Source organism: Magallana gigas, chromosome 5, assembly GCF_963853765.1.
Source record: "Magallana gigas chromosome 5, xbMagGiga1.1, whole genome shotgun sequence".
Lineage (NCBI taxonomy): Eukaryota > Metazoa > Mollusca > Bivalvia > Ostreida > Ostreidae > Magallana > Magallana gigas.
The window spans coordinates 7,253,278-7,311,525 of record NC_088857.1 but is presented as its reverse complement, the minus strand read 5'-3'; the positions used below and the strand labels follow the sequence as shown (position 1 = coordinate 7,311,525).

The following is a 58,248-nucleotide window of genomic DNA, read 5'->3' as shown; positions in this document are numbered from 1 at the left end:
CCTTAATCAACATCGTGGCTTATATTTCCCTTCAATAAAACACGACTACATCAGAATTAATGCAGTTTTTATCAAGATGCCCACCATTGTGTTTGATAGAAATAGAGAAACTTAGTAAGCAGCCTCTAATACAATGCACCAGATTGCTGATCTCCTATTCATTAGATGTCTGTAATCGGATGATACAATAGCTCACTGACAATGCATGTTTACCATTTCATCAAATAATTGTACTCGCCGTGAATTGAACATCAAAGTTGATAACGCCCAAGAAGACCGAAAGGTCTGACGTCATGGGCTTAACAACTATCTCCATAAACCTCGGATGAATCATTTGCATTCTTCGTGAATTAAAAAGGGGCTCCGACAGTTTGTTTACTTATCTAAAGTTGACCAAAAATATAATCTTTGATAAGCCCCCTTAATTTAATCAGAAGATATATAAAAATAGTACGGTATTAATTAAACTCAGAACCCGGAAGAGGTAATCAGAGTCACGTGATTAACCTTGTAGACTGTAATCACCTGATCAGAGTAGGATTAATTAAACCGGTAGCGAGAGGAAGTAGTCGAAAACAAAAATAATAAAATGTTGATTTAATTCTGACATATTAGATGTTTTGGACTTGAACTTAAGTAGGAATAATCGTAGCACGAGGTGGGGGTTGGAGTCCTTTTATTCTGATGTCGAGCACTTGGCAAGGGGACGATTTGTAACAAATTGCACGACATCAAACCTCTCATCAGAAGTTGAACAAGGACGCAAGCTAGGGAAAAAGATGGATGACGATGGTTGCTTTGTTTACTTGCTATGTACTTTAAAGAAGAGTGAGCGACAAAGCTGCAAACCCTTGCCACAATTTCTCCAGACAATGAGTACATTCCGGCTTCTCAAAGCAAAATCTAGACCACCATTTGTCCGTAGCCAAGAGTTCATCACCACCACCTTCATCATCATTATGGATCATCGATCATCAAATTGCCATTAAGATCCTAATTTTTATACATGTACCTAATTTGTAAAAGCACGTAAGTTTAATCTGAAACAAGAAAAAACTATATAAAAGCTTAGCAAATTCTACTGCGCACTTATTGAAGAGCATCGTAAGAAAGACAAAACAACCTTGCATTAATATGTTCGACTTAAGGTGATTTGCGATCGGTCTCCTTTGGCGTGCAAGATGATCTCTGTAAAAACCCCTCACAATAAGGGCTTCCAAAGGATCTCAGCCACAAAAACCTAGGTGCTGTAAAAACTTTGATTGATTAGAATTTTGCATAAGAGATAAAAACAAAGCGTGTACCGGTGTATTAAATAATACCAGCCAGTCTCCGTGGTGTCGACTGAGCCTTAACATTATATGCATCTCATCTCAGAAAGGCTATAATTTTTATGCATAAGAAATTTTTTTAGAACAGAATTCATTTCCATCGTCGATAACAAGACTTTGGATTAATTTTTCCATTCAAAGTTCAATCACCTTCTTTTTAAAAGACCGATTTGGGGTTTTTTTCTGTTTTTTTGTTTTTTTTAAATATTTGTTTTCGGTTTGTTTGTTTGTTTGTTTGTTTGTTGGGGTTTTTTTGGGGATTTTTTTTTTTGGGGGGGGGGTATTTTATTTTTATTTTCTTAGGGGGGGGGGCATATTCAACAAACTTTTAATAGAAGTATTTACATCCAAAATGCTCAAGTTTGTCTCTATATATGTACACATTTGCGAATTTATTTGGAGTGTTTTCTGTGCACAAATATTAGTTCGAATCTTTTAAAATTATAGGATTGGAGTGAGGCATGTTTAACACATTTTGAAACCCTCCCGTCTGATCCATGCGCTTGTTTTGCGTTTTTAGCGACAAATTAAATTTAATATTGCGTGGGATAGAATAAGCTGAAATAACTTAATTAGACGTACAGTAGATGAAGATGGCCTATAATCAAACACGCAGTGGAAAATCAAACCATTATCTGACAGCATACGGAAAGCAGGTCCACTTCAAATATATTATATAGGTATTAAATCATCGTCAGATGCTTACGATAGACGGATTTCTGGAATGTAGAAATCTTCCTAGACCAAACAAATTGCCTGGTTTACGAAAACAACCAGGTTGTATGCACTGTATTCAAACGCAAGAAATATGTCGGTTTTACTGACATAGGCCAAACACCAAATCTCGCTGAGTGATGAAAATATGGCACAACAAAGCCAAAAGAGCTTACATGCTTTCCCCCCGAGCCAGGTTATCTATTTTCCTTGTTGAATGTGAGATCTAGAGGGAAATCATGTGACGATTACTCGGGGGTTGAAACTATGACAAGGGAATTTGTGTAAATCTATATGCACTGAATTATCTCTTGGAGTTGGCAATATCAACTTTAATTAAGAAAAGCTGTTGGCATATTAGCTTTGAATTGAAACGTTTTTTCTGCAGAATTGGGAACTGATGAATACCAATGAACTGACTTTAATAAAATAATCTTTTTGATAAAAATCTATTCTAATGATGGAAAGCCTTCTATATAAGTAAAGTCGGACATTGCACCGAAAACGTAATAACCAGGACATAATTAACCGAGAAGGCTACAAAAATGTCCCCACATCAAAAGAGAATCAAACTGCTGTTTATTGATTTCATAAAGGGAAAGGTCTGAGAAATAATCGGGACAGCTAGGCCGTAAATTACGGTCGCTGATTGGTTGGGGACAATCAACTGCCGGCTATCAGGAAGACAGCATGGCAGTTTGCACGGAAATCGTCTTGTTTAGGAAAAACTGAAAAGGGGACCAAAAACTGTAATTGCAATGCCATTTTTCTTTGGCTACGTTTAACAGATAAAACCTAAGAAAAAAAAATTAATTTTGATGTTTACACTATCAGTTTTAATGTTTGTTGTTGTTGTTTTTTTTAATTATAAGTTTAATCACTTCCGTAATTATAGCGTAGAACATTAATTTCCTGATTTCTAACAAGAATAAGGGATCCACAAATATACCCAGCACTGATGCGTCGATCGTTTGACTGATATTTGCTGTTTTACATCCCACCGAGAATCGTTTGTTCGACGTTCAACACCCCTAAACTATATGAGTTCGTATTGTGCTATCAACTAACGCGACAAAGGGTCTTGCATGGCTTTTTAAATCCATTACAATAAAAAAACATTCAAAGGTGTTATCACTTATGTACCTGTCGAGTCAAGGGGTCAAGATTAGTACGATTTTCTAATATTACTAGAAAATGTTGTAAATAACAGTACTTATTTGTGTGAAAAGATCATTTTTATTCAGAATTTCGTCTTTACTGAATAGGTAAATCATCTGAAACGAAATGGTAAGCTAAGTTTTGGGAAATTGGAGCAACTAGACCATTCTTTTGCTTCTTAATGTCCTACCTTATTATGCATAATACATGCATAATTCAAATCAAGTATCATTCAATGATTCTTATTATAAAACAAATAATAATGTTTTCACTATTGTGTGTCTTGTATACGTACTAACTAGACACGATGACAAGGACTATATATATATACGTGTTTATCATGTATATAATTTCATTTTGGACTCATCAGAACACCGATGTCATGATTTTCCTAATCCCGGGGTCTGGTATCGATATGGAGTCTGAAGATAGTGATACACATATATCATGCGCACGTATTTACATGTATATTTGTGATGAAATAAAACAGTGATTGGAAACGGCTTTCCATTAGCGTACTTTTATATCAGACACTATAATACGATATATTTCTCAATTATCCACTGTTTATATATATGTGATCTACATGTAATTTTTGATATTTTGATCTTTCCAGAAACTGATGTCTGACATCGACGTAAATAAAGCTTGGAATATTCTCAGACTCTGTATTTTGGATATCCAACCCTCTGACACTTTAATTTTCCACATTGAAGCCAAAAGATCGTAAACAGTTAACAAAACAACAAACGTACGGAAATATTTTCGGCAAAAATGCATTTCAAGATTTTCACTCTCTAGAAATAAAAGCATCTTTTAAAACCGCAAAAACCAACAAACCGTCAATATTTTTTTTAAAAAGTGGTATTGTTTACGAATATGTATTTTGGAATTGTTTACGATAATGTATTTCAATTCTTTGAATTTAAGAGTTTTGTTTGGATGTTTGTGATTAGGAATCGTTTGTTTGTTTCCAAGATACATACACAATTTCTGACAATCGTACACAATATGTTTAGTGTAGCATCTGTTAACCTAGTTACTGCTTCAATTATACAACTAATAACAAAAGGTGTTAGGTAAGCGGGATGACGTATAAACTTTCACGTTTACAGACTGAACTCTCTCGCTAATCTTCGTTTGCTTACACTACACAGGAAGTAGCCCAAACAACACTTTTAGTAAATACCTTTACTGGCTGAAAATACGCCCATACAACAGACATTGGTAATCCTGGACTTTTTGTCGTTGCATCAGCAAGTGAATTAAATGGTTTGTTGGAAGCTGTTGCTTATATGAGAAAAACATGTTTCCTTTGGTGGTTTATGCTGGTATGAGAGTGAGGAGCTGCTACATTGTTGAAATAAAATATTGTGGATTCAAAGGGAGATGAGTGTTCATATTAAAAGTAAACTGCTTTTAATTCTGTGGTGCTTGATATGTGCTATGAAGTACATGTAGCAATATTATTGCAAAAAAAAAATGCATAACTCGTGTTTTCTATAGGTCACAGATGGTCAAGTATTGGGGGAGTCCCTTTTTGATATGTAATATAAAAGAATTCTGAAAAAACTTCAGCTAATACTATGTGGTATAAACATATAGAATAATCTATGTGTACTGATGTTGGTTTATAAAATTCTCAAGTAAAAATTAAACAAATGCTGAAGCTAAGAAAACGGAAATACTCTTTTTAATTTAAAGCAATTTTTAGCTAACGTTGAAATGTAGTAGAATTTCATACCATAGATACATGCCATGTCATTTTATTGTATTTAATATAGAAAAGCTATCATGACAGGCAGCAATTACCTAGGTTAAAAAACGTTAATCAGGTGAGCGATTTGGCCCATGGACCTCTTGTTGCTGCTGCTGATGGTGATGGTAATTACATGTAACTATACGATGGCTTTCAGAGGTTGCAAAAAGGAAAACAGAGCATTCTTGACACCCACTTGCATACTGTTCACGCAGAACACTAGTATACAATCAAGGGAAAATTGGCTAGAATCCTCTTCGTATCAGCTGTGTCAAAGATAAACTGGTGGGCTTAATGTATTTTTAATCAATTGAATAAAATTCAAATTATAACAACCAATTTTTAATTAAGGGTGGTGGGTAAGTAGAGACAATGGGTTGATTTAACAGTTCTCAACGGTATACGGTACTGAGGGAATAGACATTAAGGTAGATTTCATGGTTAGTTTATGAGTTATCTTCTCAACGACTTGTTAGAGAAAACAAATCTTAGTATCAACCCACATATCCTGTACGTAAGACCAGCATCTAAAATGTTACAGGTTTGACTGATCTTTCGATTCTGCAATCACATCATATACGGGCGCTTTAAGTTAATGGTTTTATTAATTGCTGTTCTATTTGAATCTCAGTATTAAGCTAATTAAGAAATTTACTTCTAAAATTAAATTATCAGTTCAATTAGGAAGAGGTCTTGTACTCTAATTTTCATTTCAATCAAGACGATATCTGCTTCTCTAACTGCATCAGTCCTGTACTGACACACAATAAGTTCTATACTTAAATTCAAACGAAGTACTGTTTTTATTTGAATGATTCTGTTAAATAATATAAACATTAAACAAATCATTGCATTTCAAAAATAGCAATAAAGACTGAAATAGAATGCCGTATTTGACAAGTAATGGAAAAGCGATGTAATGATTCTTCCTGGAATAGTAAATGGATAGCCGGCAGCGCTGCGACACCTCACTACCAATGTTTTGCCACGCCGCAGTACCAAACTGAGCGGATACGTATCAAATGCAAGGGGAGAGTCAGGTCCTCGGAGAAAAATGACAGTAAAGATAATAGTCCGTTTTGTAATAAAGAAACTATAAAAATACTGTTACTAGTCGAGAAAAAAGTGAGAACTGATTGCTCCGTTGAAGTGGTTAAAATGTGCCATGTAATTTCAGATTTTAACTGCGTGTAATGTGATGCTGCGCCGATTCATTCTGAAGAAATAATTACCAAATTATATCTCTTGAAATGCATTTTCTCTCGCTGGAAGGTATTGTATGACTTGGCCGTTAAATACTATTGCACTTTAATTATTGCAGTATCAGCAGGTGAATTAAATGTGTTCCATAAAATGCGATATCGAGCCAGACCAAAGCATGGTGTTTTCGGATGTCGCTGTTTTGAAACCTTAAACTCAAATGCTAAGACCATAGATTATGCAACTACCTTTAGGCGTCTAGAGGCTATGGCTCTATGTCAACTCACTGATTCATAGTTCTGCAGATAATATCAAATAATCATTTATTCATAGTTTTGCTCCTGAATTACATCTTTTGAATCACTCTTTATAAAATATAGAAAGAAATGGTTTTTGATTTATTAACATTACAGTGTCGCCAAGATTTACAGAAATACGCTTTGCTCAGACAGTCGTTTTGGTCATACACCGCCATGGATTTTACATACATCTATAAGCATTTATTTTGGGATTTGTAAATGTTAGAAGAAGCTATTATTTTGGGTCATTTGAGGCTAGGGTGGGAGGGGGGTGTAGTCATCACAATGAAATTACAAATGTTCTTTGCAGGGAGAATTTTTATTGTAAAATAATTAGTAAACATGTTCATGCATGTACTTTTATGAATATACTTTAACACGTGGTATTTTGGGTCAGAATTCAACGTATTGTGAGAACTGATTTTGAGAACTGATTCCCAGAGTTCATCCCGTTGCCACTTAGGATGCTTGCTTAGTAATCTTACAAACTATAGCTTGGTAGTTCTTAAAAAGAAAATTTTTAAACATTTTTAATAATATATATTAAAGTAAATCTATGTTAAACTTTGAACCCCTCTTGGGGCCCCAGTATTAGGCCGGTGGTCAGGCCTATATTGATTACATTATTTAAGGATGCTTGAATAGTAATCTCACAAATTGAAGCATTGTAGTTCTTGAGAAGAAGATTTTTAAACAATTTTTGTGAACCCCACCTCAGGCCCGAATTTTTTTTTTTACTATATAAACAAGCTTTGTGTTAATATTGGCATTTCTGGTGCAATGGCTATGAAGAAGAAAATTCTTAAACATTTTTGTTATGTATCTCTATATTAAAATTTGAGCCCCGCCTAGGGCCACAGTTTTGGTCCGAGGGTCTCGATTTTTACAATTTAGAATCTTCACTATAAAAACAAGCTTTTGTTTAAATTTTGGCATCACTGGTGCAGTGGTTCTTGAGAAGATTTTTAAACATTTTAGCTACGTATTTCTATGTTAAACTTTGAACCCCGCCTGGGGCCCCAGTTTTGGACCGAGGATCACAATTTTTGGAGTTGATTTTAATCAACTCTCCTATGCAGTCACACAGACAAACCGAAAGTGAAACAGTGTTTGGACCTCAGCACAAATCATTGCTGCTGACAAGACTTAGTTCTTGAAAATAATTGATAAACTCGATGTCATGTATGCTAAAGCATTGTTTTTCAAGGAAACTTATTTATAAGTACCTTCAAAATAGTCAGATTTTAAATAGTACGAACAATTTGAATATTTTTGTAGTCGTATGTATTCCTACGCCAGAGTTCAATATAGTCTCGTCCAACTCGACGCTCGGCTGTCTCCGTAAATTCTTGTCGGAGATTTACGGTGTCAGCCGAGCGTTTGGTTGAACGAGACTAGAGTTCAATATTGCTTGGATCCATACAATTTTCGAGAAATATTTCCATCACTGATACATAGTTTGATTGAATTAATTTTATCTTTAAATATTATTTAACATGATTCATATGGGGGTTTCTCGACATTCTTGTCGAAAAAGTCCAAAACTCCATATAATAAAAATGTGCGTAATTCAAATTAGAAACTATATGTACTTGTCATACAAAATAACGTATCATTGATTTTAATATAAATAAACATCGACAAAATCAACTCCCGTCAGTTCTTCAGTACTTTGATTACAGTTTAGAATCTTCACTGTATAATCAAGCTTTTGTTTAAATATTGGCATTTCTGGTGCTGTGGTTATTGAGAAGAATATTTTTAAAGACACACACCCAATAGTCACTGTTCCGCAAAAAAGGGTGACGCCCTTTATTTTAACAAATCAGAACTCCCGTCCCATAAGGATGCTTTATTCCAAGTTTGGTTAAATTTGGCCCAGTTGTTTTAGAGAAGAAGTCAAAAATGTGAAAAGTTTGCAGAAGGACGGACGGACGCCGGACAACAGGTGATCAGAAAAGCTCACTTTAACCTTCGGTTCAGGTGAGCTAAAAATCAATCTATTTGCATGAAAATTTAGGAAAATGGTAATTTTAGCCAAATCTAAATTTTGCATGGTTTATAAGTTCCAATTTTGGCATCCTTTTGTAGAAACTACAAAAAATATACCAGCTCAAAATGGGTTTATAAAGAAAAATTTCATGTACATGTATATACCAACACCGACATATTTACTTTATGATCACTCGAAATCTTTAGACCTCAAAATTTTGGTTCCCCTCTGTATTTGAAATACATGTAGCTCGATTCATCAAGCAGTACAACTTGCTTCTTTATAAACGTGTACTGTATTTGTTGCTGATTTTAAGGAAAGCACCCGTGAATACATATTCCTCTTGACGAGGAATATAATCCCAAACCGACAAGTCGGTGACACGGAGAGGGTCTTCCAGTGTGAGAGAAACATTGCATTTCAAAATGCTTTCTGTCAATAAGAGCAGGAAGAGCAAAATCCCAGGGAGTCTGAAACCGAATTGATTGTTACGTAATTTTCTTGTGCATTGTAAAACTAGATTATCTAAACTTGATAAGCCCAACGGATCTGTAAACTTACACAGGCATGTATGTACAAATGTAATTTGTGATAGAATATTAATCATTTCAGCATTTATGGATTTCCCGGTGTTTTTTTGATAAATCTGCAATGTAATGTCATCTCTGGAGATCCTGACATTATGACATTACAATTTAATTTCTGTATAACCTGGCTTTATAATGCCATCTCTGAAGAACCTGACATTATAATTTAATTTATAAATGTAGAACCTCACATGATAACCGCAACTGATGTAAGATTGGTGTTACTCTTGGGTTTACTCTTGATGCCCAAAAGATGGAATATCTACGTTAGATATCATTTGAGGATGGAATTCTGATCCTAAATGATCTTCTGTGACTGTATTTGATATTTTTTTTTTTACAAAAATATGCTATTGTTAAGATGCAATGTGCATCTATTCATCAATTGTTTTTGAAACGTACGTTAACTGCAATCTAAAGCATATTTACTGAATGTCGCAATGTTTGAAACATTTTGGCAATTTGCATAAGTAAAAATCAGGTGGCTCACTACGCCACAAAATAGTTCAAATAGTTTCAAACCAGTAGAAAATTATTTGATTATGATAGATTGCTTGAGAAGTATATAAGTCAAAGAGGCGAGAAATATGCAATTTTAGATTTAAAATTATGATTTTCAAAAATTTAATTCATTAATATAATCATAAGCTTCATGCAGATTCAAACTCGAGGTCTGCGAAATCACTGAGCTTTATCATGATATTCAACCGAATCAACTGATACAAACATTTACGAACAATTACATATACAAATTATTTACATCGCCATTTTTTCACGTTGTGTCTAAAAAGTATAAGTCTTGGTGAAGTGATCGAGGTACCTTAACCGCATTAAATTGTTGTAAAAAGTATTTGATTAACGATTAATTTCAGAGTTATGAATCTGTAATATATTTTGACAATAATATCCTTTCAAGCCAAATACTGACAATATTCCTTCCGATATTTGTATACGGAGTGACATTAATTCTGATTTAAGGGGATCTCGGCCGTCAATTTGTTCACTTCATTAGTGTTCGGCGCGGGGCTCAGGCATCAGCCTATCGCCGATAAACCCCCTTAATCCGATAGGACTGTCGACGGCGCGGAAGAGCACGAGCAATGCCGTAATCGTCTTATTTCGTCGGTTGTCAATCACTTTGGCGATGTTTGCTGGAGCACATTCCGCCGTGCCGCAGAATGCGGACGACTGATGATGTTGTTTAGGGCTTTTTATCATACAATTGACAGGCGAACAGTAAACGAATGTAGACATGAAATGCCCTTGCGCCGTTCTTACTGTCAAAGTTATAAGCTTAATGTCAAGATTTCTAGAATCGAGTTTTAGTGATAATACAGGCAGATGGAATATTTTTTCTTGCAACAAATGATATTAACACTTAAAAAGAGAATTTGTTCTTGAGCGGCGTTTGTTCGTTTTCGTGTCTTAATTTACACTTCTATGTATATAGAACAACCTTAATTGTTTGCACATAAGAGCTATATAAATAAAGAATAATTTATGTTTCTGTTTTACGTACATTAAGTTTAGTATTTGCAGAAAACAAGTGCTCGTACATTCCTTAGAAATATTTTCTTCTGTAATCTAAATATGTGTCATGTCCTTGACTTCCTGCATCCTCTAGGTTTAACCTTTGGCACCATTTATAATGGAAGCGTGCAGTGCAGGGCTTATAGCGGCTGTTCTGTCCCAATCCGACACATATAGGAACCTAAGAATACCTGTGTTTCGAGTGCATTCTCATGCACATCCATCAGTTTTACATAAATTGATATATTAGACTATCAAAGAAGTCTGAAGGTCACAATGGCCGCTTATACAAAGAAGAAAACACTTCATATCAAAGACATTTATATATTTCACGATCGAACCACTATATTAACAGTTTCCCAAACTGTGAAACTCTTAATATGTAGATTAAATATAGATTAAATTAAACATCTACAAAAGTATGCATGGAAATAAAATAAGTAATTTAAGATACTTTATGAATTCAATGTCAGAACTCTACTTTCCGGACAAAAGATGTTCAATTGACAGATTTTCAAGACTTAGTTCATTTCAAAAGTCACTGAAAAAAGTTTCATCTTTCGAATTTTGGAAATCAAACTCTAACTACATCAATTGTTGAAAATAGAATACAATCAAGATATAACACGGCCTCAGACAATAATTTTGGTTATTACCTACATGTACTTGTTGTACAATTTTTTTCATATTCTGCATTCAAAAACTAAAGATTAAACTTGTCCCCTTATCTGACATCAGAAACCATAAGGAATATAAATCATTAAAAAAAAACAACACATTCACAGGATGAAACATTTCGGAAAAAATATTAATCAGAAAGTTACTTAGAATATGACGTAAGTAGATTGGGGCTGATGAGATCGGAACACCATATAGATCAATTCTGAATTCAATATACGTCAGATAACTAGATATCTAGGATCATTAACATTTCCCTCATATAATTCAATAAATTGATAGTCATCAGATTTAATTCTTTGAAAACTTCACATTCCAAGTCGGGGAGGATCGAGCTACGAATGTTGTGAAAACAATTCCCATCTGAATCCTTGCAGATATCGGTGTATTTATTTGTCTAAAATAGTCGATCATTGAGTAAAGTATGTGCATGTTGTTGAAATCTTTGGAATTCGGAAAACGTAACATTTGTTTCTGTAGAGATTCAAGTCTGACAATTATCGGTAACTGATTCCATAACGTTTGATTGTCAAGGACGTAAGAGTGCATCCTATAGAGCGCGCGCCTTTGTCTTGGAATGTTGGAACAACCATGTAACCGCCTCCACGCCGGCGATAGATCAACCCATTACAGCATGGAGCCATCAAAATAATGGGGGACTCGCTGAAAGAACAGACCCCACACCTGTCGGGGAAACTTTTGATACATTCTGGTAGTCTACAGTTATCTTTTGTTGTTTTAAAACATCAGATCATGTTCCCTTTCTATCTTACAGACAATGAAATGGAAATTCCTTTCATCGAGATACAATTAACTTTTTCAATAGATTATTTCATCGCGTGCCATTTCAGAACAGCTTCATCTGAATCGATGATTTCAAGGATTTTCAAAAAAAGAAGCGCATCAATCAAAAGTTCTAAAACAAAATCCCAACTACAGAATAGATTGATTTTGTACGAAAGACGAATAGGGCCACATACAAAAATATTTTTATCTTGTAATTACGAGAAAAGATCTCGTAATAACGAGAAAAGATCTAATTATTAAGAGTTAATTATCTTGTTATTAATACGAGAAAAGATCTCGTAATAACGAGTTAATTATCTCGTTATTACGAGAAAAGATTTATATAAAATGGTGCGTTTCTGAAAAGACCTCCAAGTCGACTGGTTCACCTTTCAGTTTACCCTTTTCTTTCCAGTAACGTTGATTCGATGTTGATTAATTTTTAGATAACATCGACCATTATTCATTAATTTTAATCTTATAGGAATAAGTGGAAATAACTTCATGTCATTCTACTTTTCATCTTACACATCTAATCCCATTCCGAAGTAAATACCAGGTAGTCCTAGTCGTAAAAACAATTCTATTTGGTACAGATGACTTAAATACTATATAGTTTCAGTCATTGATATACACAGGATTTACCCGAATTGTGTTTTATATGTTCATACACAAACTATATGTATATTGAAAATAACTGATTTTGTATATTAACATTTTGGAGTCTGAAAACAAATTACATTCATCCTTCTTAATAATAAATTGTTCAATTGTATAAATCAATCTGCTTTGCTCCTTCTTCTAAAATTTTTTTTTAAAACTGCTTGGTCCGATTTTATATCAAACTTTGTGTATGCTTTTAATCGATGATTATGGTAAGTATGTTTATAATAATGGACATTGCAGTCGTTCATACATTTACATAAAGAAAGAAGAACAATGAAACGCGCCATTTTAAAAAAGATCTTTTCTCGTAATAACGAGATAATTAACTCATAATAACGAGATAATTTACTCGTAATTACGAGATCTTTTCTCGTAATAACAAAATATAAATACCTCGTAATAACGAGATCTTTTCTCGTAATAACGAGATAATTAAGTCGTTATTACGAGATATTTTCTCGTAATTACGAGATATTTAACTCGTAATAACGAGATCTTTTCTCGTAATAAGTAGATAATTATCTCGTAATAACGAGACTTTTTCTCGTAATTACGAGATAAGAATAAATTTTTATGTGGCCCAATACATCTTTCGTAATTTTGCGTGACTGAAATGAAACTGCAGATCAAAGAAACCAATCCATACGACGATGTATACTGAGTATTGTTTCTATATAGCTAGATGAAAGCTTGAGCCTCCCAGAGACGGTTGTTTTACCGTGCGTTGACCAGACATCATTCACTTATCACGGCACTGAGGAGCCATTGACTCCAGAGCCGGGGGGCGCCTGATGACAATCTCCGCTTTAAAATATCCGGAAATATATGTTTTCCCCAATTAGAATAAATTGAAATGCTCTTCTCGTTTCCAATAATTAAAGGCAACTTTGAATATCAATTTGCAAATTGAGACCATAGGAAGTTCATTTTGTTAGGCCCCTGGAAATCAGAGGATTATAAAAGCTTTATTATAAACATTAAAATCCATGGCCAACATGGAATTTCATTACAAAATCTACCACCCACCACTGAAATTGAAAAAGCTAACTAGGAAATCATAGCCATAAAGTTTGTACTAAATTCAGGACTCAATACTTTTTTTGGCTTAAACCTTATAAATCGAGACTCGTATTTAAAAATAATATCCTGCTTTCTATTATATCGATGGAAAAGACCCACAAAACATTCAAATGAAGTTTTAGTACACTTCGTACGTTCTGGAAAGGCCTTCTTAAAAAGCAATCAATCTAGTTTTTGTTTTGACATTTACAAATCATACAGAATCTCTAGTGTCCATCTGGTAAACTTTAAAGGGTTACCTTAGGCACGTAGCATCGTTTTTGAAAGGGGGCCAGACTCATCGTGTCAATTTTTTTACATACTCCCCAAAAAGTGGGGGGGGGGGCAACTCCATGATAATTCATTTTTTTGTATGTAAATTAAAAAAAATTTACCCCCTGATGCTACGTGCCTGTACCTTGACGTGTATGTGGTTAAAAAGAGAAGCGTTAAGGCATACGCGTATCCAGATTTTTCTCCAGGATGGAGGAGGTGGGGTAGGATAAATAATTTTGCTTGCCCGGGGGTGGGGTCAGAGCCCTAATTCGGTAACTTGACTATGAAATTCAGGAAGTTCTAAAATTCAAAGGGAGGAAGTGGCCCTCCCCCTGCATTAAAGTAAAAAGTTCTTTTGACACTATATATGTAAAAGAAGCCAGGTAAACTTTGCATACTCAGTAACAAGCTTGTTGTAAGATTTGCCGGAAACAATTTCATCAAAGGTGACCATAAAGTTCCAAAAGTAGCTTATCGTGACCTACTTTTGCACGTGACACACCTTCTACCCTAAATCCACCACCAACAGACCAGGTTTGATGGAGCAAAGCCCATGCACGGATCTAGAGTGGTGGAGTGGATCCGGACGACTCCTCACCCTGTAAATTTCAAATTTATTATTTCACAAAGTAAAATGATTGAAAATAGACCTACCCTCCCCCCACAAGAATTATCCTTTGGAACCCCCCCCCCCTCCACCGGCAAAATATTCTGGATCTGCACATGAAAGCCTTACAATGGGCAACAAGTTATGATTTTGACATGGTGACACTCTATGTGAACTTGCATTTAAGAGTCATGAACTTAAGCCACAAAAATTGATGAATTAACTTGATTGGCCATGTCATACTTCATAGATGATCACCTTGATCTTGATGAAAAATTAATATTCATTGTTTAGTTTTCAACTTTCATTGCTAGCAAGTACGGGCCCCAAATCTATTGTGGGCCAGAAAAAAATAGTTGGAGGCAATTTTTAATAGAATGCTATTTGCAACCCTTAACCACTGCAAATCTCCATTCTGAACTGCTTCAGCGATCTTAGATTTTGTTTACTAAATGCAGTTGACATTCAAATTAATCAGTATATGCACATAAATATGCAATAACATATTCATTTATTAATTTACAAGTAATTATAATGTTGGAATGTCTTCAAACAATCATGTGATTATCAATGCCAAGAATAAATACTTTGATCAATACATGGTACATCAAATATTCCAATACAACATTCATTTAACTTTCATCTTATTAACTTATTTGTTAAAGCAAAATTACGTTCTTTTCTGATTAATAAAAATACATGTCATATGTAAAATGTAAGCACTTTCTATGATTATCACAAACTAGCTAAGACCAAAAACAACCCCTCAGTTGATATGTAATATACCATGTCTTAAATCCTCAACGAAAATGATTCCAAATTGCAATGTGTTGATTCATATTGCTCTATATTATCTACTAAAAGCCAAAAATACATGATCAAGGGTTTCACTTAAGCATGTATAACCATGATAACTAATGAAGTTTTGGTTCTTCCCCTATACCCCCAGCCATCTTGTACACTATGACGGCCACTTCATTGGCCAATTTATCAGCAGCAATCTGCGCATCTGCCTCTGCATACACACGAACAATGTCCTCTGTCCCAGACGGCCGCACAAAAGAACGACCGTGCGTGTACTTAGCAACCGATTCATCAATGGCACTTTGGAGACCAACAGGTGAGGAAGCTTTCCTCTCGGCATCTGTTGTCTGGATCACGGAGCGATCTTTGACTTTGACCTTCAGTTGTCGGTTTGGAAGGTCGGTGTACGCTTTGTTCCACTGCTCCACATCCCAGTCCTGGGCGGCCAGAATCATCTCCACCAGCAGCATGTCAGAGATGGCGTCACCAACCGTCTGGTTAATCAGGTCAATCACACTCAGTAACAAATCACAGGCCTCGCTTTGGTGATCTGATATGGATGTATTTTGTGAAGTTTTCTGCAGCAGATTGTATGAAGAATTACTAACTATAGCAGTTCCATGGCCATTGGCCTCAAAGTACACCCCAATGTCAAATTCTTGTGCTTTGTGGTGCAAATGTTTCACTCCTGTTGGTACACAAGCCACTGGGACTTTCAGCTGATCGGTGATGTACCTTGTTGAACTCCCGTTTGCATAGGCAGTTTGGACAAGGCCTAGATTAAGTGAAAGCCCAGTCTCCTGTACCAGATCTTTAAGGTATCCAGCCACTAATGTTGCTATCTTGTCTCCATCTAAGAGATAAAATCGATTATCTGTCACACCCATAAAGTAATAAACTATTCTGTCAGCATCACCATCAAATGAAGCCCATCTCTGGCCAGGGACCATGTTTACTCCTGTGGGGGGTTTCTGTTGGACTTTCACAAAGTCTGCTCCACATTCATGATTTAGCTTTCCACTCCCATCATTCACCCGACTGATCTTTAATAAGTCTCCTAACTTGGACTGGAGAATTGGGATCTTTCCAGCTCCAACCCCATTAGCGGCATCAAGGTACAAACATGTATTGTATACTTCTAAAGTCTTCATCTTCTTTGCTTTTCTGATATTCCTGAGTTTTACAAATGCTTCACTAAGTTTTTCAAAGTAACCCTCTTCAGTAGGCTTTCCATACTGTCCGTTGGTATTGATACACCGAACTATGTAATGCAACTGAGGCGTAGTTAGCAATCCAAAGTTTTGGCACTGGGCTCCTGCTGCTTTAATCCCCGCCTCTAGGGCTGCCGCCAGGACGGGGCTACTGGGCCTGGTGTCACGTGCAAACACAACTCGGCTACTCTGTAGACTTGTAACACCTAGGTTCTTAGTCAATTCCTGGAGAGTTACATCCAATTTACTACCAGGAACATTTGCAACTTCTGTAGCATACTTCTCCCATTCTGGACCCAACATCTCCCCCATTGGATCCACCAACTTGACACCGTTATCTTCTTCCGGGTTGTGAGAGGCTGTTATCATGACGCCTATGGTGGCACCACTTTTAGTAGCAGACCTAATCGCTGCTAAAACGCCCATTCTATAGATGACATGATTCAAGCGGCTTCCCTTAGTTCTAAAACCTGCTGTACCATACTGAATAGGTGTTTCATCTTGCTTCGGAAAGTTCTTTTCGCCGGTTTCTTGCACGTCACCAAACTCCATTTTTCCAAAATGAAAGTAGAAGAATAATGACAGGTCGTACACTTATTGGGATTATTGGAACGGTGTGAAAAATGGATGATGTTTTCAAATTCTCCAGACTGAAAAGAATTTTTAATTATTACAGTTTAAAAGTTGACTTTTGCTAAGGATGATATTAATATTTCGGTTTGATGAATAATTACGAATAAGAAAACGAACGAGGTAAAACAGCCAAGATGGCTGACTTCAAGTCACCGTTCGTAAATTCAATGTTGCAAACTTTTTCGCAAGGCCACGAAAAAGCATTTAAACAGGCACTATACACAACAGCGGCTAACGTTTTTCTTTTATTAGCTGGAGCTTCGGCAATTGCTGTGTATTTTATTCTGGAGGCCTTTCTTCGACCTTTATTGTGGGCAGTGTTATGTGGAACATTTCTGTACCCCTTCAAACGGGAAATAACAGAAATATTAAGACGATGGCTACGTGGTTTACAAGACTCGGGAACTCCATTTGCTATCGGGATTGCCTATATACCAATACAAGCACTTGATTATACATATGTTATGACATTTGATAGAACCATTGTAAGGCATTGGAAACTGCTATGTGGTGCTATTACAAGTTTGTTTTTTATTTATTTACTATGGTATTTTGGCCCAGTGAGAAGTATTTTAGATGTTTGTTGTGCAGTTTTCATTTTCGTGTATGAAGTATTGGATTATTTTACCTCATTTTGGGTATGTCAAATGGTTTAAACTATTTAACCATATGGTTCACCGATTTCACGTTATATAATGTAGCTGATGTAATATTTTGCTTTCTTACACCTGTAGGTGTGGACACTCGTTGTAGCATACCTTGTAGTGGTTATCTTTTTGTGGAACGATGACTCCAAAAGATGCCTTCAACTTCTATCGGTACCTATCTGGGGGGTGTTGATTCTTCACATTGCGTCAGTGGCAGGTGCTCTAAGAGTGCCACTGTTTATGCTGATCATTGGATTGATTGCCACTGGATTTGCCACAGAAGTAAAAGAAACCAAAAGAAAAGTTGAAGAGAAAGGTGCCCTCTTTGACCATGATTACTATCTATTGTTTTTATGAAGATAAAATACCGATCAGACCCAACCTAACACCTGAGTAAACCTGAACTAAACCCTTGTCACAAGTTGGGTTGGTCTTGGGATTTACTTGGGATGTACTCTGGGTCTGCTTTTTTGAAAATTTACGTCCACTTGGGGTGTACATGTAATTTGGGTTTACTTAGGGTTTACTCGGGATTTGCTTTTACGGTCAACTGTTTGCTAATGCACTGAAATGTGAAGCAGACCAGTCTTTTATCTTACCATCTTACTGTGTGTAATTCCTGTCTCATGTATATTCCAAATACACATGTAGAGTCTGCTTTCAGGGGTATACTTCTGATAGGGGTTTACTCTCTGTGTCCACTCTGGGTTTACTTTGGGTTTACTCTGGGTCCACTCTAAAAAACCAGGAGTAAACCCCAAAAGTTAACCAATGAGTTTAGTTGGGGTGTACCTTCTGTTAGTTTGGGTCTGATCAGTACTATAAATATCAATTCAATTTGAGTCAAGTTTAATATCATCGAAATGCAGTGATTATCACCTGTGTAGTTAATTTTTAAAAATTTATATTTAATTGTGATGCAATCAAATGATTATAAAAAAAAATATTTTTTTCATATCAGGCCAGAGTATATCTGATCTGAAAGCAATATGGATAGTATTTAGTGGGGACTTGGAGCGATCTCTCAGTGAGGTTCAACAATCAGACTCATCAATTTTGGACTCCTCTACTGAAATATCCACAACTGAAAGTTTTAGTAGCGAGAATACAGGTAAAATGATCAGGGTTACACATACCAGTAAAACTTTCTCACATGTCTCATAATTTTTTTTTATTTGCATTCACAAAAAATCAATATGCCTGAGAAAAAGGAACTTTTATTTTTTTCATTGTGTAGTATATCAAAGTAAGAAATCAACAGAGATTAAAAAGCCAACAGATCTTCCTATCAACTTGAATACTCCGGGGACTGCCACCCCTAAAGTCGGCTCCGTTCGACAGAAAAGAGTGAAAACATCGGAAGAGAAGGGACCAGTAAGCACTAAGTACTTTGTGTACTTATTCTGGGCCTTAGTTCTGACTCGAGTTTGGATGAATATTTGGTTGTTGCAACTTCTAGTTCCTTTATTAGGTCTTATGTGGATTTTTAAAGCATTTGGTATGTATTAGTTTACCTTCCTTTTACTTTTGTTTCCCAACAACAAGTATTTTTGGATATCTCTGCACTGAAATTTTATGCAGTGCATAAATTTTATTTTTTATGAAAGCTATAAGCAATATTTTGAAACGCTGTGTGTATTTGATAATTTCTGTACATTTTATTGTGTAGTGCATCAACTGAAGCCAGGGGGATTTTTCGGAGAGAAAGTGGAATATTGTAAATCATCATTCATGGAGTGGTACACAGCCAGAAGTGAAGTGCTGGCTCCTAGATGGGTGATTGGTCTGTTGAAACTGTTCAGTCGTGGAGATGCAAAGGTGGACCAGCATTCTTTATACTGAGTTTTACAATTTCATCTAATACTTAGCTTGTTATCTTTGAACGCTAAATCTAATTTCTGTCCTTGATGTGTAGAGTGCTTTCCTTGCATGTTGTAGATGATGTCCATCTTAGAGGGGTCCCTGGACAAGTTCACCAGTGTCCTGTTTATTTTCATCCTCCTGATTGGATCCACCTTGTTTACTATTTTCTTTGCTGTTCAGGTTTGAAAAACATGTATTATAAAGTATGCCTCCTTTATGAATGATTATTTTGATGTTGCCCTTAATGTTTCATGTGATATAACACAAGTGATGATTATTTGAAGGTTCACCAAGAAAGTATGCATCTCTTCCGCATTTCCAGCAATGTGTTGAACAATACGAGAGAGTATGCAGAGTAAGTTTTTAATAGCAATAGTGTGCAAGCGTTTAGAAGGTTTGAAACGATAAAACAAAATACATGTATTTTCAAATTCTAAGCTATTTAAGATGTTATTACATGTGAATCTAGATTATAACTATTGTATTACAGCTGGTTACCAAAGGGAGAAGACATGCAAATAGCTATGGACTCCATGGTTGGAAATGCTTATTTGTATGGCAGAAAATGGCTTGCTTCAAAGGTACTGTGAGTCAGTTGTTGTACTAAGGGTAGATTGTAGAGTATTTTTGTTACAATGAATATAAAAAAAATACAGGAAGAAAAATTTGATTGATAAGGACAATAAAATGTCATGATATTCAACTAGTAAATGTATAACGGTAATGTGTTTACTTTCCAACATACATGTAGTGTTGAAAGATCAATTTTGAAAAAAAATTGTATAGGGTTATTTATTTTGTCTTTCTTCATGACAAGGTAATGTTACAAACTTATAATTTATGTTTAATTCTACGAGTCCTCTATAAATGTTACATTGTTTGTTTACTTCTACGAGTCCTCTATAAATGTTACAAGGTTCATGACCTGGTTGGGAGAGATAAAGAGGTCAACAACACAAAGATAGAAGGCAAGGTTCTAGAAGTGTGGGACAACCTGTATCACAGCTGGCTGGCTCGGGTAGGCCTAACAACATGTAGTGAAAGTGTACCATTCATCTATCAAATGAATATAGCTAACATTAAGAGTCAGGTGTAATTTGGATTTGTAATGTGAATTTTGCATGGTATCATGGTATCATGCAGTAAGAAAGTTGAAATTTTTGAGAATTAAAGGTAAGCAAGCATGTTTACTCCAATGTCTAGCCATGTTCTGATTGTTTTCTTTGATGTTATGCAGATCTCTGACACGAGCCTCTGGCTCAATCGAGCGGTAAGGTCTAACTTCTCACTGGTCACGTTGTGGTGCTCTCGTATTGCCTGGATAACTGTGTCCATTACTTGTCAACAATAGCTTTTCTTTTCTTTTTTTATAATGTCAAGTTATCTTAATTTCTTAATTATGCAAGTCCCACTGGTTTTAGCTTTTAGTTTAGAGTACATTTAATAAACAGTTAATTTCTGCTTTCATATACACACGTACATGTATATTGTTATCAAGATCTTTAGGAAACATTTAAACAGTTGCTAAGTCTCTCTCTCTAAATATTTAAGTTAAAGAGTTGCTAGGTCTCTCTCTATCTCTCATAGAAGAAATCAATGCCATGCATGTCTGCTATGAAAGAGACAAAGGTTCTGGTTTAGGGAATAATTGCATGCTGAATAGTAATTTAGAATTAAAGAGAGCAGAAACTGTCTCTACAGGAAAGAGTTTGGGTAGGTGAACTGTCATGCCACCTGCATGTTTGTTGTTAGCCTTTACATGGAAAAACTGGTTGGTAAAAACCAGCTAGTATAGTGGTGGGCCATACATTAATGTGCTAGAAGCAAGATGTTGAAATAACTGTACTGAATAATGATAAATCCATCACTTGATAATGAAGCAAAATCATAAAATGTATATACTCTGTTCATGTATTTAATTATTTTTGTATGATAAATTCATAATCATGATATCTCTAACATGTATCTGGTGCAATCTCTAACAATGTAGTGTCTCAACCATTAGTCATTATCAGATATTATGGTTCTATCACAGTGATGAAGATACTAATGAAGAAACATGAGTCACTCAGCTAGGTGACCTATTACTATCGCTTTTCGTTGGTTGTCGTTGAAATGTGTTTAGTGTGGAACTTTTCAGAAACTACCTGTACTAAAAACAAAAAATACATCATCCAGGTTACTACTTATATAACTTAAGTTTTCCTTCCTTTTGGGTCTTAGGATAGGGAAAATGAAAAGGACTGTATGCAGTATTATGCAATTTTCGCCCCCGAAATTAAAGTAATATAGAGAGCTTTAAAAATAAGTGCTTTCCAATGGGTTTTCGACTGGGAAATGCTTGTTCAAGTACCATTTTTTTTTATCTATGATGTGTATAAGTATATGAACAAAAACATGTGTTAAAATCGTACTTGGGCAGACCTGTGCTCTATACTTCCAAAGGCAAAATATGAAGAAAAGATGACAATTTCATTAGTTTGAAAAATTGAGGGAATTTGCCCAATTTGGTGACAGCTATTGGACAATGATGACCAATAATAAGATTAATGTGACAAACATCCTCAGTACAATGTTTATGAATATTTGATTTTGATACAACACTGTTTGAAAAATTAGTTACAATTGGGGGGGGGGGCAATCTTATTAAAATTAGACATTCTGAGTCTAATTTTAATTAGATTGGGGGGCAGATATTGGCTTGGTTTGATGGATGTCCATGAGACATATAGATACTACAATGTATGGGGAAATTAATATCAAGTAAATATGCTATTCAGGATAAAATACTGTAGACAATGATAAGGTTTATATGAGATAGATAAACAAATCTGGGGGGGGGGGGGGGTTCATGTGAGATTATGGACACATACATTGAACTGTCACAGTATACAATGAAGCTTACACAAGAATTATTGAATTTTTAATGACAGTTATGTATCTGTTCTCATGCAGAATTGTAAATTCATTTGGTTGATTTTTTAATTATACATAATCTTTTTAAATTATCTTGCCCTTTGCTTTTACAGGGTGAATCATACCAGTACTCAGGTGCCTGTTAATAAGGCTCTTATGCCTCTTGGTTATTTTTACTTTTATACATGTACATTTTTCACAACTGAATAACTTTTTTTTCATCACTTTCTAACTTCACTTAAATAAATTTTGTAAAACTAATTAATAATGTTTTAAAACAGTCACTGTATGAAGCCATGAAAATTGGGAGATTAAAGTAATTTTGGTGTATTGTAATGTTTGAACTCACAATTGTTTGACATAAGTGATGTGAAATCTGTTGTGAATGAAGTATTCAATTTGGGTGTTATTGGTGAAACTATGTAATTTGTTTTGTTTGTTGGCACAGAAATCTAAATCTTCATTTCTTTGACTCATGCAACATGGAAAAAAAGGTAAATATATCATTAATAAGTTGTTTCTAACATCCTGCAGGGTGCCTCTAACTACAGCGAGGCTAAGCCGGGGTTTCAGATCATGCCCAGCGAAATGCTGGACTGGAAGTCCATCTATGAGTTTGGCATGCAGGGAAAGAGCTTCAACTACTCACAAGTGATGGAGTTTGTCAAGGATAACATTGGAACATTTGTGTCTGTAAGTGTGAGGGGAAAAGATTTAAGAAAGCATAGCAGTATGTATGAAAACTTATTTGAAGACTTAGAGAGTCTTAATTTTGAAATCAAAATGAAATTAAGTAATTATATCTATGAAAATAATATATGAATGGATATTATATGATAGAACTATTTATGTAAATGTAAATCTGAATTTTCAGGTTCTTGAAAACGTGTGGATGGTTCTGAAGGGAAACATGAGTTTGATGCTGAGTATAGCAACAGCAGCCCTCTCTATTGTCCTGGGGGGAGGAACAGCAATACTCAACCTGTTCATTTCAGCTGTAAGTATACACACCTTATGTTTAATTCAATTCCTTTCATGAATGAGGCATATCTTATTACAATAGTGTTGTTTGAAGAATTTGTTTTAACAAAATATTCTTTTAATTAGTTATGTTGATTTACCCTAAGCAAATAATTGTCTTGAAAGTCTTAGAAATAAGTGAATAGGTCAATATTAATGAAGATTGATATAATGTAATGTAAAAACCTGTATAAACTGACATGCTTAGGAAAGGGACCATTTTGTCAAAATGGAGAGTTTGTCGAATTACTTTGTAAAAGCATATATATTTTGGAACTTGCATTGCCTTTATTCTAGGATGGTTGCTTTTGGAAGATTTCTCATATTTTTTCTTCTTTTACATTACAGGCTATATTTCTGACCACTCTTTTCTACCTGCTGGCATCCAGTGGGAAGCAGTTTAAACCTCTAGAGTGGATCTCTGGCCTCAATCCTCACCCCTCTGGCAGTACCTTTAGCCTAGCTGTAGAGGAAGCCATAGGGTACAAATCTCTCTCTCTCTCTCTCTCTCTCTCTCTCTCTCTCTCTCTCTCTCTCTCTCTCTCTGCAGAGAAACAAAACAAAAATGAAAAAAAAATAATCATTAGTTCTGAGCCATCTCAGAAAAATCTCGAAATATACGATGGCATGGCTCAGAAAAATCTCGAAATATACGGTGGCAGGCAAATATTTTTATTTCAAAATTTGATAAAGGGGTACAACTTCGTTTTTCCATCTTGATTATTGGCCAGATGCAGTAATTGCGTAAGAAACTGAACATTGGGTGTGTTCATAGTTCTGCCGTTAGTAGACAAAAGTTGCTGTTGGTAAAATTAACTACCATTGGCATGTCAATGGTACCAATGTTTTTTGCCAATAGTGGGTGTGTTCAGAGTACTGCCGTTGGCATACAAAAGTTACCATTGGCAATTTCTTTTACCATTGGTATACCAACGGTACCAATGTTTGCCGATAAAATTTACCATAGGTAGACATTTCTGCAGACGATCTAGAGCTCTGTTAGCGATGGTAACTTTTTTAAAGTTTTTTATGACGTCACAAAAATGGCGGATATTTTGTATGCACTGAAGGCAACAGTTAATTTCACAGCTTTTCCACCTTAAACCTTGTTGTAGCTGAACAATTCCTTTAAGCATTGTAACATTCCAAAAATACAACTGAAAAAAATTCTTTCCGTATATGTAGGCATGTTGCAGGTGTTTGGGGGACATTGGTTGGAATATGACTGCCATCCAAAGCACCAAAACATTTTGAAATTGAAAGTTTTCTCCAATTATTTGCTTAATTGTGATGAAGGCTATCTAAATGTTCTAAAACCGTTCAGCCATGCATCGAAAGTTCTCAAACGTAGTTTCCACAAAACACCAATAATTCCTTTTCAATATTAGGGGTGGGGCCAATTAGATTGTTGTTGGTATTAACCATAGCATTGACTTTCAAATGTGTCCCTGGACAAAGGGTATCAAAATCATCGGTGTCTATATTATGGTATAGAAGAAAGTAATCGCATAGTTATGACTCGCTCTAGCCATGTTTTTCCAAAGATATACACGTTTTATGGGAGAAGAAAAACTGTAAGAAAAAATTCTTTATTGTACACAAATTATAATTTTGAATGTATCCTTTTGGTGCAAAATGATCAACAAGGCAAAAATATTGCATCTTGGTTTGACATTTTCCGCTAAATAATCAGCCAGTGTTACCAATGGTACACCAAAGGTACCATTGTTAACATTGGTAAATTTCCTACTATCTGTACCCTAAAACTCGTTCAGAGTATATATGGGTCCAATTGCACCAATGGCACACATTTTTACCATTGGCAAACTGGTATTGGTACCACTGGAAATACTCTGAACGCACCCAGTATATTTTTCTGCAGACGATCTAGAGTGTGGGAAGTATTGGTTAATGATGTCACAACTCATTATAGACATGGCGGCAAAAATCAAGATATTAGATCCCATTTTTGGAAAAGCAATTGTCCTTCTTATTATGACGATTGAGGTGCAATATATACCGTAATGAAAATGTTATTGTTGTATAGTTAGGTCAGTACAAAGATGTTTGTTGTTCGACATGTTCACAAAACTGTAGTCAGTATAACCAATGTTACCATTGGACTCCTATTGGTAAAATTGGTAAAATCAATAGCATTTGTATGTGAAAACTGTTCAGAGTTTATTGGTACAATTGGTACCATTGTCATCAATGAAAGTTGGTACCACTGGTAAAACTATGAACGCACCCAATATTTTTCTTTACCAAACAGAAGTTAATAAATCACATTAATCATACTCGCATTATGTTATCTGTCATAAACCTGTGCTCTATTATTAGTGGGGTATTCATGGCGTCCCTAAAGATGGCTGCATTTTATGGATTGTACACGTGGTTAACACACACTCTCTTTGGAATCAACATGGTGTTCATCCCATCAGGTTAGTTTTACTATATCTCTTACTTTTATGATGCTATTAGTACATCATATGAAGAGATTCATTATTGTATGAGATATTCTGAACAATCGGTAAGTCTGTATATGTGATTGTCTGAAAATCTAAAGAAAAGGAAGTTGACAAAAGTAGAACTCAGTAGTGAGTTTTTCCTTTTGCATAGAGACTTTCCCTAAACACTTAACAATATTGTTCTTTACAGCTGTAGTTGAAATAATGTGTGTACTTAAGATGCATTATTACATGGTGCAGTGTTGTTGGATTAATTTAGTTTACTGATAGATTACCGGTACATGTACTAGTTAGCTGCAAATTTACACATCAAGTACTCCTATGTAAATCACATAACCATTGCTACAGTAATTGCTGAGTAATTTATCTAACTGAGAAAATTATCCACAAAAGTTCATAGCCACCAACCAATTATTTTTGGAATAACAATAAACTTCGCTCTTATGCAATGAAATGATTTCATTCATAAGTGCTGTTTGTATACCTGTATATTATCAGTAAAATCAGTTTGATAACCATGTGAAGGGAAATGTCTGTTAACAATTTTGACCTAAAGTTTTATCTTCCACAGCCCTGGCAGCCGTTTTAGCAGCCGTGCCTTTCCTAGGTCCCTACTGGGCCACCCTGCCTGCGGTGCTGGAACTCTGGCTGATCCAAGGTCAAGGGTTAAAGGGCCTCAGTCTCTTCATCTGTCACATCCTGCCCACCTACTTTGTGGACACCGCCATTCTTGGAGAAATCAAAGGGTACTGTAATCATCCACCATACCTTAAAATATTGAAACTTTATTGTATATGTAATCCTGTAATTGCCATTACCAGTCATCAATAGATAAAGATGTAGCTATACTGTACATGACAAAGGGGATTTTTGTTTTCAGTGGCCATCCCTATTTAACTGGTCTTGCCATTGCTGGAGGTATCTATTGGCTAGGACTGGAGGGGGCAATCATAGGCCCCATCCTCCTGTGTTGCTTCATTGTGGTCTACAATGTATATGGCTCCATGTTGACAACAGATGGAATTCCAGGTAAGGGAAACAACTCCCTACTTGTTCTACTATTAGAACTTGATGCTTATTATTTTTTATTGATTTTTACTGTTAATTTGCATGAATTGCAGACATTGCCTAGTTGTTGAAAACTTTTCTTTTTGTTTTCTTGTGAGCTTTTTTTTGTTGGTGAAGATGATCAGTGGTGTATTTTGTGGGTTGTATGTTGTCATTAGGTGATAAAGTGACAGTTAGCAGGTCCAGAACCATAGGGAACCTCAATCGGTACCACTTCAAATTCTCCAGTACAGGCTTATATTATATACACTGCTGGCGCACTCTTCTATCTGGTGCACATCTGTCCTACTTCTCCAGTTTGATTTATAACCCAGTGCTGCTTCCTTCTATGCCTTTCATAATGCATACATTTGTTTTATTATGTAGTAGTTCTCCTGCTTAACCCTTTATGTCTTTTCTATATGACAATAATGATGCAGTTGTTGTGATTTCTTTTACCTTGTGATGTAAATACATGTATGGCTGTAGACTTTTAGTATACTGTAAAGCAATCAACAAACTTTGCATTTCAAATACAACATGCAGGCTTTCAATTGTCATCCATTAGAGATATCACATGGTACTTTTCTGCCTATTACAGATCTGTGAGTGACATCACTCAACAACAAGTATGAAGAGAGAACTCTCCTCCAAAAATGGGGGAATCGGTCATTGGTGCCATATTGTTTCAGATTGTGTTTGACACAGCAGCGATGGATTTTTATACGGTTCCTGGATTGTGTGGCTCCTGGCTTGTGTGGTTCCTGGCTTGTGTTTGGCTTTGGATGAAGTGGACCCGAGTCCTCAGTTCTTGCCATATTGTGTTTGTAGTACCTTCAGATCATTTTCATAGAAAAAGTCGGACCCAGGCCTCATCAACATCTGACATTTTTATCAAGTTACTCATTGTGCAATGGATTTGTATTTGATACACAAAGAATTTATTATCTAAATTATTAGATCTTATTGTTAAAAACACCAAAAATCTGTGCAAAAGACTGATACCCTCTACATTTTTAATGTACAGAACTGTGATAAACCAACATACACATGTATGAACATATTCCTGAATTTTCTGTATTATTTGACAACCTCAGAACAGTGGATGTCACAACTTATTAACTAGTCACCTTATGGCGAATTATTGACGTCTCGAATGATATACTCAGTAGTATAGGCATTAGATTTCATGATCCAGTTCAGAATGTTTTAGCTAAAGAAATTGATGCTTGCAATGTTATTTCTTTTTTTTTAAATTATTCGTATATCTTTATTTATTTTTGTTAAAGTTTATATATGCTATTTTACTTTTATTTTATTTTAAAGATGTTTATGCTATTAAAAAATTCAGTTAAAAATATTTTTGGCCTGTTTAATTTAACTCAGTGAGATGAAGTTGGGGGGAGCTTATGCTATACCCTGGCCTCGGTGTTGGCATCCAGACTTAAAGCTGAACACCGCTCGTAAATAGGCACCGTCACACAGATACCTGGTATATAAACCCTTTGATTTCGTTACACCCGATTGCACACCTGAACCTCGTGGCCGACATGTAGTATTCCTTTCGTGGTCTTTAGATTTTATGCATTTTTTTCTTATCTTATGTTCATTTTCTGTTCGTAAATAATGCATTGACCAATTTATTTGATGTTAGTATTCTCCTGGCTTCAAAAAGTGCGTAAAATTTGATAATTTCATCGCGACCGGGTAACACAGCGAGGCAAAATGTACGTCCACACAGGTGAGACCTCTCAAGCGAAGTACTTTGAACTGTTTAGAGGTCTGTCCCTTATATAAGGGTTGTAGGGACAGCAGTGATTAAAGAGAAATATGGCAGACAGTGCCTATTTACGAGCGGTGTTCAGCTTTAATAAAAGTTTTCTAGATCTGAGCAGGTCCTGTAACTATGTTATCACTGGTCTTCACCTTGCATAGATGATGCATCTGGGCATACTTATAGACTTTAAAGACTTGGATGGTGAATCTGAGCCCTTAATTTCAGATGCTGGGGGAGATAAATGCTTTTAGAGAAGATTAAAGTTTTGGAGAAGGTGCCCTTTGATGGCCATATCTTAGTTATTATTGATCCTATCTCTTTCATGAATTATGCATCTTATGATACATATACACCTCACAGGCTTGATAGCTAAATCTGTGTTATAGGTTTTGGATGCTAGAGGAGAATAAAGTTTTTGTGCAGGTTAAAGTTTTTGGAGCAGATGCCCTGGGATGACTATATTTCAGTTATTATTGGTTCTATCTTGACTGAACATGGTTGGATGATGCATTTGAGAGGCTTGGATGCTGAATCTGAGCCGTAGGTTTCAATTTTAATTTTCAGAGTTTAATTCAGACTCGGATCAGTATAAAGTGCCTTTAATAAAAGATACTACATGAAGCAACTATTACGGTATCTGAAACTGTAAGTCAACTTGAGGTTTGCAAAAGCCTCGTCATCACGAATATTTTTCGCTGCGAAGCGATCCTTCTCGTATGGTTATTATAACAACCTTGGTCTGGATAAGGCTTGGTTGTGAACATTAATCATCACAATCAATTTATTGGAAGTAAATCACAATAAAATGTTGTCGTAAATGAAATTTGGTTTAAATTAACTGACCTATATTTCATTGTTTCAAGAAATGGAATTAATTTTGCATTTTATTAGTAATATGGGTTAGTAATTTCTCCATTCCAGCTATACGTATATGCACTATTTCTCAAAAAGTTAGATACATTTCTGTACTAAAATTTTATTTAAAAATTCCACAACAATAATTAATGCCAAGAATTAAACAATTTATACCAGCTAAGTACAATAAAAAATATCACAGTTCATTGGCATCAATATACATGTAAATCATGTATGGTTTGTTCATAGGTTTTGTAACAGTACATTCATTGAAAAATGCAATTTGAAAAATGCCCATGATTTGATATGTTAATAAAAATATACATGTACAGCGTACTTGAATAGTACTGTGAATATTAAAACATGTGGACACAATGTTAGGTAATGACCATTTTTTCAATTGGTAACAACAATATAAATTTTCAAGAATGAATCAACAGTAGGACATCAGTAACAAATCAATATAAATTTCACTGTCCTCTCTACTTGTCATCTATCTGGGTACTATATCGGCCTTCACTCAAGTACAGGCCTGAAAGCAGAGAGCAGTGCAAAGTACAGAACATGTGACACACAGACAGAGCGAGTGACATTATATATACAGAACATGTGATATTACAAATACAGAACAACTGTCTCACAAAATGTTGGATAAAGGTCAATTAGCTATGCTAGGAATAATTATGGCGACTGTTTACACTGTCATCAGTTTTATGAAGTAGGGAATAAGTTTGTTGGTACAAACGTTTGTAGGACCGAGAGAAATAAAGCATGAGGAATCCCCATTTCCAGGTCATGAAACACCAGACACAAGTCAAGTAAAATCCTGGACCTTCTATAATCAGTCCTGTAAAATGAGAAAAAAATATTTAATTGATGCCTAACATTAAGTATTTCAAATAAGCAAAATAGATGTACATGTCTTATTTATGGAAGCATATTAGTGCCATGTTGTATTTATTTTTCTTTGAATTCTAACTATCGACTTGAATCTTCGAATTTAAAGTTGGATTATCAACTATAACACTGATTTTTTCAACCCTGAAGTTGGAATTTCCAACTTTGAAATTGGAATTTCTAATTCTAATTTTGAAACTTAATGTTGGAATTTCCTACTTTATGCAGGAAATTTTCAACTGTAAATTTGATATTTTCGACTTTAATCTTGGAATTTCAATTTGAAATTTTTACTCACCTTGTTCATTGAGAATGGCTAAAGTGAGATATGTGACAAATCCACATACTCCAGCCAGCTGAACAAAACAGCCTGCCAGCATTAATTGCTTCAGTGGATACGGATTGACTTCCCAGTAGTTCTTTGTGTAGGCAATGTGTATAAATAGCACCACAGAGGCAACTAGTCCTACAATTTAACAAAGTTATATATACACTATAACTTACCAAGAAATAAATAATCACTGGATCATTCTCTCCCGAGAAACATTCAATTTATTTTACTGTAATATATGTGTGTATACATAACATTGAAAGACATAGCAAAATAAGTCTGTGATATATTTCTCCTTATTTACAGTTAATATCTCTGTAACATTTTGGGTGAAATAATGACGACAAGACTGCGGTTTTAACTAGGGCCTTCTATGTCTCTAGTCAGTTACCAATACCAGATAACTGATTTGGTAAAACACCTGACTAGAGAGTAGAGATTCAGGGGCCCAGGTTCGAATCCTGGTCTATAGTCATGTTATCCATCAGTTGAACTCCCATCTGGTTACTTTTGGTGAGGTTTTAACAGGTTGGGACCAATCTCTCAAATGGGATATAATAGCCCGTTTGGGATATAATAGCCCAAATGGGATATAAATTTAAAGTGCAAAAAAATTGGTTTTTTTTATTTTAAAATTTTTGATATAAATCCGCATTAATGTGAATCAAATGGAACAACTTTTGGTTAAGAAGTTTTTCTATATGTCTATCGTTTTTCAGATTGATCCCCAAAAAGTTTTGGATATACTGAGGGATCAATCTCCATATAGTACAACTACAGAAAAAGTTGTTTCATCTATTCTAATGCGGATTTATATCAAACAATTTTAAATCAAAAATTTTTATTTTTTGCACTTTAAATTTATATCCCAAACGGGCTATTATATCCCATTTGGGAGATTGGTCCCAACCTGTTTAACCTTTGGAATTGGTATCTCTACGTACGTAAAATCCTTATTATAAAAGTAAGGAAGAAGACTATAAATACAACGTGTAAACATATACAACGTGTTTGACAGGTGACAGCTGATTACAGATAGGTGAGAATCTAGAACGAGTGTACATTACAACATACACTGATACATGTGAGGCACATATGGTGATGATTTACCTGACATAAGTCCCCATATCGCCACATTCCAATTGTGGTACTTGGCTCCAAATACAGCTAGAACTGACACGCCCACTAAGATCCCGATGACAGCAAAAGTTATTCTCACTTTCATCAAACAAGACGAGGGAGGAATCGGCGGACTCATATTCGTGCCTGAGTTTCGCAACAAGTGACAAAATTATTTATAGCCCGATCCCGATCAATTAAAAAGTCCTTAACAGAGTAGTATTTCTTTGTATAGAAATGAAAACTTTCCGCAGAGTAACAGATTTTTAGTGAGGCCTAATAATAAAATGGCCAGTTAGTCCTGACTTTTACCCCATTTCATTTGTAACCAGTAACAAGGCACTGTTTTCTGGTGACAAAAGTAACATATATGACAAAACTTATTATTTCCTTTCCGCTGGATGGTTCAATTTCATCCAGTAACAATGCATATGGTTACAGCTATATTCTATCGGTGACAAAAGGTAACAGAGGTGACGAGCCTTTTTCTGTTTAACAGAGGGTCTTATTTTATTTGGTTACAATGATTACAGCTATATATTCTTGGTGACACAGGGTAACAGTGGTGACAGTCATTTTCATGATTTACAGGTGGTCTTTTTTAATGGTTACCCTAACCCCAAATTAACCCTAACCCTAATCCTAACCTAACCCTAAACTAACCCTAACCCTAACCCAACTCTAACTCTGTTTTGTAACCAGTGTTACCAGTAACCACTGTATCCTGTCACAAGTACATCAAAGTCTGAAAATCATTCATAATCAAACATTGTTACCGATGTAACCAATGTTACTGGTTACAAATAGAAAGGGGTGAAATCAGGACTAATTTCTGGCCATATATGAACTTAATCGAATATGTCAAGGTTTTTTTTAAAGGAGGATGGAGAGACACCTACCCCAAACACTGCCAAGCAAATGAAAACTTCTCCAATCTTCAAAATCCTAATCCGTTGGAGGGGAGGGGGGCGTAACTTTACATTTTGATCTATACGCGTTTCCCTCTATATTTTTTTTATGTTTGTTCAAATATGTGTGATAGAAGGCAGTTCTTTCAAAATTGTTTTCCTTTTGTACTATGCAGCCCCCCCCCCCCCCCCCCTGATAATGCAGTGTAGGTGCCTGACGTGTAATTTGCAGGTTATACATGTATACATTAATGAAGTAAAGTATTTTCAACAGTTTGATCGTGAAAAATATTAATGCAATTTTTCTTATAAAATGTTAAAGTTTCTATTTTATTCACAAATTATGCATATTTTCGGATTTATATAAATAATTAAAAGTTTTGTCCTTTTGTTGTGGTTAATTAAAGTTAATATTATTTATTAAAGATTAAAATGGTGCGTATACATGTATAGAAGGCTAGACAGTCATGTATATTGCCTATGGTATGAAGTATACCTTCAACGGTATTCAACGGTCTTATATATAAAATAAAGTTTATGGTCCACTTTGCTCCTCTACAACAAGTGAGTGGATCGTAAACCTTTGGCTAGCAAAGATGCTCCCTCGTCTGCCAAAAAATTGAGCAGAATGTAAGCGTATAATTAATAATCGATTTTAAGAAGACATTTTCAATGATTTTATTTTCCGCAATAAATTTTGTCATTTTGGTAATTTGAATAGTTTTCCCGAACTTAATTATTTTCCAGTTCCACACCTCCGAGTCAATCTTGCACAAATTACGACACTTTTACGGACTCCGAGGACACTTATTATATCACATTCCATTTCACCTGTCTGTTAGTTTTATGTTGACTTGATTATATCGTCTTGACAGGTGGGCGCGGATCGAAGGAAATCGCCGTAAAACATGATCCACGCGTCAAGTTTACGACCACGGCGACATATTGGTCAGAATGTGGCCAGAGGTGAAAATCCCAGCGTGCAGCTTGTAGTTTATACCTGTGTCAAGCAGTCTTTTTATCTACATACTAAATAGATTTGATTGAACGCCATAAAACTTCTTTTGTGAATGGTTATGTTTGTATTGAGAAAACCTTTAAACGCACAAACACACCCCAAACGAAGAAAGATAATATTTAAACCAAATAAACACGGTACGGAATATACTACAGTGACCCGAATGGCGAATACGAAAGGAATTTCTGAAATACTATATATGTAAACCCAACAGACCATGAACAATGTAAAATAGGCAACTAAAATAGAAGTAGCTTTGTTCATAGTACTGGCGCTTCCTCTGGCTTTTAGATCTAAATTAAGTGCAGTTGGGAGTTTAATTAAAATCATATAAATTTAGATAAATGCACGCTCGCGCAATGTAGCGTCCGTATGCAAATGAATATAGGTAAATACCAAGTGATACATTGAGGAATTAAGGAAGAGGACCTTGAAGTGACTTTGTGGGTACAGGGGCATCTGTCCTTTTATCCTTGAAAATAGCTGCCTGCTTTACTTGTATCATTATTTTTTCTCGGGTCTCTAATTACAACCAACTTGTACGGTCGAGCGACAGATTGCGGAAAGTGAGAATTGGCGGTATTATGACACAGATTTTGCCGACGGGTGGAGTGACGTTCTGGACCTAGAACCCCCTTGGGAGCCCCAGAGGTAAGCTATTGCTATTCCCATGTGACTTGGTTTATTCCTGACTGATACTTATCAATCAAAGACTGACTTTCCATATGAAACTGGTACACCGGAAGAAAGTATAGAGAGTTTGCTCGATGGACTATTATTTAGTGAAATAGTGTTCGGATGTTTAACTGATTTAATTATTTCGTAACACTGGATTGAGTTTCACAGTTTGATTTTTCTGAATGCATTCTCTTTAGAAATTCAGATAAGCTATGGAAGGATACGTTGCGAAGCGGGTGGACGATAAAATCCCCCTCCCAGCTCCAGTATCCCACCACCCCAGGTTCAAGACCAAGTTCCGCGAAACCACCCGATTCTACCAGCTGGCACTGTTCATGATTCCACTGGGGACGCTTTTTATCGCTATTGGAGTTTTCATTCCGCGTTGGATGGATGTCCAAATTTTTAAATTTGTTACCCTTTCAAAGGATTATAGCATCGGACTATGGGAGAAATGTGACACCCTTAAGGAAAAATGCTCCGTGCGCCTGGATTCATCGCTAAAAGGTGCGTGCATCCGTGGCTCTTTTGTCCCTGATTGTGTTGGTTTGAATTGTTCATTTCTTTTAAACCCCCGATGGCGTTTTGTGTATTCCCCCATTTTTTTTTAAAAGATAGTATCACTAAATCATGACTGCGCATTGCACGACTGTTTCGCTGCTGTCACTTACTTACTACATACAGAGGCCGTACTAGGTTTGACAGGTTGGCTGTGCATAGAATTGCAGGCCACGACAAGCTGATCTAGTCCCACACTCCCCCCTCTGGCCATAGAGTGTTTATTTTTGAGGAAGAATGCATAATATTAATAGTAAGGAATGCACCGCCATTGTATGGTGTTGGAATCAAATGACCCGAAACTAACGTATCACGAATATGTTCAATGGCCACCGAGGTGTTGACAGATAAAGATGATCATGATACGGGTATTTAAACTATTACCATAAAGGGGATTAATCAGGGGTCGAGGGACCCTTTACCCCCGGGGCTTTGTTCTGTTTACGTCAACTTATATATGCGTGCTAAATACCCTTTAGAGGATTTCCACTGAAAAGGCTTTTTCTTCAAAGAGGAACGAAAAAAAGAAACTTTTCAAAACAATTTTTTTTTTTTAGAAATAGGATAGAAACTAGATTACATATGTGCACATACATGTACCATGCTATACGTCCAATCAATTCAACCTAACTTCAATCTACAATGTAACTTCGATTCTCTGTTTTTGGATAAACAGTATCCCAAACGTGTTTCCCCGATCGAAACTTATAATCGAAGGTCGTATATCATTTATAATTCACATCTCTGTCATTTAAGCTCTCTATTCTCGTGTTTAAATGTTCGCCTGGAATGTTAATATTCTCCATCGGTGTCCTGTAGCCATATTAGATTATGTCCATCATATCGATAATCTGTCAAACATGGCCCCGTTCGCTACAACTATAGCCTTTCATCACAGTTTTAATATCATATAGCACCGACCTAGCTATATAGTCCTCCCGTCAACCACGACTGTTTAAAGTAGTCGCAAAAGGATCGAAATCTTTTTTAAATATGATTGATGTAAACAAACAAATTTAATAAAAATTTAGACAATTAATATTATCACATCGAGAATGTTTACATGTGCATGGATCTGGCCATGAGCTGAGCATTTTTCGCGTAGATAAGTTTAAGGCTTGGCATATAGTAACTTTGAAGACCGTCCTATTCGGCTTACGAATGTGTTTACGGTCGTTTAAAGTGGTCCGTGAATCAATGATTGGGTATTTCCTGATGGTCAGCGTCAAGGTATGCGTTTGTAGGCGTGATACCTGGACCCAGTGACCGAGTTTAATGATTGATCTCTCAGGTGGTGCCTGTTATGGTTATTCATTAGGGATGGCCAGATGGTGCTTAGCTAGGGATCGAAGTATTAGGGGCACGGAGAAATTAATTCCACCTACAGTAATCACCATCGTTAACTCTGTAATTGAATTATTCACGCAAAAGTACAGACTTTAGAACATATTTGAAGTCTCAAATTTGAAATACAAGATAAGAAAATAGTTCAGCAACTTCATGTAGTACTGCATTTATTGTAATCCAAAATGAATTCATCTTAATTTTCTTCACCAAAATAGTTGAGTTTTTGGTGGCATTTTGGGTTACTTTTTTTGACGAGATGAAAGTTTTAATTACTAGTGGTCCATAAAAAAAATTAATTAGGGTCGAGAGGTATAAGCTGTGAAATATGGAGATAAGAGAACTAAAAAGATACTTGAAGCTGAGAAACGAAATTTTTTTTTTTACAACTGTGTACAGTTTTACAGCTACTTTTGAATCAGATTGAAAGTTTTTCTATAAAGTTTAATTTTTTAACCCAATGAGCTGATTTCATTGTTTCAGACCACTAACCTAACTTTTTCTGTTCCTGCAGACTTTGAGTTCACGGTGCGGGCCTTTGCCGTGTCGGGACTGATAGTGTCCGTCATAGCTTCCGTCCTGATCGTCCTCTGTGTGTTTGTACCCAGGTTCTCAGAGCGCACCTTGTTCCACGTGTTGACCTCAGGTACCTGTTACCTGGCAGGTAAGTGTACTTAGTAATATGCTAAAGTAAAAGACCTCCTATATGTGAAAAACTTGTATACTCATAACAATTAATGCCATTTTCACCATTAATTTCAAATGTTCCTTTATTCCAGCCACCCTGTCCCTTGCCAGCATCACCATTTTCGCCAATGAGAACAAAATAACGAGGGCGTACACGCTGTCATATTCGTTCTACCTTATTCTGTTCGGAGCGTTTTTCTGCATTCTGTCGTCTGCCGTTTTGATTAACGTATATGTGTACAGAAAATGGAAAAATGAACATCGCATGATGAAAATTTCCCGGCGAGATTTAAGAGTGGCACAGCCGGTACACCGCGGACGTACAAGTGATTACGGTGATGATGACCAGGATGATGTACCCAGCGAGAAGAGGCAGTACAGCGACGACGACCGGTCCAGATACAGCGAAGACATGTCTAAACACAGCGAAGACTTCTCCACGAAGCAGAGCGAGATCTGAGCGAGACCTACAGTGTGACATCAAAGACGCTGCATTGCGTCATTGCAGGGGTCTCCATGCTGTGAGAGAATATGTCGTCTCAATATTGACCAATATAAGTACACGGTTATATGATATATATCTGGACCAAAAATACCTCAGTATTACACGGGAAGTATTGAAAAGAGAATATGTATATCTGTGTAATAAAGGACACCGGTTCTTGTGTATTGTATCAATCTGGTTACACTGTATCATCGGCATATCGTGGACACAAGTTTGTCCATTCACTCTCCGTGTATTCAAACAATGTCTCTCATTTATCGCACGTGTTTAATATTTAAGACATGTATATATAATCATTGCTAGGGATCCATTACCCATTTTTTCATGCGGTGTATTCTTGTATAGTGCTCATATTCAATACAAGGGGAAATTTTGTCACCCCTTTATTGGCTTTTTGAAATGGCAGACCTAAAGGATCTATTGTACAGTATGTGTTAAAAAGTAAGGTATTTCGTCAATCAAATTGCTACATCTTGTGCAGAATTCAATGTTTCTGAGCTATGTGTGCTGAACATGAATGTCTAATTATCTGTAAATATAGCTCTGAATGTGTAATTTTTTAATTATATACATGTAAATGCATTATGATTAGTTTCACATGTACATGTATTTTCCTAGTGACAAGAAACTTGATATTGCCTTCTTTTAATGTTTTATTGTTATTTTTAGAAATGCGTTGCACTTGTAGAATTGTACACGATTTAAGGAGAGTATAACTTCACTTTAAAATATTATATTAACATTATATAACTTCAGTATTTTTTTTAATGTTGAGAAATAATAAAAACAAGCAAATACCTTCATATGAATTTATGCTCCTTGATAATGATAAATATACGTTTCTATTGTTTTTATATACAGTGCTGTATCAACATGCATACACTGTACAATGTATACATGCATCATTTAATATCATTAGTAATTGGATACTGCAGACAAGGGGCCTGTCAGCAATGTCAGCCACTATATACATGTATATATGATCCTTGGTTTTAATTATGGGCATAATGAATATCGGTTATTCAAAATAGTACACGTACTTGTAACTACAATTAAAGACCCGCACTTCACTACGTACAATATATAAATTATCACCCCTATCATAAGGTTCTTCCGAACGCGGAGGACTCTCATCGTCATATACAACCCTGAAACTGTTAAATGCGGGGAAGTCAACGAAAAGTATGGGGGGGTCGATTCCAACGCATGGGGGAGTCGATTTTCTTCGCTTCGGAGACGGGAGGAATTTAGATCACGCCTTTTGTAGGTATTTATAACAAGTATTTCCAAAAATATATACCGCACGGAAGTTCTCCATTTTCCATCAATATTCTATAATTTTCCATTTGTATTGTATAATCCCATCCCCCCCCCCCCCCCTCCCCCGGTTCCGACGCCTACGTACACGGTGATTATAAGTTTGCTTTGCAGGTTCGAATCTAGTAGCCGTAGGAAGAAAGCGGGTCATCGCGTTTTTGTAATATTGTTACAGCGCGACGGTGAACTTGTGTTGTGTAAAGTTGTGTTAGCGCGACCGCGTGTTCTGTAAAGTTACCTTAGGTGCTGTGTAAAGTTGTGTTAGCGCGGCTGTATGGAACGCCATAGCTGCCTTATGTGGCTATTTTATATGTAGATGGTGCTTTATTATATGAAGATGGTGCTTTATTATATGAAGATGGTGCTTTATTATATGAAGATGGTGCCTTATTATATGAAGATGGTGCTTTATTATATGAAGGTGGTGCTTTGTTATATGAAGATGGTGCTTTTTTATGTGAAGATGGTGCTTTATTATATGAAGATGGTGCTTTTTTATGTGAAGATGGTGCTTTATTATGTGAAGATGGTGCTTTATTATATGAAGGTGGTGAATTATGATATGAAGATGGTGCTTTTTTTATGTGATGATGGTGCTTTGTTATATGAAGATGGTGCTTCATTATATGAAGATGGTGCTTTTTTATGTGATGGTGCTTTTGTAATGGTCACTCGGAACTTTATTTTTGAAGACTGAGTTAAACATTTATTATCTCGAAATTTTGAAACTAGAACAAAATTGATACAGTTAAAATCCATTTAATACACAATTGCTAGTTTCTCTTTTTTAGCATAATAAGTATTTATGTGACGAGATGAACTGTACTACTTAATCTCAACTGAATTGACAAATATGATTAATTGAATAATACAATATTTTTTCAGTATTTCTTTAAATTTTACTTTTGCCTTTACCACTTATAAAAGGGCTTTCTTTGAGCTATATTATAGTATAGTAGACCTTTCCCAGTGACTTTCCCTTACTTTATCTTCAAGTCAAATCCTATCACCTAGGGCATCAGTCTGTTTAAAATCAGATCCTCAATCCGTGCCATTATTTGTTTGTTTTTTTATAATGTTTTGTTTTGAAACACTCAGAATGTGAGCTCTTCCTCCAACTCACCACTTAGGTTAAAGAGGAACGGTCATCAATGACGAAGACCGACTGGGCGATGACAATAACAAAATCAAAGTAGTGAAGAACTGACGGGAGTTGATTTTGTCGATGTTTATTTATTTTAAAATCAATGATATGTTATTTTGCATGACAAGTACATGTAGTTTCTAATTTGTATTTGAATTACGCACATTTTTATAATATGAATTTTTGGACTTTCTCGACAATAATGTCGAGAAAGCCCCAATGAATCATCTTAAATAATATTTAAAGATAAAATTAATTCAATCAAACTATGTATCAGTAATAGAAATATTTCTCGAAAATTGTATGGATCCAAGCAATATTGAACTCTATAGTCTCGTTCAACCAAACGCTCGGCTGACACCGTAAATCTCCGACAAGCAAGGTAGACTCTCTGCTTGTCGGAGATTTACGGAGACAGCCGAGCGTCGAGTTGAACAAGACTATATTGAACTCTGGCGTAGGAATACATAAGACTACAAAAATATCTAAATTGTTCGTACCATTTAAAATCTGACGATTTTCAAGGTATTTATAAATAAGTTTCCTTGAAAAACAATGCTTTAGCATACATTACATCGAATTTATCAATTATGTTCAAGAACTAAGTCTTGTCAGCAGCGAGGATTTGTGATGAGGTCCAAACACTGTTTCACTTTCGGTTTGTCTGAGTAACTGCATAGGAGAGTTGATTAAAATCAACTCCCAATTAAGAGCGGATCAAAGATCTTATTTTAATCAGATTGCTAGGGCATAACCTTCGCTTAAACACAAATAATTAGTGAATTCAATTTTCTGCTTTTCAAGATAACGTTACTAGGCTTTAATTCTTGTAATATTCCGTCATTATATAGTTGTCACTTAATAGATGTAAGTTCGGTTGGGGTAAAGTCGTACAAAGCTAGATTTTCTCGATAGCTTATAGACTAATTGTGCTAGAAAAAAGAGGAACTAGCTATAGTGTACAGTCTAGACGGGACTCCCAAAACGGAGTTAACTCCCAAAACGGAGTCTTTGGCTCCATCATGCATTGCGGTAAAATGGCGTTTCTAATGTAAACAACATGCGAGTTATGCCCCTTAGTTCTAAATAAATCTCTAAAATTGGCCAAAAACACTACAAAAATTCATTCTAAACTTTCAAAAACATTTCTGAACGTTTTTATGTCATATTAATGTCATATGTTCATAACCGTTTTCTTGTATTACGTAAGATTAATTTTTAAAATGAAAAATTCACCCATAACTTCGATCACGCACAACTATAACTGTTTTGAAATAAATTTAACGCTTGGATATGTTTATTTATCATTGTTTGTTAAAAGTATAGTCTCATTTTAATCTTTTTCATGCTAAATTATTCAATTATCTTGAATAATTATGTATTTAACATGGTTTTCTAACATCGCAAATGCCGCGAGCGATTATATAATTGTTTTGATGATAATTATCAGTTCAATTTAAAGAGTTATTGAATCTAGAGTGACAATTTGTTTCATTTTCTGGGCTTTCAAACAACCAATCCTATTTTTTAAATACCAAAAAGACGTTTTTTAATCATCGCTAGAGCAACCAGTTTTTGTTAGTAATCGAAGCTTTTTTTGTTTACGCACTTATCAATTTGTATATTTGGTGATTTTAAATTGTAACACAATACGAAAGAAGTAAAATTTAATGCAATTTACCTTTTATTAACGATTAAAATCCATGAAAAACACAAAAATATCACTTTTTAAGCATCGTCCAAACGTCCAACTTCGAAGAGAAATAACTTTCTTAAGTGCAAATAAACCCCTATTTCGTGCAAATACGATCGATAGTAAATTTTATCCTGGGCCTTTTAAAACATGTTAGAAGTCTGCCAACACATGCAGCACTTTGCAAGACGATTTCTTGTTAACCCCATGTTTTCATCGAAAAATCGCCATATTTTGTAACAGTGCGCATGCGGAGACTCCCAAAACGGAGTCCAAAATGCTTGCAGAAATTCACTTCCGTTGACTCCGTTTTGGGAGTCCGTCTAGACTGGTGTATCAAATGGATTTTGATTGCATCATTTTTTTTTGGTTTTACTTTCAATATTTCGAGATAATACATAAATGGTGAACTCAGTATTCAAAAATAAGAGGAGTTCCGACTGACCACCTTCACATTAAAAAGCACCATCATATAAAAAAGCACCATCATATAATAAAGCACCATCTTCACATAAAAAAGCATCTTCACATAAAAAAGCACCATCTTTACATAAAAAAGCACCATCTTCATATCATAAAGCTCCACCTTCATATAATAAAGCACCATCTTCATATAAAAAAGCACCACCTTCATATAATAAAGCACCACCTTCATATAATAAAGCACCATCTTCATATAATAAAGCACCATCTTCATATAATAAAGCACCACCTTCATATAATAAAGCACCATCTTCACATGAAATAACCACAGCATAATATAATAAAGCACCATCTTCACATGAAATAGGCACATAAGGCAGCTATAGCGTTCCATACGACCGCGTGTTCTGTAAAGTTACCTTAGGTGCTGTGTAAAGTTGTGCTAGCACGAATGCGTGTTCTGTAAAGTTGTGTTAGCGCGGCCGTCATGTTGTTTACATTTAAAGAGGTATAGCGCACTTAATATACGATTTGGCCTCAAATATAGCATTTAATTTTGCAAACATCGGACATTTTCAATATTATATAATATTTAGTTTAAATAAAACAAAAGAAACGCAAATTACACAATCACCATGCTCTAAGAGTCTTAATTATCTTACACGACATCATTAAAATATTCAGGTTTTTGTTAGGGATATTTAGGAAAGTAGTTAGTATACGATAAAAAATTGGATATTTGACTATTTGAACCACTCTAAACCAAAGACATCCGATTAAAATTATGTTCTACAGGTATTGTAGTACACGTTTACATTGAATTAGTTTTGGTTTAATGTGGTCTTCGTACTAAAAATTAGACAAATATTTCAATTAGTGTCTTTTCTATTACAATCATGTATATAGCCATATATATTTAATTTACACTACTAGACACAAGAAGAAATGAAAATCAAGTTCCTAAACTGTAAGGAATCATGGGTCATAGGTTTTGATTATTAACTTTTTAATATTGCTAATGTCTTACCAGAATAACAAAGTGGGTTTTGTATTTATTAAACATGCAACAATGTTATCTAAGGGGTAATCCTACTCATCAGCTTGGCACCTCAATTATGTCTTAAAACGGTCGCTGTTCAATATATGCATCTCTGTATTCAAATCCAAATGCATTGATTTAGTCTTTGAACCTTCAAAATTGCCTCGCACGATACTTTTAATGAGGCAAGATCCACTTCCATATTGTGACGTTCTTTATTTCAAAATAGATGTCTTACAGCGTAGAGCAATAGGGTTAAACGTCAGCTGTACTGGTCTGCAAGTCGCAAGCTCGTTTTTACCCATTTGTAAAGTTTATAAAAACATGTTAAATGTATGTCTGGATAAAAACAAGTTTCAAAATTCAAAACATTGATAACGTTTTCAATATGACTTACTTTCATCCACATTGATATCTCAAGGTGCAATTTGTCTCATATTCTTAACTAAGTACAGTGAACACAATTTTATTTACTGAGCCAGGTTTTTTATTTTATTATCCAACGGTGTTCAGTGACATTTATCCAAATCCGATCTTCCTTTCTATATTTTGCTCAATATGTTTTATATCAGTTGAAAAAATAATAAAATAGGTAGATTCTCTGGCTTCGAAAGTTGGAAATGTCAACAACTGAACACATGCAAAAAAACAAGACAATTTTTGACAGACTTTTTTTTATTTATAGTACATTAGTATTTTTTGAATCCCTTCTTGGAATTGGCACCTCCCTTGGAGACCTTCAGGACGTTGAAGCGGACAGTTTTGCTGAGTGGTCTACATTCACCTACAGTCACAATGTCTCCCATCTCCACGTCCCTGTAAATATCCAATCAAGTACATATGTAGCTAACATAACAACAAACAGGTACATGCAAAAACATCATACAATGGAGGACATGTATAAACACAATAGTGACAATACATGTACAAAGAAGGACACCTATATTAGTGGGTTACAGCAACCATTTACAATAGTATCACATTTACACACTCATAGTTTGGAGACGCAAAATCAAAAGATAAATAAGGCTGCTTATAGACGGATGAAAAATTCCAGAAAAAAATCTCAAAACTTTTTTGGAAGGTTAGATTTGACACTTGTGCGGTAAATCAATTTTATTCTCTATTGGTATCTATGGTATCCCATTGATAAATTCAACAAACATAACTACAGTTTACAATTTAGGTAGCAGATATATTGTGCATTCAATCTTTTCTATTGTCCAGACAAAATTCATCTACTTTAAAAGTTTTTATGGGTACCACTGTACTTTAAGCAAAGAGTTCACCAAATATTGTGCCGACTACACTTGTTCACCAAACAGTTTATAAATACCAATACGCCTTTTTTCAAAGGAGTAAATTGAAACTTTTGCTCACTGCATAATATAACCTAGTACATTGGTTATCCTTTGATTACCTGAAGCATGGACTAAGGTGCACAGACATGTTTCTATGCCTCTTCTCGAATCTCTTGTACTTTTTAACGTAGTGCAGGTAGTCGCGTCGGATCACAATTGTTCTCTGCATTTTCATTTTCTGGACAACACCTGTCAGAATGCGTCCACGGATGGACACGTTTCCTGTGAAGGGACATTTCTTGTCAATGTAGGTTCCAAGCATTGCCTGAAATTATGAGAAAGTTAAAGAATTAGTACCTACTGTGTTATTAAAAAATTTTTTTTAGGTTTAAAGCCAAACTTGACTGGCACATTTTTATGAAGTAATTTCAGTTAACTTAATAAAAGAGATTATGTTAAATACCACAATATTACATCTCTCAGTCTCACATTTTTCCCATCTAGGGGAAAGAGCCTAAGGATGTATCTTTAATCGCAAAGGTCATTTAAGGGGGAGAAATGCGACCGTCAGAACCAGATACAGTAAAGCTTCGTTATCTCGAACTAGAAAAGACTGTTTAAATCTTTGAGATATTCGTGTATTCGAGATATTGAGGGTATAACACTTGAAAATTATAGGGTTGGGACTTACTAATCACTTAAACATAATTATTGCATCAGGGCTCGAAGTTACGACTACATAGGTCGCATATGCAACTTAAATTCAGGTTTTGCGACTTAAATTAAAAGCAAGTCGCCATTTGGCGACACAAAATATCCGCCTGGTTCATTTTCAAAAATGTTACATCCGGTTCAAAAATCTTTCAAAATGAACAAAATGGTGAACTTTTTAAACAAGAGCATGTTTCAGTCTTATATTAATTAATATATACAAAGAAGAAACTCTTCCAATGAATGTTTAATATGCAAACCTGAGACAAATGTGTTTAGTAATGTTTATGAGACTCTAACATAACAAGAAGGTAAACTTATTTTGTTACGCCAATGTGAAAGAACTTCGTACGAGTTATTCATTTTACATGTACGTATCCACTCAAATCAATGTACAATTTTGGAGATTTAGTAGACTTGTCTTCCAAGAATCAATGTAAAAGAAAACTTCTAGTGCCGGAAAATGTTATAATAATGAGTATGATGTGTCATTATTCACAGGATGGATGGGAATTTTTTTTACTATTTTTGTTTGTTAATAATTTGTTAATAATTTTACCAGCATCTTAAGATACATCTAAGATAGTTTATACCTCTCTTGGTGTCTTAAATCCTAGACCAACACTCTTGAAATGGCGTGTGTTTTTCTGCCCCTTAACGGACATCAAATTTTTCTTGTTGTTCAGAAAAACAGTTGGCTGTTTCTGAAACGACCTCTCAGTCTGCAAGATAAAATTCATCAGATATAACTTACAAAAAAAATCATGATTTAATGTAATCTATTTTACAATAACCATTATATTTGTTAATTCAAGATTAACAGCATTTATTCATCCAACACAGACAATAATATATTGTTTCTGTAAAGTTCACCCCACAATATTCTAATTTTACTTGGTATCAAACTTCAAATTCTGTGAAAAACCCCCTTCTGTGAATTGCAATGATTTTCAATTTCAACAGAAACCATGTAGACAAATGACCATTGGTAACAAATGTGAAGGCATCCATATATAAATGATTTGGGAGGCAAATCATCGCAGATGAGAATGGTATCAAGCACTTTGCCAATGAGCATAATTGATGTTCGTCTGACAGTGAAAAGGATTGAATGCAATTCACAGAAGGGGGCACTCCACAAAACTTGTAGTTAGATATTTTGTGTATTATTATACTATTTGGTGAACTATCACAGACACAGGCGCCTGTGTTCCAAGAACAAAAATATCTTCATGACCATTTACATATGCTTTTACATGCTATTCTAATCCACTAAACTTAAAATGTATCATTTGTTTATTCATTTGTCGTGTTTCAAAACCCATTTTCATTTATTGAATGTATGCTGTGGTAAAAAATGTCTCAACACGTGCGGTAGTACCTGTTCCGCCATGATTGGACGTGAGAAAAGGTCGGAATACGTTCTACGTCATCAAATGTTGCATTCTGGGAGAAAATAGATAGTTGTTCCTAGAATTGTCGTTCAGTTCATTCTTTCGATATAAAGCGCAAATCCCAGTCTGGGCATCGTCGCACTAAGTTTTAAATGGGATGCAAGCACAACGGGTAGTCCTATATTTACAGATTTAAAGAATGCTAAAAAGAGGATATCGTCACCTAATGTTATCTTGTTATTCATTATTCTGATATTTTATCCGCCTTATTCATAAAATTGAATTATATCATTTATCGCGAACATTTTTTACTGCGTGAAATCTATCATAGAAAGCATATATACATATTATCACAATGGATATCTAATTCCTAAATAATGAGACTACATGGGCAAGTGAACGTTAAATATGGATTTTTACGAGTTGAATGTATATTTCCATGTGATTTAGACCTACCGGATTTTAGAAACTTTAATCTCATTCTTGCTATATTACAGCTAGTGGCGTCGGAAGCAAATTGAAAGTTGGGGTGTGGATGGGGTAGACCTTATCAAAAATCTGGACAAGCAAAATAAAGGATTATGGGTATGGTTATGTCTAATTTTGCAAAAAAAGTGGGGGGGGGGCTAGCCCATACGTATACATCCCCAGTTTCGACGCCTATTTATTATACATGTAAGTCATATTTAAACAATTAGGAAATGGGGTTAGGTTAGATCAGTATTCCCCAGTTGGCACTTGTCTCATATGTAGTAGTCTGATTAGATCGAACCACCCCCTTTTCAATACATTTTTACCCCTTTCAATTCTAAGGTTTTTTTAGTGGCGGTACTTCTAAATCATAAAATTATGAATTCTTGTCTAGCGTACCAATGTTTCGATTATAATGTCAATTTAAATAGGTAAAATTCGGTCAATTACGCTTTACAAGTATAGCGTATCGTTAATAGGAACGAATTTCAAGTCTTCGTTTTATATTCTGCACTGTAGCTGTGGCGATTTTTGAAATATTTTTTATTTGTTTGTTTCTTTATTTGTTTTGTGTGTTTAAATTATTTATTTTTGTAGAAATAAGAATGTAATACTAGGTATATATGCGAATCCAGATTTTATTCGATCCAGAGAAATTAAGGTTAAAAATTGGATCCGCAAAACATTGTTTTTCAGAGGAGGATGTTTAAAACTTTTTCATCGTCGGAACCCCGGGTTGAAAGCAGTGTAACGGATAGAAAACCCGTGGGTTCCGACGATGAAACTTTTTAAAAGTATGGATTTTGGGGGGAATCCGGACCTTCTCGATCACCCCTTCCCCAACCAGATCTGCGCGTATGTTATACAATTTTGAATATACATGATAGTCTTTAATTTTATAAAAATATAGTTACATGTATAACGTTATAGAGTGTGTAAAAATTATTTGCCTCTATTTCTACATAGTAATTTGTGTCACTGAACTGAAGTACACGGTAAATCTGGTTTCAGTTAATTTTTATTCATTGTATTCTTATGAATTTTACAAAATTTTATAATTTAAAAGAAAATATATCTGATTACATCATTTACATATATTCTAAAGCCTCTCTCCCGTACGAGTTATCTAATTTAAGAATGAGTCACACCTGCGCAAATCACTTTGTCAAAGGTATACTTCCGGTGTTATTTGAACTATGTGAGAAAGTAGGAAGCAACTTTAAAATGGCAAAAACAACACTTGTGTGTCTTTTTGTTTTCATCTCATTATACCAGTCATGTAAGTTATAGTTTAAGGATCAATGTTATGTTTAATAAAACGAGTAAAGTGAAGATTGCAATGTAATGAAATATGTTGAAGTGATGCCTGACGATGCTCATAAATCAAAGACTTGAGTTGTTATTTATGTTTGTATTTACGATATACTCAATACCTAATATAGTATTTATTTATAATTGTGGAATATTGGTTTAAATGCTAAATATTTTCTTTGATCTTCGTTTTTACTGTTTGGCAACTTTTCTATGTATCTTTTTTTGTTTCCTACACATAACCCCAATAACCACATTTGTTTCTTTTGTGAGGTTAACCTAGTAGAATAATATTAATGTAAAGTATCAAACTAAGATTTGCATGGAGTACAGTCCTTAATCATCCTTACCATGATTGCAAGTTATTTAGAACTATTTGCTGTTAAAGTTAAAGCAAGGCATCTGTTTTCTACACATCTCTACAATGTCATATAGCCTGTTTGCCTATTTTCCATATCTTATCTGTACTGGTATTGTACCAGTTATTGACTAAAATTCAATGATTTCTTTTTGTTTTTCTTTATTTCTTAATATTTTTGGATAAAAGTTGACATACTTTAAATTGTGAACTCCTTTTTTATCCATCTGTTAGGTTATATCATTAATTAGAATCCAAAACATCTTGTTCTTCTGCTTTTAGCACACCTGAATTTGCTGAGTTTTTATGATTCGCTGTACAATTTATTGGCTTCGTAATCATATCATACTAAAGTCCCTGTATATCTTGATTTGATACTCTGCAAATTGTAATTTGAATTATCTTCCCTTGTGGGGTCAGACTTAACATCGTACGGATTAAGATACATAAACAAATCTCAATTTTATCTCATCAAATCATTCCTTTGTTATTATACGGTAATGAATACAAAATCACTAGTAACGTTACATACATAATTGTGCAGCTGCACTGTGATTCTTTCAGAATTTAGTGAATTGTTTTGTTTACATGCATTGATAATATTTGATAAATCAAAGAAGAGATATAAAAATGCACCACAGAGGTCAAATTCTATTTTCAACATATTACATCACTTTCCCCTGTGCTGGAAGCGCTAAAATGTAATTCAACTGGTAAACAATGATCGCTTAAGCTCATGTTTAAGACTTATTCAAGAAAGTTTTAAAGCAAACTTACTTTTCTTTATTCGAAGCTGACAACCAAATTAAAATATGTCGAATAGTCACAAGTTATAAGCCTGAACCCTCAGTTTAGCCAACAACTGGTACAGTACCACTCAGTACCAGTATATTAAACAGTATCAAAACATTGTTTGATTGCTAGAAAAGTTATCTTATACAATGTATCAGAAAATAATTTCCAGAGATCACAGTATTATAATCTGCATTGATATGTTGGTAAACAGTACATGTGTTTGCCATGATACTCCTATATGCATTATAAAATACATAAAGTTCATAGCATCAAGTTTGATAAAAAATATTTTTATGGTCAAATAAATTGACCGTGGAAATTGGTTATTTTATAGAATTTTGTTTAACAGATTGATTTAAATTATACGGTATTGTTAAAATCTCTGTACTTTCAGGCTCTGCCATCATGTGTCACAGATGTGTGAGTGCTATGGGGGGCTGTGGAGATGATCTTGATTGGAGAATGTTTCCATGGAGAGATTGTGGAGATTCAGAGTTCTGTGTCAAAATCATCAAAAAAGTTGGAAGTAAGTGTTGAAGTCTGATAAAGATCAATATCTATAATCCTTCATTTATCTTCAGTCCAATCTTTAATTAGATTGTTATGTTATTGTAATGTAGTTTTGTACATCGATTTTTTTTTCTTGTAAATAGACATAATTTATCATGATAAAGACATGAGACACTAGGTGAAATATAGAATTTTACATTTTACAGGCGAGCACAACATAGTCCGGGACTGTGAGAGTAGTCTCATGAGGTCCACGCGTCATCGACTCCTGATGCCAAACTTACGTCGCCATGGCTACTGCTTACCAGCCAGAAAGAACGATGCCTACAAACCCATGGACACAGAAGACGAGAAGGTCATGTACTGCTTCTGCAACGACTGGAATGGTTGTAATTCTGCCTCCAAGATTTCCTCCAAAGTCACGATCATTTCAATAGTATCGGCCATCATCTCATATTCTGTACTGAGATTTATTTAAATTTTAATTTGTGATGTGTAAAGAGTCAATAAAACCATTATATGTATTTGGAACCTAAATAAGATTTAATTTCCTTCCAAGAATAATGCAGCAAAGTGAAAAACCCTGTATAATATTTTTTTAAAAGCTGCAAGAAATACATATCAGATTTGATAAGTGCCATATCACACTTGAATTTGTTGTTAGAAATTGACTTTTGTCCGAGTGTGGTACAAAATATGATTTTACATTCTCCTGTTGTTAATATCTATTAATTTTTAATATTGTGAGTATTCACATTTGTATGACTCAAGAATATTTTATAGATAATTTTTTGTATATATCTGGTTTTAATACATTCTGCACATGTATATATATCATTTTGTATGCATCATAATTAGCATTGACTTGTATCTTTGTGATTTTTATAAACATGTACTCTTCATCTCATCATGTGAATAACATTCCATTGTAAAATATACATATACTAAACATTATGTTCCTGAATGTGATATGTTCAATTTTCTTTTCACTTTTATCAATACATATCATATGAGATATTATGTTTAGATAACTCTCCCTTGGACTGGATTTAGATAATATTAACATATCAAATGCAGCACTTTATGGTGTATTTATAATTTATTGATACCCCATGCTTCTAAATTATAAGTTTTTCCTAATTTGGCATGTTTGAAGAGAATCAGCTTTTAGAATAGAAAGATTGAGTGAATGTTGATTCAGGTTGCATTCCGGACATTGAAGTAGTTTTTGTATTTATGCTTAGTGATCGACCAGGTTGTGAGGTTTTAATTTTATCCAAAACAAGTACATTCCACGGTTCTTTTATGAAGAAAAAATTGTATATGAACTTGAAGAAAAAAGGATTCATATCAGGAAGTTGTATTTTTTGCTATATTTCTACAATTTTTATAATGATGTGTAGTTGTATGACTGATCTATTATACAAAAATCTTTATTCAGGAAATAAAGATAGAAAACTATAACTATTGTTATATTTTGTTAAAACAAAAGATTACTTTGCCATCCTGGAAGAAAACACCAGCATCACTTGAAAAATGCAGTGTTTTTATAGCTATCTTAAAGAATTGAAGATGTACATTTTGAAGCTTTATACTGCCATATATAGAGCTGCACGTTGCTCATTCAGCTCATGTAGGTACTAGATAACTAGACTAAAGAATCAACAACTTAAAGTAACAATTCAGATTGGGAATCGACCTTTATTGTTAATTAATCATTGACATTTAGTTACTGCGACTATCCTAACTGATGTTACATGGTTACTGGGGTACTGGGGCGTGCTACGCCTGACCGCTCAGTATCTATCCCACAGAAATTGCCATTCAGCATTCGTGAGGCTTTCTTGTTTTCCTTTAATTGGTTTCTAAGCTTTTTTAACTCTTGTTCAATTTGGTTGTCCTTTTGTAAACACACTGTGACCTTTTCCTGATGCTTGAGGGATTTTCTTGTGGTTTTCTTCGAGCTTCGTTTACACGTGTTTTGTGGGATGTTTTGGAGAAGAGAGTTGACATTATAGATACCCTTGTTGGCAGTTTTGGACCTCAGAGATAGACGAACAAGATCAATCGGGACATCTGATCTACGGTATCTGTATTCCTTTATGGGGGCCTCCATGCGCACATGAGGGTGGTGTAAAGGCGTGGTTTCGATTTTATCGCCAAGCAAACACACCGGCAGGTTCATCTTCTGTTGAGCAGTTTTATCAAAGATATTCAGGAGATGACGGACGTTTGGGATCGGAACAGATTCGTTAATTTCCGATGGATCTTTATTCTCTTTGACCTCTTGGTCGATCTCGTTCTTTTCACGTGGAGTCTTCTGGAGAACGTTCGGTAAAAATTCCCTCCTAACCGTGTTGGCTTCCGAATTCGAACCAGCATCGAGTGCATTCAGATCAAGTGGCGGGATCTTGATAGGTCCCACATTTCTGTGACTCCAGTTCATCAGCTGCTTTGTTTGTTTTATTTCTTTCACTGGCAATGGTTTCATTATAGAAACAACAGGAGAATTCGGCCTTCTTTTTTCTCTATCGCTTCCACTATCAATCGAGATCTCATCCAGAATGCTGTTTGAACGTCTACTACCCCAGTGCTTCCTCGGGTCTCCCGTTGATGCTTTAATGACAGCGGTGCATTTGAGGGGTGGCAGCTTTGGTGCCTTCAGTCTCTTCTTTTGAATGACAACAGACTGATCAATGGGCAACGTTATCAAACGTGAGTGAAGCTTCTGTCCATATAGATCTTCCCCGAGATCAAGGGACGATGTTTCCTCAACATAAGCGTTTTGGACGACATTTTGTTCCAAATTGCTCACTTCTGCTCTCGGTAACTTTTTCAAGTTGGAATGAGCCGACTCATAGAGAAACGGTAATTTATAATTTCCTTGGACCCCGTAATAACATTCTCTGGTACTGTCGACACCCTGGGGATTGTACCAGACTTTTCTGTTGGTTTTTCGCACTATTTGGTGGTTTCCAGGGGATTTCACATCTTGACGTAACAGCGGATGTTGCCCTTGAAACCAGCCGCACAAATCATTATTTCCGAGAGCATCTCGCTCTAACAAATCGTTCGGAATAGGGGGTAGCTCGACAAGAATGTCTTTGATATGTTGAGGTGTTTTGTTTCTATTTGTAGACATGGGTGTTCGGTTGTTTTCCAATCTGCAAGATTTGTCTCTCTCCTCTTTCAACTTTTGTTTCAGATATTTCAGACTCGGCAACGACTCCATCTGGTTGAATATTGAATGATACGTTGGGTCATCCTCTCCGATGACCGTGTTCTCTCCCCAGCGCATCTGCTTGGCGTTTGTCGACTTATTGCTTTGATCTTTCGAACCTTTCGGTTTTGACTGGTTCCTTGGCATTAGGTTCATTTTGACACAAATTGATTGACACCTTGATCCGTCGACCCGTTGCTGGGTAAAGTTTGTCCGGTAGGAGGAGTACGCGCCTGTGCGTGGGACGGGCGTTTCGTTGACCCTGGCAGTGACAGGACTGTTGGGTATGGGAATGCTGACTCTACTCTCTGGCCGAGGAGTGACACAGCAGTCGTTTTCTTTGCAATTGTTGCACACCACGGGCTGTAGACACACCGGTTTTGCTGGAAGTATTTGGGAAGGCAAGAGTTCGCATACATCATCAGAAAGATCCCCACTTTCCAGCTCACTGGCAAGGAATGTTGCATCAAGGGCCCGTAAAAGATCGACGATATCCTCGATTTTCCCCGTTGCTCTATTTGAAGAAGACATTGGGTTTGCTTCGGATGTTTGAGAATGGTACTCTTGCGAGGAGATTTGAGATCTATGTTTCACTCCATCGCTGTTACGATTTAGAATCGAAGAACTGTTGAACAGGTCATCAGAACAAACCATCATTGCATTATACTGTTCGTTTAACCATTGGGTATCTGCGTTGTTAACTGGGCACATTGACTGAGACTTTTCAAAATTCTTTGGTAATTGGTTTGAGATTTCGTCCAGCGCTTGTTCAATCCCTCTAACAACGGATGCAGTTTCTGCCAACCTCTGTACCAGTTTCTGTGCTTCGTTGAATTTCTCTTTAGAATTCTGGTCCATTGTACATAGCTAAAACTGTATCATCCAAATTTGAGCGCTATTCTTTTTATACTACAAGTACAAGACCAATTTTTTTTTCATGTATCAATTTCATTATGACGTTCATGGTAACGTTTATAATGTACATAACAAGTGAATAATAATTGTTACGTCACAATGTATCAAGCGCTGTGACGTCACAGACAAGCTATTTGCCAACACTTTGAAACAACGCACGGGCTTGAACTAGACTATGAATGCATAAAAAACCAAACAAACAATCTGTTTATAAACAAACTATACTGGTTCGATTTTAGGATAAACAATCCGCCTGTAAAGCTACAGAACTTCTGACCTCATTGATTAAGGTACATAAGTGATTACCTCAAAAGGCAAATATGGATGGACTGAGTTCAGAAAAGCATCTTTTCTGATTTTTTTGAAATCATAATCTACATTCCTGCGTATTTTAAAATAAAAATAGTTTAAAAAATCATTACAGATACTGTCTCCTATGACCCGAGGACTTGAATTAAATTACATTTATGCACATATTTTCATTAAACTACTACAGAAAATAATCTATATATATAATTTGAATCCGTTCAAACTTCCAAGTTAGATGTGTAGATCAAACACTACCCCGTTTTGTTTTTATGCAGATGGTTGTAATCAGTCCCATTGTCCATGCGTTTTAAATCTACTAATTATTGAGAAGGCACTGAAAACGTAGATTTTGTACAACTGTGTTACATGTACATATCGGTCGCGGACATGGTTTAAAAAATAACGAATTCTAGTATATCTTCTATGTTGTGTAAATCTTTAGATGTATGTACAATGTGTTCATTGACATATGAGATTTTTAGCTATTAAAATTGTTATGTCATTGTTGGAGAAAGGCAAAAAGAGGGATAACTCTTGTAGGGCTGCTGTCTGTAGAAATTATCACCCTTAGTCTGACGCAATGGTATGTCACAGTCACAAACGGGACTCCTCTCCCACTTGCACATATTAATTTAGAGCTTCCCGAGTGATTTTTTCCTGATTTATAATTTGAAGCATATGTTGATTTGTAAATGAGGTACACGAAAAAACCACAGTTAACACGACTGTTTAAAAAATAATATATATTGTTACCACTGGTACTAAAAGATAAGACAAACTTTGTATATATTTACATCCACCAAGTAAGATCTCTCTCTTTCTCACGGAAATTAATTGTAATTCACAGCTGAATGTCAAAACAGGCTTGGTCCATATTAACGACAGGGTCTTGTTTCCTTAATTTAATTAATTAATTACCCCTCTATAATATGTACATGTAATTTAAGGACTTTTAACTCAATAAAATAAAATACAACTCTCTAACTACACAGAATTTGATCATGTATTTGCATCTACCGACTCGGAGTATGATTCCCTCTATTTCTTACGGAAATTGATTGTAAATCATATAGCTCTTTATAAACTGAGAGGACTGAAATCTACACACCCTTTTTATCGATTGATCGAAACATACATCGACCTGACACCCCCCCCCCCCAAAAAAAAAATAATCACGGTCTGTACGACAAAATTATGATGATGTCAGTCTCAAGTTTCCACAGAAGACGATTTTGGCTGTTTCTTTCATCCATCGCACTGGTGTACATTAGTTACAATACTTTAGTTAATTTTTCTTACTTTTTTTCGACCAATTTGTTTATTTGTTGATAAAAGACGTAAATATAAACAATAAAATTCTTTGACGATTCTAAAGGGTTAAAAATATAAAATAACCATGGCCACTATGCATGTATCTTTTTTTTTCTTTTTTTCTTTTTTTATATATATTGATTATATATATATATACATTATATATTGAATATACTTTTGGTTTATAGATCAATATAATTATCAATTTATTAATACGTAGGTTGGTCCCGCAACATTTTTAACGACTCTGGCAAAACACGTTCATGGCGGAGTTGGCTCTCTCTGTTATTTATGTCTCTGCCCCATAAATCACAAAAGAAAGCACTTTATTGTTTAATTAAGAATGCTCGATAGTCGGGGCCATTTGTATTTTTCTTTAGATTATATTGACCTCCTCTAAAAGGAGAGCTCTACATACATATGTACATGTATAAAATTATAGGAAAATGTCCAAATTGAAAAAGGAGAATATATGGATTTTTTCTTTTACTAAAATATAATATTTTATTGCTAAAAATAAAAATAGATAAAAATTCAAGTAAGATCTGATGTCTGATTTAATGACCACCTATCCTCTTCTGTGGTCGACACAATATGCAGAGAGGTGTATGTGTACATGCACACACATGTAAAACAGTATTTCATTAATTGGCAAAGATCCAACAAATAATACATGGTATTTTAACACACTGGATGAACATGTACATGGATTTAATGTACACATGTATATGATACAGTACAACGATATCTATTTATACATAAAGTGATCCTTAAACCTGATATTGGTGTTAACCAGTTTTGTGATAAAAACCGAAAACACAATACACATTGCTTTGTGTGAATCATTTTACTTATAAATCTTAATGAAAATTTTGAAATGTGTAGATCTGGACAATGTTTCCCAGTTTTAAATGCAACACTATTTATCACGATTATATTATCGATTGTTAGGTATAATATGTCCCTTGAGGACCCTTGATTGATGAATAAACATTCTTTATTTTTTACACAAAAATCCAAATTACATATGAACTTGCTTTTCAAGGTTTGGTGTTCCCTTTCACACAAAACCTGTTCCTTTATAAATGTGTGTTTTTTCAGTACTTTAAGTTTGAATTAGCTGCAGATCTGCAACTTAATATGGATTTTTTGACACTGGTTTCAGACGAGTGAGCGACAGTTCTAAAGCTACCGTCGGGGATATGCTACTAAAATATTCTTTCCGCTAAAAAAAAATCATTTTTTTTTCTTCAAAAGTTGCTCATCAGCAATTCCGTTTTGACTATTAAATTAGTTTATTTCATTACAAGGTCGCTACAAAATCGGTCATGTTTTTGTATTTGAAACCCATTTTGATCTAACTATGCACGATAAACAGAGCTATAAAAATCTGTTTACTGTTTAGCAAAACATATATATCTGTTTTGTTTGTTCTATTTATATTGAAACATTGCACAACTTGTAGGGCATTACAACATGTACATCAGGTGGAACCCTTACTACGCATCAAAGCAGTTTTACATGTCATTCCGCCCAGTGTTAATCCTGAAGGAAGGTCGGATTAAGTCTAACCTAGATACCAGGCACTAAGTAATGATTTAGCCCCAGAATGATAATCTTGTTCGATCGATTGTACTGCAGTGGATAGGATCAGACGTACATGTATGCTACGTACTATTGTAGCTAGCAAGTGTAGACATCCCGACATAAAGCAGCACATAAAAGTTCTACACTCAGTCTGGTATAGTACAAAATACAGCATATATTTAGAAATAGGGGTCAGATTTGTAATAATGAGTGATGTCATTTAAATGACGAGTTTATATTTCTCGACATATTTCTGGTCTTTTATTACAAATACAGTAAAAAGTTGAACAAAACATTAAAACAGTAAGCAAGTCAAGTTATACTGAGAAAGGCCAAAAGCTAAAATCGAAAACAATTTAATTGTGTACGCCCGTTTACAGAAATATTGTTGGGAATATTTGATACTATTGCTAGCATTCTAACTTTATGTGGGTGTGAAATATTATCTTGACAAAACACATTTAAAATTTATTAAGTTAAGTGCAAGGAAAATTCAAATACTGTAATGGT

General features: G+C 35.1%; 6 protein-coding genes across 12 annotated transcripts; 3 read left to right on the top strand and 3 right to left on the bottom strand.

Annotated features, from left to right (window-relative positions):
* Nucleotides 1-15,139: 15,139 nt before the first annotated feature.
* LOC105345333 (phosphoacetylglucosamine mutase) lies at nucleotides 15,140-17,250 on the bottom strand. Its single transcript, XM_011453453.4, has one exon. The coding sequence runs from the start codon at nucleotides 17,208-17,210 to the stop codon at nucleotides 15,558-15,560; it is 1,653 nt and encodes a 550-aa protein (XP_011451755.3). The 5' UTR covers nucleotides 17,211-17,250; the 3' UTR covers nucleotides 15,140-15,557.
* A 35-nt stretch (nucleotides 17,251-17,285) lies between these two features.
* LOC105345358 (transmembrane protein 245) lies at nucleotides 17,286-28,612 on the top strand. Of its 4 annotated transcripts, none has more exons than XM_011453481.4 (18): nucleotides 17,286-17,929; nucleotides 18,026-18,254; nucleotides 18,900-19,049; nucleotides 19,176-19,436; nucleotides 19,608-19,756; nucleotides 19,877-19,981; nucleotides 20,086-20,156; nucleotides 20,292-20,382; nucleotides 20,718-20,819; nucleotides 21,039-21,071; nucleotides 23,252-23,410; nucleotides 23,592-23,714; nucleotides 24,086-24,219; nucleotides 26,078-26,178; nucleotides 26,777-26,951; nucleotides 27,086-27,234; nucleotides 27,432-27,480; nucleotides 27,854-28,612. In XM_011453481.4, exons 1-18 carry the CDS (start codon nucleotides 17,426-17,428, stop codon nucleotides 27,885-27,887), a joined length of 2,619 nt encoding a protein of 872 aa, XP_011451783.3. In that variant the 5' UTR covers nucleotides 17,286-17,425; the 3' UTR covers nucleotides 27,888-28,612. The 4 variants fall into 4 exon arrangements, with proteins under 4 accessions (XP_011451783.3, XP_019929695.3, XP_019929696.3 ...); XM_020074136.3 differs by having other exon boundaries at nucleotides 27,432-27,500; XM_020074137.3 differs by lacking the exon at nucleotides 21,039-21,071.
* Nucleotides 28,613-29,989: 1,377 nt separating this feature from the next.
* LOC105345332 (heme transporter hrg1-A) lies at nucleotides 29,990-32,413 on the bottom strand. Of its 2 annotated transcripts, XM_034483210.2 has the most exons (4): nucleotides 32,223-32,413; nucleotides 31,080-31,247; nucleotides 30,630-30,731; nucleotides 29,990-30,416 (listed from the first exon to the last, which is right to left on the bottom strand). In XM_034483210.2, the coding sequence occupies exons 1-4, from the start codon at nucleotides 32,368-32,370 to the stop codon at nucleotides 30,367-30,369; spliced, it is 468 nt and encodes a 155-aa protein (XP_034339101.1). In that variant the 5' UTR covers nucleotides 32,371-32,413; the 3' UTR covers nucleotides 29,990-30,366. The 2 variants fall into 2 exon arrangements, with proteins under 2 accessions (XP_034339101.1, XP_034339041.1); XM_034483150.2 differs by having other exon boundaries at nucleotides 29,990-30,731; nucleotides 32,223-32,412.
* Nucleotides 32,414-34,385: 1,972 nt separating this feature from the next.
* LOC105317507 (uncharacterized) lies at nucleotides 34,386-38,732 on the top strand. Of its 3 annotated transcripts, none has more exons than XM_011414159.4 (4): nucleotides 34,386-34,808; nucleotides 35,033-35,342; nucleotides 37,252-37,401; nucleotides 37,517-38,732. In XM_011414159.4, the coding sequence occupies exons 2-4, from the start codon at nucleotides 35,048-35,050 to the stop codon at nucleotides 37,882-37,884; spliced, it is 813 nt and encodes a 270-aa protein (XP_011412461.3). In that variant the 5' UTR covers nucleotides 34,386-34,808; nucleotides 35,033-35,047; the 3' UTR covers nucleotides 37,885-38,732. The 3 variants fall into 3 exon arrangements, with proteins under 3 accessions (XP_011412461.3, XP_011412462.3, XP_011412463.3); XM_011414160.4 differs by having other exon boundaries at nucleotides 34,802-34,891; XM_011414161.4 differs by lacking the exon at nucleotides 34,386-34,808 and adding an exon at nucleotides 34,886-34,906.
* A 5,470-nt stretch (nucleotides 38,733-44,202) lies between these two features.
* LOC105317506 (small ribosomal subunit protein uS17) lies at nucleotides 44,203-47,052 on the bottom strand. Its single transcript, XM_011414157.4, has 4 exons — nucleotides 46,939-47,052; nucleotides 46,151-46,279; nucleotides 44,966-45,171; nucleotides 44,203-44,361 (listed from the first exon to the last, which is right to left on the bottom strand). Exons 1-4 carry the CDS (start codon nucleotides 46,948-46,950, stop codon nucleotides 44,235-44,237), a joined length of 474 nt encoding a protein of 157 aa, XP_011412459.2. The 5' UTR covers nucleotides 46,951-47,052; the 3' UTR covers nucleotides 44,203-44,234.
* A 1,517-nt stretch (nucleotides 47,053-48,569) lies between these two features.
* On the top strand, nucleotides 48,570-50,948 carry LOC105317505 (UPAR/Ly6 domain-containing protein crim). The gene is made up of 3 exons (XM_011414156.4): nucleotides 48,570-48,701; nucleotides 50,281-50,412; nucleotides 50,603-50,948. The coding sequence occupies exons 1-3, from the start codon at nucleotides 48,647-48,649 to the stop codon at nucleotides 50,872-50,874; spliced, it is 459 nt and encodes a 152-aa protein (XP_011412458.3). The 5' UTR covers nucleotides 48,570-48,646; the 3' UTR covers nucleotides 50,875-50,948.
* The last annotated feature ends 7,300 nt before the right edge of the window (nucleotides 50,949-58,248 follow it).

Bases quoted from the DNA above. Each gene is read 5' to 3' on its own strand.
- LOC105345333 (XM_011453453.4), bottom strand. From the start codon at position 17,210: ATGGAGTTTGGTGACGTGCAAGAAACCGGCGAAAAGAACTTTCCGAAG.
- LOC105345358 (XM_011453481.4), top strand. From the start codon at position 17,426: ATGGCTGACTTCAAGTCACCGTTCGTAAATTCAATGTTGCAAACTTTT. The intron at 19,437-19,607 runs GTATGTATTAGT...TTTATTGTGTAG, and splicing joins GTGGATTTTTAAAGCATTTG to TGCATCAACTGAAGCCAGGG. The intron at 26,952-27,085 runs GTACTGTAATCA...TTTTGTTTTCAG, and splicing joins ATTCTTGGAGAAATCAAAGG to TGGCCATCCCTATTTAACTG.
- LOC105345332 (XM_034483150.2), bottom strand. From the start codon at position 32,370: ATGAGTCCGCCGATTCCTCCCTCGTCTTGTTTGATGAAAGTGAGAATA. The intron at 31,248-32,222 runs GTAAATCATCAC...GTTAAATTGTAG, and splicing joins GATATGGGGACTTATGTCAG to GACTAGTTGCCTCTGTGGTG. The intron at 30,732-31,079 runs GTGAGTAAAAAT...CTCATTTTACAG, and splicing joins AGCCATTCTCAATGAACAAG to GACTGATTATAGAAGGTCCA.
- LOC105317507 (XM_011414159.4), top strand. From the start codon at position 35,048: ATGGAAGGATACGTTGCGAAGCGGGTGGACGATAAAATCCCCCTCCCA. The intron at 35,343-37,251 runs GTGCGTGCATCC...CTGTTCCTGCAG, and splicing joins CCTGGATTCATCGCTAAAAG to ACTTTGAGTTCACGGTGCGG. The intron at 37,402-37,516 runs GTAAGTGTACTT...CCTTTATTCCAG, and splicing joins AGGTACCTGTTACCTGGCAG to CCACCCTGTCCCTTGCCAGC.
- LOC105317506 (XM_011414157.4), bottom strand. The intron at 45,172-46,150 runs GTATAAACTATC...TCATAATTTCAG, and splicing joins GATTTAAGACACCAAGAGAG to GCAATGCTTGGAACCTACAT. The intron at 44,362-44,965 runs GTAATCAAAGGA...GGATATTTACAG, and splicing joins CACCTTAGTCCATGCTTCAG to GGACGTGGAGATGGGAGACA.
- LOC105317505 (XM_011414156.4), top strand. From the start codon at position 48,647: ATGGCAAAAACAACACTTGTGTGTCTTTTTGTTTTCATCTCATTATAC. The intron at 48,702-50,280 runs GTAAGTTATAGT...CTGTACTTTCAG, and splicing joins CATCTCATTATACCAGTCAT to GCTCTGCCATCATGTGTCAC. The intron at 50,413-50,602 runs GTAAGTGTTGAA...TACATTTTACAG, and splicing joins AATCATCAAAAAAGTTGGAA to GCGAGCACAACATAGTCCGG.